At 44.6% G+C, this 72,089-nt stretch overlaps 4 protein-coding genes and 2 non-coding genes across 6 annotated transcripts in view; 3 read left to right on the top strand and 3 right to left on the bottom strand.

Moving 5' to 3' along the window:
• The window catches only part of LOC135564480 (ras-related protein Rab-6B), a 246,876-nt gene extending 236,845 nt beyond the window's left edge, over positions 1-10,031 (top strand). Inside the window, exon 8 of the mRNA XM_065009490.1 lies at positions 9,673-10,031. Within this exon, the coding sequence (XP_064865562.1) occupies positions 9,673-9,737 (65 nt within the window). The 3' untranslated portion in view covers positions 9,738-10,031. The remainder of the gene's footprint in view (positions 1-9,672) is intronic.
• Positions 10,032-38,914: 28,883 nt separating this feature from the next.
• On the bottom strand, positions 38,915-42,430 carry im:7152348 (uncharacterized protein LOC559250 homolog). Its single transcript, XM_065009957.1, has 4 exons — positions 42,396-42,430; positions 41,720-42,356; positions 40,520-40,630; positions 38,915-39,594 (listed from the first exon to the last, which is right to left on the bottom strand). The coding sequence occupies exons 2-4, from the start codon at positions 41,968-41,970 to the stop codon at positions 39,549-39,551; spliced, it is 408 nt and encodes a 135-aa protein (XP_064866029.1). The 5' UTR covers positions 41,971-42,356; positions 42,396-42,430; the 3' UTR covers positions 38,915-39,548.
• Positions 42,431-44,595: 2,165 nt separating this feature from the next.
• trnap-ugg (transfer RNA proline (anticodon UGG)) lies at positions 44,596-44,667 on the bottom strand. The gene has a single exon. It is a non-coding gene; the product is annotated as a tRNA-Pro (tRNA).
• Positions 44,668-44,836: 169 nt separating this feature from the next.
• Positions 44,837-44,908, bottom strand: trnap-cgg (transfer RNA proline (anticodon CGG)). Its single transcript has one exon. It is a non-coding gene; the product is annotated as a tRNA-Pro (tRNA).
• A 1,616-nt stretch (positions 44,909-46,524) lies between these two features.
• LOC135564616 (uncharacterized) lies at positions 46,525-52,346 on the top strand. Its single transcript, XM_065009982.1, has 11 exons — positions 46,525-46,596; positions 46,944-47,105; positions 47,193-47,313; positions 47,573-48,531; positions 48,642-49,074; positions 49,296-49,429; positions 50,467-50,581; positions 50,804-51,029; positions 51,226-51,365; positions 51,558-51,725; positions 52,330-52,346. The coding sequence occupies exons 1-11, from the start codon at positions 46,525-46,527 to the stop codon at positions 52,344-52,346; spliced, it is 2,547 nt and encodes an 848-aa protein (XP_064866054.1).
• cep63 (centrosomal protein 63) lies at positions 46,541-71,597 on the top strand. The gene is made up of 13 exons (XM_065009489.1): positions 46,541-46,596; positions 52,630-52,725; positions 53,269-53,364; positions 54,175-54,297; positions 54,980-55,093; positions 55,389-55,568; positions 61,084-61,328; positions 62,376-62,478; positions 65,658-65,855; positions 67,846-67,932; positions 68,782-68,984; positions 69,109-69,478; positions 71,032-71,597. Exons 2-13 carry the CDS (start codon positions 52,630-52,632, stop codon positions 71,230-71,232), a joined length of 2,016 nt encoding a protein of 671 aa, XP_064865561.1. The 5' UTR covers positions 46,541-46,596; the 3' UTR covers positions 71,233-71,597.
• Positions 71,598-72,089: the final 492 nt, after the last annotated feature.

Here is a 72,089-nt window from a genome sequence, read left to right as displayed (position 1 = left end):
GAGAGGCTATATACAGTAGAGGGGCTATATACAGTAGAGGCTATATACAGTGGAGAGGCTATATACAGTAGAGAGGTTATATACAGTAGAGGCTATATACAGTAGAGGCTATATACAGTAGAGAGGCTATATACAGTAGAGAGGTTATATACAGTAGAGGCTATATACAGTAGAGGCTATATACAGTAGAGGCTATATACAGTAGAGAGGCTATATACAGTAGAGGGGCTATATACAGTAGAGGTTATATACAGTAGAGAGGCTATATACAGTAGAGAGGCTACATACAGTAGAGAGGCTATATACAGTAGAGAGGCTATATACAGTAGAGAGGCTATATACAGTAGAGAGGCTATATACAGTAGAGAGGCTATATACAGTAAAGAGACTATATACAGTAGAGAGGCTATATACAGTAGAGAGGCTATATACAGTAGAGAGGCTATATACAGTAGAGAGGCTATATACAGTGGAGAGGCTATATACAGTAGAGAGGCTATATACAGTAGAGAGGCTATAAACAGTAGAGAGGCTATATACAGTAGAGAGGCTATATACAGTAGAGAGGCTATATACAGTAGAGAGGCTATATACAGTAGAGAGGCTACATACAGTAGAGAGGCTATATACAGTAGAGAGGCTATATACAGTAGAGAGGCTATATACAGTAGAGGCTATATACAGTAGAGAGGATATATACAGTAGAGAGGCTATATACAGTAGAGAGGCTATATACAGTAGAGAGGCTATATACAGTGGAGAGGCTATATACAGTAGAGAGGCTATATACAGTAGAGAGGCTATAAACAGTAGAGAGGCTATATACAGTAGAGAGGCTATATACAGTAGAGAGGCTATATACAGTAGAGGCTACATACAGTAGAGAGGCTATATACAGTAGAGAGGCTACATACAGTAGAGAGGCTATATACAGTAGAGAGGCTATATACAGTAGAGGCTATATACAGTAGAGAGGCTATATACAGTAGAGAGGCTATATACAGTAGAGAGGTTATATACAGTAGAGGCTATATACAGTAGAGGCTATATACAGTAGAGAGACTATATACAGTAGAGAGGTTATATACAGTAGAGAGGCTATATACAGTAGAGAGGCTATATACAGTAGAGGGGCTATATACAGTAGAGGCTATATACAGTGGAGAGGCTATATACAGTAGAGAGTTATATACAGTAGAGGCTATATACAGTAGAGGCTATATACAGTAGAGGGCTATATACAGTAGAGAGGTTATATACAGTAGAGGCTATATACAGTAGAGGCTATATACAGTAGAGGCTATATACAGTAGAGGTTATATACAGTAGAGGCTATATACAGTAGAGGCTATATACAGTAGAGGCTATATACAGTAGAGAGGCTATATACAGTAGAGAGCTATATACAGTAGAGAGGCTATATACAGTAGAGGGCTATATACAATAGAGAGGCTATATACAGTAGAGGCTATATACAGTAGAGGGGTAATATACAGTAGAGAGGTTATATACAGTAGAGAGGCTATATACAGTAGAGAGGCTACATACAGTAGAGAGGCTATATACAGTAGAGGCTATATACAGTAGAGGCTATATACAGTAGAGAGGATATATACAGTAGAGGGCTATATACAGTAGAGTGGTTATATACAGTAGAGGTTATATACAGTAGAGAGGCTACATACAGTAGAGAGGCTATATACAGTAGAGAGGCTACATACAGTAGAGAGGCTATATACAGTAGAGAGACTATATACAGTAGAGAGGCTATATACAGTAAAGAGACTATATGCAGTAGAGAGGCTATATACAGTAGAGGCTATATACAGTAGAGAGGCTATATACAGTAGAGAGGCTATATACAGTAGAGGGGCTATATACAGTAGAGGTTATATACAGTAGAGAGGCTATATACAGTAGAGAGGCTACATACAGTAGAGAGGCTATATACAGTAGAGAGGCTATATACAGTAGAGAGGCTATATACAGTAGAGAGGCTATATACAGTAAAGAGACTATATACAGTAGAGAGGCTATATACAGTAGAGAGGCTATATACAGTAGAGAGGCTATATACAGTGGAGAGGCTATATACAGTAGAGAGGCTATATACAGTAGAGAGGCTATAAACAGTAGAGAGGCTATATACAGTAGAGAGGCTATATACAGTAGAGAGGCTATATACAGTAGAGAGCTACATACAGTAGAGAGGCTATATACAGTAGAGAGGCTACATACAGTAGAGAGGCTATATACAGTAGAGAGGCTATATACAGTAGAGGCTATATACAGTAGAGAGGCTATATACAGTAGAGAGGCTATATACAGTAGAGAGGTTATATACAGTAGAGGCTATATACAGTAGAGGCTATATACAGTAGAGAGGTTATATACAGTAGAGGCTATATACAGTAGAGAGGCTATATACAGTAGAGGGGCTATATACAGTAGAGGCTATATACAGTGGAGAGGCTATATACAGTAGAGAGGTTATATACAGTAGAGGCTATATACAGTAGAGGCTATATACAGTAGAGAGGCTATATACAGTAGAGAGGTTATATACAGTAGAGGCTATATACAGTAGAGGCTATATACAGTAGAGGCTATATACAGTAGAGAGGCTATATACAGTAGAGGGGCTATATACAGTAGAGGTTATATACAGTAGAGAGGCTATATACAGTAGAGAGGCTACATACAGTAGAGAGGCTATATACAGTAGAGAGGCTATATACAGTAGAGAGGCTATATACAGTAGAGAGGCTATATACAGTAAAGAGACTATATACAGTAGAGAGGCTATATACAGTAGAGAGGCTATATACAGTAGAGAGGCTATATACAGTAGAGAGGCTATATACAGTGGAGAGGCTATATACAGTAGAGAGGCTATATACAGTAGAGAGGCTATAAACAGTAGAGAGGCTATATACAGTAGAGAGGCTATATACAGTAGAGAGGCTATATACAGTAGAGAGGCTATATACAGTAGAGAGGCTACATACAGTAGAGAGGCTATATACAGTAGAGAGGCTATATACAGTAGAGAGGCTATATACAGTAGAGGCTATATACAGTAGAGAGGATATATACAGTAGAGAGGCTATATACAGTAGAGAGGTTATATACAGTAGAGGCTATATACAGTAGAGGCTATATACAGTAGAGAGGTTATATACAGTAGAGAGGCTATATACAGTAGAGAGGCTATATACAGTAGAGGGGCTATATACAGTAGAGGCTATATACAGTGGAGAGGCTATATACAGTAGAGAGGTTATATACAGTAGAGGCTATATACAGTAGAGGCTATATACAGTAGAGAGGCTATATACAGTAGAGAGGTTATATACAGTAGAGGCTATATACAGTAGAGGCTATATACAGTAGAGGCTATATACAGTAGAGAGGCTATATACAGTAGAGGGGCTATATACAATAGAGAGGCTATATACAGTAGAGAGGCTATATACAGTAGAGAGGTTATATACAGTAGAGAGGCTATATACAGTAGAGAGGCTACATACAGTAGAGAGGCTATATACAGTAGAGGCTATATACAGTAGAGGCTATATACAGTAGAGAGGATATATACAGTAGAGAGGCTATATACAGTAGAGTGGTTATATACAGTAGAGAGGTTATATACAGTAGAGAGGCTACATACAGTAGAGAGGCTATATACAGTAGAGAGGCTACATACAGTAGAGAGGCTATATACAGTAGAGAGGCTATATACAGTAGAGAGGCTATATACAGTAAAGAGACTATATGCAGTAGAGAGGCTATATACAGTAGAGAGGCTATATACAGTAGAGAGGCTATATACAGTAGAGGGGCTATATACAGTAGAGGTTATATACAGTAGAGAGGCTACATACAGTAGAGAGGCTATATACAGTAGAGAGGCTATATACAGTAGAGAGGCTATATACAGTAAAGAGACTATATACAGTAGAGAGGCTATATACAGTAGAGAGGCTATATACAGTAGAGAGGCTATATACAGTGGAGAGGCTATATACAGTAGAGAGGCTATATACAGTAGAGAGGCTATAAACAGTAGAGAGGCTATATACAGTAGAGAGGCTATATACAGTAGAGAGGCTACATACAGTAGAGAGGCTATATACAGTAGAGAGGCTACATACAGTAGAGAGGCTATATACAGTAGAGAGGCTATATACAGTAGAGGCTATATACAGTAGAGAGGCTATATACAGTAGAGAGGCTATATACAGTAGAGAGGTTATATACAGTAGAGGCTATATACAGTAGAGGCTATATACAGTAGAGAGGTTATATACAGTAGAGAGGCTATATACAGTAGAGAGGCTATATACAGTAGAGGGGCTATATACAGTAGAGGCTATATACAGTGGAGAGGCTATATACAGTAGAGAGGTTATATACAGTAGAGGCTATATACAGTAGAGGCTATATACAGTAGAGAGGCTATATACAGTAGAGAGGTTATATACAGTAGAGGCTATATACAGTAGAGGCTATATACAGTAGAGGCTATATACAGTAGAGAGGCTATATACAGTAGAGGGGCTATATACAGTAGAGGTTATATACAGTAGAGAGGCTATATACAGTAGAGAGGCTACATACAGTAGAGAGGCTATATACAGTAGAGAGGCTATATACAGTAGAGAGGCTATATACAGTAGAGAGGCTATATACAGTAAAGAGACTATATACAGTAGAGAGGCTATATACAGTAGAGAGGCTATATACAGTAGAGAGGCTATATACAGTAGAGGCTATATACAGTGGAGAGGCTATATACTGTAGAGAGGCTATATACAGTAGAGGCTATAAACAGTAGAGAGGCTATATACAGTAGAGAGGCTATATACAGTAGAGAGGCTATATACAGTAGAGAGGCTATATACAGTAGAGAGCTACATACAGTAGAGAGGCTATATACAGTAGAGGGCTATATACAGTAGAGAGGCTATATACAGTAGAGCTATATACAGTAGAGGGATATATACAGTAGAGAGGCTATATACAGTAGAGAGGTTATATACAGTAGAGGCTATATACAGTAGAGGCTATATACAGTAGAGAGGTTATATACAGTAGAGAGGCTATATACAGTAGAGAGGCTATATACAGTAGAGGGGCTATATACAGTAGAGGCTATATACAGTGGAGAGGCTATATACAGTAGAGAGGTTATATACAGTAGAGGCTATATACAGTAGAGGCTATATACAGTAGAGAGGCTATATACAGTAGAGAGGTTATATACAGTAGAGGCTATATACAGTAGAGGCTATATACAGTAGAGGCTATATACAGTAGAGAGGCTATATACAGTAGAGGGGCTATATACAATAGAGAGGCTATATACAGTAGAGAGGCTATATACAGTAGAGAGGTTATATACAGTAGAGAGGCTATATACAGTAGAGAGGCTACATACAGTAGAGAGGCTATATACAGTAGAGGCTATATACAGTAGAGGCTATATACAGTAGAGAGGATATATACAGTAGAGAGGCTATATACAGTAGAGTGGTTATATACAGTAGAGAGGTTATATACAGTAGAGAGGCTACATACAGTAGAGAGGCTATATACAGTAGAGAGGCTACATACAGTAGAGAGGCTATATACAGTAGAGAGGCTATATACAGTAGAGAGGCTATATACAGTAAAGAGACTATATGCAGTAGAGAGGCTATATACAGTAGAGAGGCTATATACAGTAGAGAGGCTATATACAGTAGAGGGGCTATATACAGTAGAGGTTATATACAGTAGAGAGGCTACATACAGTAGAGAGGCTATATACAGTAGAGAGGCTATATACAGTAGAGAGGCTATATACAGTAAAGAGACTATATACAGTAGAGAGGCTATATACAGTAGAGAGGCTATATACAGTAGAGAGGCTATATACAGTAAAGAGACTATATACAGTAGAGAGGTTATATACAGTAGAGAGGCTATATACAGTAGAGAGGCTATATACAGTAGAGAGGCTATAAACAGTAGAGAGGCTATATACAGTAGAGAGGCTATATACAGTAGAGAGGCTATATACAGTAGAGAGGCTACATACAGTAGAGAGGCTATATACAGTAGAGAGGCTACATACAGTAGAGAGGCTATATACAGTAGAGAGGCTACATACAGTAGAGAGGCTATATACAGTAGAGAGGCTATATACAGTAGAGAGGCTATATACAGTAGAGGGGCTATATACAGTAGAGAGGCTATATACAGTAGAGAGGCTATATACAGTAGAGGGGTTATATACAGAAGAGAGGTTATATACAGTAGAGGTTATATACAGTAGAGAGGTTATATACAGTAGAGGCTATATACAGTAGAGAGGCTATATACAGTAGAGAGGCTATATACAGTAGAGAGGCTACATACAGTAGAGAGGTTATATACAGTAGAGGCTATATACAGTAGAGAGGCTATATACAGTAGAGAGGCTATATACAGTAGAGAGGCTATATACAGTAGAGAGGTTATATACAGTAGAGGCTATATACAGTAGAGAGGCTATATACAGTAGAGAGGCTACATACAGTAGAGAGGCTATATACAGTAGAGGCTATATACAGTAGAGGCTATATACAGTAGAGGCTATATACAGTAGAGTGGTTATATACAGTAGAGAGGTTATATACAGTAGAGAGGTTATATACAGTAGAGAGGTTATATACAGTAGAGAGGCTATATACAGTAGAGAGGCTATATACAGTAGAGAGCATATATACAGTAGAGGCTATATACAGTAGAGGCTATATACAGTAGAGAGGCTATATACAGTACAGTGGTTATATACAGTAGAGAGGTTATATACAGTAGAGAGGCTATATACAGTAGAGAGGCTATATACAGTAGAGAGGCTATAAAAAGTAGCGAGGCTATATACAGTAGCGAGGCTATATACAGTAGAGAGGCCATATACAGTAGAGAGGCATATACAGTAAAGAGGCTATATACAGTAGAGGCTATATACAGTAGAGGCTATAAACAGTAGAGAGGCTATATACAGTAGAGGCTATAAAAGTAGCAAGGCTATATACAGTAGAGAGGCTATATACAGTAGAGAGGCTATATACAGTAGAGGCTATAAACAGTAGAGAGGCTATATACAGTAGAGAGGCTATATACAGTAGAGAGGCCATATACAGTAGAGAGGCCATATACAGTAAAGAGGCTATATACAGTAGAGGCTATATACAGTAGAGGCTATAAACAGTAGAGAGGCTATATACAGTAGAGAGGCTATAAAAGTAGCAAGGCTATATACAGTAGAGAGGCTATATACAGTAAAGAGGCTATATACAGTAGAGAGGCCATATACAGTAAAGAGGCTATATACAGTAGAGAGGCTATATACAGTAGAGGCTATAAACAGTAGAGAGGCTATATACAGTAGAGAGGCTATATACAGTAGAGAGGCCATATACAGTAGAGAGGCCATATACAGTAAAGAGGCTATATACAGTAGAGAGGCTATATACAGTAGAGAGGCTATATACAGTAGAGAGGCTATATACAGTAGAGAGGCTACATACAGTAGAGAGGCTACATACAGTAGAGAGGCTATATACAGTAGAGAGGCTACATACAGTAGAGAGGCTATATACAGTAGAGAGGCTACATACAGTAGAGAGGCTATATACAGTAGAGGCTATATACAGTAGAGAGGCTATATACAGTAGAGGGGCTATATACAGTAGAGAGGCTATATACAGTAGAGAGGCTATATACAGTAGAGGGGTTATATACAGAAGAGAGGTTATATACAGTAGAGGTTATATACAGTAGAGAGGTTATATACAGTAGAGGCTATATACAGTAGAGAGGCTATATACAGTAGAGAGGCTATATACAGTAGAGAGGCTACATACAGTAGAGAGGTTATATACAGTAGAGGCTATATACAGTAGAGAGGCTATATACAGTAGAGAGGCTATATACAGTAGAGAGGCTATATACAGTAGAGAGGTTATATACAGTAGAGGCTATATACAGTAGAGAGGCTATATACAGTAGAGAGGCTATATACAGTAGAGAGGCTACATACAGTAGAGAGGCTATATACAGTAGAGGCTATATACAGTAGAGGCTATATACAGTAGAGGCTATATACAGTAGAGTGGTTATATACAGTAGAGAGGTTATATACAGTAGAGAGGTTATATACAGTAGAGAGGCTATATACAGTAGAGAGGCTATATACAGTAGAGAGGCTATATACAGTAGAGGCTATATACAGTAGAGGCTATATACAGTAGAGAGGCTATATACAGTACAGTGGTTATATACAGTAGAGAGGTTATATACAGTAGAGAGGCTATATACAGTAGAGAGGCTATATACAGTAGAGAGGCTATAAAAAGTAGCGAGGCTATATACAGTAGCGAGGCTATATACAGTAGAGAGGCCATATACAGTAGAGAGGCCATATACAGTAAAGAGGCTATATACAGTAGAGGCTATATACAGTAGAGGCTATAAACAGTAGAGAGGCTATATACAGTAGAGAGGCTATAAAAGTAGCAAGGCTATATACAGTAGAGAGGCTATATACAGTAGAGAGGCTATATACAGTAGAGGCTATAAACAGTAGAGAGGCTATATACAGTAGAGAGGCTATATACAGTAGAGAGGCCATATACAGTAGAGAGGCCATATACAGTAAAGAGGCTATATACAGTAGAGGCTATATACAGTAGAGGCTATAAACAGTAGAGAGGCTATATACAGTAGAGAGGCTATAAAAGTAGCAAGGCTATATACAGTAGAGAGGCTATATACAGTAAAGAGGCTATATACAGTAGAGAGGCCATATACAGTAAAGAGGCTATATACAGTAGAGAGGCTATATACAGTAGAGAGGCTATAAAAGTAGCAAGGCTATATACAGTAGAGAGGCTATATACAGTAGAGAGGCTATATACAGTAGAGAGGCTATATGGTTTTATTTGACTAACAGTAGCTAATATACTACGGGAAAGAGACCTATCTTAACATCTCATAAAAATGGATGATTTACTCCTATCCACTCTCATAGCTGTCCTGGTAAAGAAGATGGTAATGGGTTAAGTCTTACTGGGCCTGAATTAAAGAAGCTAAAGTTAAACTTTCAAAGTAAGAGCTCTGTGTTCCACAGGAGGAGTAAATATTGTACGGTTGATCCGTGACCCTATTATAACGCCCTCGTTACATTGCTGCCTTGGTAGGTGAGACTTTTAGTCCTAGATGAAAAACAGCACCACCTAGTGTCACAGATATCATACTGCAGGTCCAGATTAAAACAGTACCAGATGTTATGACTTTCGAGGACAGTGAAGCTCCATCCCTGAGTTACAGAGACAATTAAGACACCTTTTTTTTTTTCAATTCACCTTTCCTCGATTCCTCACATCCACTTCTTCACATCCTTCTCAAAACCTATTGGATAAGAATGTCTGAGAGGAGGAGCCTTATACCCTCTCCTTCAATACAATTGAGAAGGAGGCGAGGAGATGTGGAGCCAGGAATCAAGGTAAGACTGTTTTTTAGATAAAGACATTGAATTCTGTTTCGCTGGTGTACAGCCGTAGAATTGAAAAGAGGTGACGGTATAAAACTTGTTTTTGCAAATGTCTTCCCAAAGTTTCCTTAACCTGTCTTTCCCCCCAGTGATTGACATCAAGATGGACAAACCGCAGGAGCCTCCGACCACTGAAGGCGGGTGCTCCTGTTGATCCTGATTGGAAGTGTTCATCTCCACCACTTGCTTGTGTTACTTCCTATTGGTTAGCCTCCACTTCAGTTGGAGACTATCGTTATACACGTAAAACACTGTACTTTATTAACAAATAAGGCCAAAATAAAAGTCTTTAAAATTATTACAATGATCATAATCATCAACAAAAAATATCCCTTAACCACATAAAACATGTAATATACTTGTTTTTGTAAAAGTAGAATGGAACGTTTTCTTTTTTTTCCTTTTTGTATTTTTGTAATGTTAAAGAAATAAAAAAAGACACAGACAACCCAAATTCTCCTCTTGGTTAGAGGCTCAAATGGCACCCTGTTGTTCCCTATATAGTGCACAAAATAAAGCCCTGGTAAGTGCACTCTGAAGGGAATAGGGTGTCACTGTGATGGAAGGAAAGAGATGAATTGGAACACGTCATCTCTAATGGCTAGAGAGGGCAAACTGACCAGTAACTTTTCACTGAATATCTAATGCATGCATGCCAATTATTATTATATATATATATATATATATATTTGTTTATTGTTTATTTTTTTTAGGTTGGTCTATTAATGTGCTGTCTGCTGATGTGCACCGTTTGGATATGTAAATGCTCTTAACCAACACATGTTCACTCATTTATTTTTGTCTTCACAAAATGTTGTGATTGTAGCTGGATTTTAATTGTGTGTGTGTGTGTGTGTGTGTGTGTGAATGTACGCTTTCTATATGAGAAACTGTAGAATGCAACCATCCATTGAGGGCAGCTGCCAAAACTGCATCCTCACAGGGGACGTTCTAGCTGGTTATCACAACTGTAGAGGGGCTTGGGTTGACAGTAGTCATTATGGGGGTTCAGACTCTGGGTACCCTGATACAGACAGCCGCGTCACTCCTCCTAGCTGCTGTTATTACGGCTGCACTGTGTCATACTATCTACTATGGTATTGTGGTTAGGTGTTTGTCCCAAAGAGCACCCTACTCCTTATACAGTGGACTACTTTGGACCAGGCCAAAACAGGGAATAGAGCAGCGTGGATAGAAGATAGGTAGCAGAAAGCTTACCCCTCGCCTCCTAAACAGTAACTAAAATAAAATAAAATATTTTTAAAAACTCATTATTTTATGCTTTATATGAAGTTCCCCTCCACTGTTTCTGTTCTGTAAAAACTAAATAAAAAGCAGCTCGTCATTCACCACATAAACAAGTTGTAACAGTTCCCTCGTCCTAGCCTGAGGGCCAGTCTGTTTGTGTTATCATGCCAACTCCCTGTCACTCATTGTCATGCCAATTGACAGTCATGGAGTAAACAAGAGCACAGGGGGGATCCAGGCTATCCTGGTATCTGGTAACAGTTACACGTTCCTGTCAAATAAATCAAGAACAAAGGACTCATTTGCACATGTAGACCTTTGAGGTTATTATGAAGTTGTTCCCAGAGGCCTCGATTCCTGTCTGTTATTCCCTTTTTATGTACTTTTCTCTATGTTTTTCTGACTTTAAACTTGAAGCTGCAATATGTACTCTTTTTTTGCATGACAGGACAAAATTCAAAATAGAAATGTGTATTATAGATCTGTCGTTCTCATTGAAAGCAAGTGCTAAGAAGTGGTAGATCTGTTCTATGTGCCCTATTTCTATGCTTCCCGTTTCGTTTTTTAACTTTCGTTTTTTGTACATCAGCTTCAAACTGCTGAAAATACAATATTTTTGGTTATTGAAAACATATTTCACAGCGGTTTAGATGGTACAATTATTATTTACACTACACTTGATTGAAGTTTATATGTGACAAAACAAACTATTAAAATTGTAGTAACCAGAAATGGCGGAGCATTTCTGCGTAGTGTGTCTTTAAGCATGAGAACAGGTCTATTCGTTTTGGGTGGAGATGGAAGAAATGAAGGTGTGTCTACTGTTACACCCGGAAACCATGAAGAAATGAGAGAAAACATACCGGTTCCAAGCGGAAAAAAACATTTAATTTTTTCCTGATTAGAAATAACACCCCTCTCCACGCACTGTAATTTACTACTCGATAAGAGATATTGATAACAGCTAGGTAAAGGAGTCATCCGTTTGGAAAAGGGAATTGTAAATATAAATGATACTTGTTTTATATGTCTTTTACCTTGTAAACTCTGGAGACAAATGTGAAACCCAGTCTTATAGCAGCAAACTAAATCATATCAGCTTTCCCGCAGTGAAGTTCATGAAACGCTGTGCCAATATGCAGAATTTAAAAGTTGTGCAGCCTTTAAACTCGCGAATGTATTAATTGTAGTCTATCCCGACATTCTCTGTTTCCTGTTTCTATCTTGTTAATTATTAGTCACTATCCGTATCGACCGTCAGTAGTCCTAATAACAACACAAGTGTTTTGTATGACTGACAATTTACTGTTCGTTCCTTTCAGTTGGTATTGACTATATTATCATTCTATTTCATTCCATTGTTTCGTTTAGCTCCATTTGTTTCCTCTGTAAACGCCGTCACCGCCATGTGGTTGTTGCCGAGGATCGTTAGTAACGGTTAATAATATAGCAACAAAAAATTTTTAAACAGACATATAGGCTAATTAAATCGCTATGGAGTAGAGAGCAAAAACAATTAATAATAATGATAGAAAAATATACCCAAAAAATGTAATACAAAAAATAAATTAATAAAAACATTTTAATAAAAATGGATGGGAGAGCAAAAAAAAAAAAATAATAATAATAATGATACAAAAATATATTTTTTAAATAAAAAAATAAAATACTAAAATTAAAAAATAAATTAAAACATTTTAATAAACATGAAGTGGAATGCAGACCAAGCCGTAACAGTTTGAACCTGATGCAAAACAAAATAGTTGGCTGTGTCATCACACAGTTCCATGGTTAGAGCAGGTAATAGATGGGGGTATATCCTACGATGTGTACACTATTCCCCCTGTTATAACAGTTCCATGGTTAGAGCAGGTAATAGATGGGGGTATATCCTACGATGTGTACACTATTCTCAGTTCCATGGTTAGAGCAGGTAGTAGATGGGGGTATATATGTGTACACTATTCCCCTGTTATAACAGTTCCATGGTTAGAGCAGGTGATATATGTACACTATTCTCCCTGTTATAACAGTGGATGATGTTGTACACTATTCCCCCTGTTATAACAGTGGATGATATTGTACACTATTCTCCCTGTTATAACAGTTCCATGGTTAGAGCAGGTAATAGATGGGGGTATATCCTACGATGTGTACACTATTCTCCCTGTTATAACAGTGGATGATATTGTACACTATTCCCCCTGTTATAACAGTGGATGATATTGTACACTATTCCCCCTGTTATAACAGTGGATGATGTTGTACACTATTCCCCCTGTTATAACAGTGGATGATGTTGTACACTATTCCCCCTGTTATAACAGTGGATGATGTTGTACACTATTCCCCCTGTTATAACAGTTCCATGGTTAGAGCAGGTAATAGATGGGGGTATCGCCTACGATTTGTACACTATTCTCCCTGTTATAACAGTTCCATGGTTAGAGCAGGTAGTAGATGGGGGTATATCCTACGATGTGTACACTATTCCCCCTGTTATAACAGTTCCATGGTTAGAGCAGGTAGTAGATGGGGGTATATCCTACGATGTGTACACTATTCCCCCTGTTATAACAGTGGATGATGTTGTACACTATTCCCCCTGTTATAACAGTTCCATGGTTAGAGCAGGTAATAGATGGGGGTATATCCTACGATGTGTACACTATTCTCCCTGTTATAACAGTTCCATGGTTAGAGCAGGTAATAGATGGGGGTATATCCTACGATGTGTACACTATTCCCCCTGTTATAGTTCTATGTACATTAATCTTCCAACATTATATTCCAACATTATATTTTGTGCATAAAGGCTCTCCAAACTTGTTTTGTTATGATTCATACATACTTTCCTAAAACCCTCAAATATGCCTCAATATTTTTTTATCTACCAGTTTGTGTTAAAACTAAGATTTAAATGCATATATTTAGATGCCTGTCTTTCATTGATCCCTATTTTCTGTACCCGTTCTCTCAATGTATTTTAAGTCTGACTGCAAAAATTATAATTAAAGGTACACCGTATTTAAAGGGATGGTAAGAGAAATGTAGTGGAAAAACCCCTAATGAATGACAAGTCCACCAGAGAAAATGTGGGAGGGTTTTCAGCAATTGAATCACATTCAAACAGAAAACCAAGCCTGCAAAGCCTGTTACACACCTCAACGGTCGAACTGTTGAACAAGTTGAGGAGACTACATGACTTGGTGTTACATTAGATTGTAAACTGTCATGATCAAAACAAACAAGTCCCGCAGGCTCTAGTTTAGTCTTATCTTGATTATTCTCCAGTCGTGTGATTGACTGCTGCAAAGAAAGACCTAGTGAAGCTGCAGCTGGCCCAGAACAGAGCGGCACGTCATGCTCTTCATTGTAATCAGAGGGCTGATATAAATGCTATGCATGCCAGTCTTTCTTGGATAAGTTGAGGAGAGACTGACTGCATCACTTCTTCTTTTTAGAAGAAACACTGTGTTGAAATTCCAAAATGGTTTGCATAGTTAACTTACACACAGCTCTGACACACACACACACACCCCCTACCACACATGCCACCAGGGGTCTTTTCACAGTCCCCAAATCCAGAACAAATTCAACAAAGCATAGAGTATTATATAGAGCCATTATTGCATGGAACTTCCTTCTATCTCGTATCGATCAAATAAACAGCAAACCTGGTTTCAACAAACAGATAAAGCAACACCTCACGGCACAGCGCCTCTCCTCGTTTTGACCCAGATATTTGTGTGTACAGTATTGATATGTAGGCAATGTGGGCTGTTTTTACATGTATATAGTTCTGTCTTTGAGCTGTTCTGGTCTATTCATGTTCTGTATTAGGTCATGTTCTATGTTTTGTGTGTGGACCCCATGTCACGTTCTGACCTTTATTTCCTTTGTTTTGTCATTATTTAGTATGGTCAGGGCGTGAGTTGGGGTGGGCAGTCTATGTTTGTTTTTCTATGATTTGGGTATCTCTTTGTTTCGGCCTAGTATGGTTCTCAATCAGAGGCAGGTGTCATTAGTTGTCTCTGATTGAGAATCATACTTACAGTAGGTAGCCTGGGTTTCACTGTGTGTTTGTGGGTGATTGTTCCTGTCTCTGTGTTTGCACCAGATAGGGCTGTTTTTTTTCTCTCACATTTCTTGTTTTGTTAGTTTATTCAAGTATAGTGTCTGTATTAAAGAACCATGAATAATAACCACGCTGCGTTTTGGTCCGCCTCTCCTTCACTTAAAAAAAAAACGTTACACCCCAGGAAGACTAGCTGCAGCTATCGCAACAGCTACTGGGGTTTCCTAATAAAATATCAAATAAGGTAAGTCTGAATACCAACTACTGAGAAGTGTGGAGTGAAGGCGTGCGTAGGAAAGGCATAATTTCCTAAATCGGAATCGGGGCCTTGAAGCACTTAGTTGTAAATATACATCCTCCAGATATGTCAACTCCCCACGATGACAAAACATTGACTTATTTTCTGCCTGTTGTTTAAACTGTTAAAAAGTTATTACTACCAAAGTGAAGTTGGCATTATGCAATGTTGTCATTTTTTTTTTTTTTAGAGATTCACAGTGGATGTCGTTTAAACTGAATTAATCTGGTCCTGTTTTTAGGACCAGATAACTTAAGGTGTTGTGGTTAACCAGTGATCAGAACAAACCCTACTTTTATTTTGAAATGTACGCTATTATTTTCCAATGTGAGACTATAATGCACTTTTCAGAACATATAGGTGTTTGAGAGTTAGTGAAAATCTAGTTTTGTAGTCTTTCAAACACTGTAAAAAAAAAAAAAAGACCATATTCATCACATTTGTAGTACTGTGTCTTGAAGGTTAGTGTAGAGTTAAACATTTGTGAATATCTTACTCACACATCTCCAAAAAGAGAAGCACCACCCTTGTGAATACTGGTGAAACATTTAATCCTGACCCACCTAATGAGCCAAATACTAGTCCAAGTTGGAGCCAAGTGAGCTAGCATCAGAACATGCCTTCAATAGCTGGAGCAACAGCTCTCCATAGTGGACTTACAAATGCACAGTAAAACACCGTTGAATCCCTGATGTCAGAAGAGTCTCAGACAAAAGAAGAAGAAGAAGAAACCTCAAAGTGAGAACTTCAAGGTAGTTATTAGTCTTCTTCCTGAAGCTTCTGTATTTGAGTTATTGATTTTACACAGCCCTTTGTAATGTACCCAAGTCTGACTGTGATTGCATACCACACGCTGTTGCCTGAGGACAAGGGCCTGAATTAGGTATTAAAAAAATACTATTTTAGAATCATATAAATCTCCAGGCCTGGAGAGTCACAGAACTTCAGAACTACTTTGAAGAGAAATAAAGGACAGGAGACAGGATACCTACAGACTAGAACAGCCTAAAGTCAGACATATTAAGATACCTCTTTGTGAAGAATGTGATAATGTCACCTCCTTATTCATGCCCACTGAAACATACCACTGCACCAAAACCCAGTGAGGGGGATTGATTAATTCTACTGTACTGTACACTTGTTGGTTTTTGTTTTGTTGTTTTCTCCTGACCTGGGTACATCCTCCTCCTCTCCACTATAACAGGTCTAGAGTTAATGTGTTATCTCCTCTCCTGACCTGGGTACATCCTCCTCCTCCTCTCCACTATAACAGGTCTAGAGTTAATGTGTTATCTCCTGACCTGACCTGGGTACATCCTCCTCTCCACTATAACAGGTCTAGAGTTAATGTGTTATCTCCTCTCCTGACCTGGGTACATCCTCCTCCTCCTCTCCACTATAACAGGTCTAGAGTTAATGTGTTATCTCCTCTCCTGACCTGGGTACATCCTCCTCCTCCTCTCCACTATAACAGGTCTAGAGTTAATGTGTTATCTCCTCTCCTGACCTGGGTACATCCTCCTCTCCACTATAACAGGTCTAGAGTTAATGTGTTTTCTCCTCCCCTGACCTGGGTACAGCCTCCTCCTCTCCACTATAACAGGTCTAGAGTTAATGTGTTATCTCCTCTCCTGACCTGGGTACATCCTCCTCCTCTCCACTATAACAGGTCTAGAGTTAATGTGTTATCTCCTCTCCTGACCTGGGTACATCCTCCTCCTCCTCTCCACTATAACAGGTCTAGAGTTAATGTGTTATCTCCTCTCCTGACCTGGGTACATCCTCCTCCTCCTCTCCACTATAACAGGTCTAGAGTTAATGTGTTATCTCCTGACCTGACCTGGGTACAGGCTCCTCCTCTCCACTATAACAGGACTATAGTTAATGTGTTATCTCCTGACCTGACCTGGGTACAGCCTCCTCCTCTCCACTATAACAGGACTAGAGTTAATGTGTTTTCTCCTCCCCTGACCTGGGTACAGCCTCCTCCTCTCCACTATAACAGGTCTAGAGTTAATGTGTTATCTCCTGACCTGACCTGGGTACATCCTCCTCCTCCTCTCCACTATAGCAGGACTAGAGCTAATGTGACCTGGGTATCTCCTCCCACTATAGCAGGACTAGAGTTAATGTGTTATCTCCTCTCCTGACCTGGGTACATCCTCCTCCTCCTCTCCACTATAGCAGGACTAGAGCTAATGTGTTATCTCCTCTCCTGACCTGGGTACATCCTCCTCCTCCTCTCCACTATAGCAGGACTAGAGCTAATGTGTTATCTCCTCTCCTGAACTGGGTACAGCCTCCTCCTCTCCACTATAACAGGACTAGAGACAGTGTCACAATCCTGAGATGGAACGATGTTTTAATGTGGATGGGACGATGTTTTAATGTGGATGGGACGATGTTTTATTGTGGATGGGACGATGTTTTAATGTGGATGGGACGATGTTTTAATGTGGATGGGACGATGTTTTAATGTGGATGGGACGATGTTTTATTGTGGATGGGACAATGTTTTACTGTGGATGGGACGATGTTTTATTGTGGATGGGACGATGTTTTTTTGTGGATGGGACGATGTTTTATTGTGGATGGGACGATATTTTAATGTGAATGGGACGATGTTTTATTGTGGATGGGACGATGTTTTATTGTGGATGGGACGATGTTTTAATGTGGATGGGACGATGTTTTATTGTGGATGGGATGATGTTTTAATGTGGATGGGACGATGTTTTACTGTGGATGGGACGATGTTGATGGGACGATGTTTTAATGTGGATGGGACGATGTTTTAATGTGGATGGGACGATGTTTTAATGTGGATGGGACGATGTTTTATTGTGGATGGGACGATGTTTTAATGGGACTGCGATGCAACCGCAACTTTGAGAGAACGTCTTTCCAGGCTCTGGTCTATAGTAGTGCACTATATAGGGAATAGGGCTCTGGTCTATAGTAGTGCTCTATATAGGGCCTGGGGCGGCAGGGTAGCCTAGTGGTTAGAGCGTTGGACTAGTAACCGGAAGGTTGCAAGTTCAAATCCCCGAGCTGACAAGGTACAAATCTGTCGTTCTGCCCCTGAACAGGCAGTTAACCCACTGTTCCTAGGCCGTCATTGAAAATAAGAATTTGTTCTTAACTGACTTGCCTAGTAAAATAAAGGTAAAAAATTTAAAAATAGGGCTCTGGTCTAAAGTAGTGCACTATATAGGGAATAGGGCTCTCGTCAAAAGTAGTGCACTATATAGGGAATAGGGCTCTGGTCTAATGTAGTGCACTATATAGGGAATAGGGCTCTGGTCTAAAGTAATGCACTATATAGGGAATAGGGCTCTCGTCAAAAGTAGTGCACTATATAGGGAATAGGGCTCTGGTCTAATGTAGTGCACTATATAGGGAATAGGGCTCTGGTCTAAAGTAATGCACTATATAGGGAATAGGGCTCTGGTCTAAAGTAGTGCACTATATAGGGAATAGGGCTCTGGTCTAAAGTAGTGCACTATATAGGAAATAGGGCCCTGGTCTAAAGTAGTGCACTATATAGGGAAAAGGATGCAATTTGGGGTGGGGAAACAACCAATGTGATGTGCCGACTGCTGGATGAGTTGGGTCATGCTGTACATTGAGGCTGAAGGCCAGCCTGCCCATCCCTGATTAGGTGTGGTGTACTGTAGATCATGTAGTCTGTCTCCCTGTCTGTAGGATAGGTATTTTATGCTTGATGCAAACCTGAGGTTTAAATGTAGTTAATCAAGCAATGTCATCTTACTCGGTCTTTTCTCACTAGACAAACGTGTTCAGTGGTTTTTAACTGTTAAAATGCTGTACAGATGCATCTTTCACAGTCAGTTTTCTTGTAATAAAACTGCAGCTTATTTTCCCTTCTCAGACTAATAGACATGCTTGTGAATATTTCCTGACAAATCTTTCCCAGACTAGCAGCAATACCATAGAAATATAATCTTTAGAAAGGGCTTAGAACCTCTACATCTGGCAGTTTTGACTGCTAAACTAGTGGGGTACATGTGCTCCTATGGGTACACTCCTGATGGCTGCCAGCCCACCCATTATGACATCACTGGCGTGAATGGGGAGACCCCTTCTATAGATTCTATTTCTATGCTTAGAACCTGGTTAGTTAACGACTCAGAGCGGAGCTTGTTCTCCACTCCCACTGTATAGAGATATAGCACGTCCCTTAACCATGAATAAACATGACTTGTTACAAAAAACCAGCGCACGTTGTTCTTTGATTTCATCTGATTTTACTTAACAAACGCAAGAGATGTTTCCTGGTTTGTACAGGAAGGCGACCAGAGATGTTTCCTGGTTTGTACAGGAAGGCGACTAGAGATGTTTCCTGGTTTGTACAGGAAGGCGACCAGAGATGTTTCCTGGTTTGTACAGGAAGGCGACCAGAGATGTTTCCTGGTTTGTACAGGAAGGCGACTAGAGATGTTTCCTGGTTTGTACAGGAAGGCGACTAGAGATGTTTCCTGGTTTGTACAGGAAGGCGACCAGAGATGTTTCCTGGTTTGTACAGGAAGGCGACTAGAGATGTTTCCTGGTTTGTACAGGAAGGCGACCAGAGATGTTTCCTGGTTTGTACAGGAAGGCGACTAGAGATGTTTCCTGGTTTGTACAGGAAGGCGACCGCGACGCAGAGATGTTTCCTGGTTTGTACAGGAAGGCGACCAGAGATGTTTCCTGGTTTGTACAGGAAGGCGACTAGAGATGTTTCCTGGTTTGTACAGGAAGGCGACCAGAGATGTTTCCTGGTTTGTACAGGAAGGCGACTAGAGATGTTTCCTGGTTTGTACAGGAAGGCGACCAGAGATGTTTCCTGGTTTGTACAGGAAGGCGACCAGAGATGTTTCCTGGTTTGTACAGGAAGGCGACCAGAGATGTTTCCTGGTTTGTACAGGAAGGCGACCAGAGATGTTTCCTGGTTTGTACAGGAAGGCGACTAGAGATGTTTCCTGGTTTGTACAGGAAGGCGACCAGAGATGTTTCCTGGTTTGTACAGGAAGGCGACTAGAGATGTTTCCTGGTTTGTACAGGAAGGCGACTAGAGATGTTTCCTGGTTTGTACAGGAAGGCGACTAGCAGATGTTTCCTGGTTTGTACAGGAAGGCGACTAGAGATGTTTCCTGGTTTGTACAGGAAGGCGACGCAGAGATGTTTCCTGGTTTGTACAGGAAGGCGACCGCGACGCAGAGATGTTTCCTGGTTTGTACAGGAAGGCGACTAGAGATGTTTCCTGGTTTGTACAGGAAGGCGACCGCGACGCAGAGATGTTTCCTGGTTTGTACAGGAAGGCGACTAGAGATGTTTCCTGGTTTGTACATGACAGATAATAGATGTTTCACCCGACCAGAGATGTTTCCTGGTTTGTACAGGAAGGCGACAGAGATGTTTCTGGTTTGTACAGGAAGCGACAGAGATGTTTCCTGGTTTGTACAGGAAACCAGAGATGTTTCCGTTTGAAGGAAGGCGACTAGAGATGTTTCATGGTTTGTACAGGAAGTCACATACCCTGGTTTGTACAGGAAGGCGACAGCAAATATTTCGTTTGTCAGGAAGTACTGAGATGTTTCCTGGTTTGTACAGGAAGGCGACCACGACTACAGAATGTTTCCTGGTTTGTATAGGAAGGCGACCACGACTACAAGATGTTTCCTGGTTTGTACAGGAAGGCGATACGCAGAGATGTTTCTGGTTTGTACAGGAATACTAAAATAGATGTTTCCTGTTTGTATAGGAAGGCGACTAGAGATGTTTCCTGGTTTGTACAGGAAGGCGACCAGAGATGTTTCCTGGTTCCATACATGACAGATAATAGATGACTCACCCCCAACCAAGAAAAGACGACTACTAAACAGTAAACCACCGTTGTGATGCTTAACAGGCATGTTAACAAGTCACATACCCTCACAATACAGCTAATATCGTGATCAAATATAGGTACGATACCACGACTACAAATACTTGTGATGTTATATAGGTACGATACCACGACTACAAATACTTGTGATGTTATATAGGTACGATACCACGACTACAAATACTTGTGATGTTATATAGGTACGATACCACGACTACAAATAGTTATGATGTTATATAGGTAACGATACCACGACTACAAATAGTTATGATGTTATATAGGTACGATACCACGACTACAAATACTTCTGATATTATATAGGTCGATACAACTACTACAAATAGTTATGACTCTGACTCTGTTATTATATAGACATGATACTACTACTGACTCTATTATATAGACATGATACTACTACTGACTCTATTATATAGACATGATACTACTACTGACTCTGTTATATAGACATGATACTACTACTGACTATTATATAGACATGATACTACTACTGACTGTTATTATATAGACATGATACTACTACTGACTCTATTATATAGACATGATACTACTACTGACTATGTTATTATATAGACATGATACTACGACTACTACTGACTGTTATTATATAGACATGATACTACTACTGACTCTGTTAATATATAGACATGATACTACCACTACTACTGACTCTGTTATTTTATAGGTCTACCACTTGAATCCATTGTTGCAATTACATATTATGAGGTATTAGGATTGCTTGGGGAAGGAAATGTGATTCTGAAACGAGACTATTTCCCGGTACATGTTGTGACAAGCCCTTGGTCATTTGATTATTGCAGGGTGATCTAGTTAGACAGGTATAACGAAACAGGTGTGTTTCCACCCTTTTCTCAGTTGCACACATTTACGTAAGTTATCGTTGTTATGATGGGAACCACCATGCCTCTGATCTACCATAATGTCTCTATTATTCTAATAGTATGATTGGCTGTTGTGAATACTAGGAGGAGCAAAGTGTGATATGGGATGCTGCTTGCCATGTGTTCTATAGGGGAAGAGACCATGTGTTCTATAGGGGAAGAGACCATGTGTTCTATGGGGGAAGAGACCATGTGTTCTATAGGGGAAGAGACCGTGTGTTCTATAGGGGGAGAGACCATGTGTTCTATAGGAGAAGAGACCATGTGTTCTATAGGGGAAGAGACCATGTGCTCTATAGGGGAAGAGACCATGTGTTCTATAGGGGAAGAGACCATGTGTTCTATAGGAGAAGAGACCATGTGTTCTATGGGGAAGAGACCATGTGTTCTATAGGGAAGAGACCATGTGTTCTATAGGGGAAGAGACCATGCGTTTTTATAGGGGAAGAGACCATGTGTTCTATAGGGAAGAGACCATGTGTTCTATAGGGGAAGAGACCATGTGTTCTATAGGGGAAGAGACCATGTGTTCTATAGGGGAAGAGACCATGTGTTCTATAGGGGAAGAGACCATGTGTTCTATAGGGGAAGAGACCATGTGTTCTATAGGGGAAGAGCCCATATGTTCTATAGGAGAAGAGACCATGTGTTCTATAGGGGAAGAGACCATGTGTTTTTATAGGGGAAGAGACCATGTGTTCTATAGGGGAAGAGACCATGTGTTCTATAGGGAAGAGACCATGTGTTCTATAGGGAAGAGACCATGTGCTCTATAGGGAAGAGACCATGTGTTCTATAGGAGAAGAGACCATGTGTTCTATAGGGAAGAGACCATGTGTTCTATAGGGAAGAGCCCATATGTTCTATAGGAGAAGAGACCATGCGTTCTATAGGGGAAGAGCCCATGCGTTCTATAGGGGAAGAGACCATGCGTTCTATAGGGAAGAGACCATGTGTTTTATAGGGGAAGAGACCATGTGTTTTATAGGGAAGAGACCATGTGTTCTATAGGGAAGAGACCATGTGTTCTATAGGGAAGATACCATGTGCTCTATTGCTTTGCTTCTGCTAAAGGGTTTCCGTCTACAGAGCTTCTATCTCAGACCGAAAGAATAATAAAATAGCATAAGTGTGTGTGTGTGTGTGTGTGTGTGTGTGTGTGTGTGTGTGTGTGTGTGTGTGTGTGTGTGTGTGTGTGTGTGTGTGTGTGTGTGTGTGTGTTTTAACTATACTTCTGGGGACTAGACTAGATTTCCCCACAAGAGTAGTAAACAAACAGCTGGGGACATTTTGTTGGTCCCCACAAGGTCAAATTCTATTTATTGGGGGTTTAGGGTTAAAGTTAGAATTAGTGTTAGGGTTTAGGATAAGGTTTAGGAGCTAGGGTTAGGTTTAGGTTTAGGGCTAGGAGCTATTGTTGGTTCTAGGGTTAGGGTTATGAGCTAGGGTTAAGGTTAGGTTTTCGGGTTAGGGTTAAGGGTTAAGGAAAATAATATTTTGAATGGGACTGAATTTTGTCCCCTCGAGGTTCGTGGTACGAGATAGTTTCAACCTCTTATCAAATGAGCCTGCATGGAAACATGCTCTTAAAGATCTGATCTCACGGACGACCTTTGACCTGACCCCCCTTTCCTCACTGATTGGCCTTTGAACCCTGAATGACCCGTCCTAGTATACTCAAAGCTACTTTCTGAAAGAAACCTTTGGTACATGGTGCAGTGCATGCCCACGCTTTGGGTCCACTTTTCCCACCCCTCCTCAAGAGACTACATTGGGTTAGGGTTAGGGTTAGGGCTAATCCACTTTTCCCACCCCCTCCTCAATTACTACATTGTCTTTGAAGAGGTCACTGTCAGCATAAGAGATTATGATGTCTCATAGACAGATGGTGGCAGTTTGATGTTACAGATCAGTTCGTGTTACTTCCAACGCAATTATGATAAACAAAACAAAAAATCCATTAATTATAAACATAACAGATTCCAGTCACTCCCCCCCCACTGACCTTTGTTATTGAATTAGACAGTGAGTAAAGGCCCCCTGACCCGGGTGACATTACAGTTTGAGCCTCAATAGGTTCCAAGAGGATAACAATTCCTGATGATCCTCATGAAGATATGTGCCTATTGGTTCGTCCCAGCCTCGTCCTGGCTTTGATGATGCTTTGCATTTTGCCTTCTGATATATTTATTTATTTATTTTTCTTTTTGTTTTACGTTTTTGATACGTTTTTGATACATTTTCTCCAGAATCAGGTGAGACAACATCCCACATGATTGATCTATTGAAGGTCCTGAAGGCTAATTCTTGACTGGTCATGCAGACTATGCATGCTATTATGATGCATGTTCCTGGTGAACTTTAACCTACCAGTCTAGTCATGGTATATATATAACCTACCAGTCTAGTCATGGTATCTATCTGGTGAGCTATAACCTACCAGTCTAGTCATGGTATCTATCTGGTGAATTATAACCTACCAGTCTAGTCATGGTATATATAACCTACCAGTCTAGTCATGGTATCTATCTGGTGAACTATAACCTACCAGTCTAGTCATGGTATATATAACCTACCAGTCTAGTCATGGTATCTATCTGGTGAGCTATAGCCTACCAGTCTAGTCATGGTATCTATAACCTACCAGTCTAGTCATGGTATCTATAACCTACCAGTCTAGTCATGGTATCTATCTGGTGAACTATAACCTACCAGTCTAGTCATGGTATCTATCTGGATGAACTTTAACCTACCAGTCTAGTCATGGTATCTATAACCTACCAGTCTACTCATGGTATCTATCTGGTGAGGGTATAACCTACCAGTCTAGTCATGGTATCTATCTGGTGAGGGTATAACCTACCAGTCTAGTCATGGTATCTATAACCTACCAGTCTAGTCATGGTATCTATCTGGTGAATTATAACCTACCAGTCTAGTCATGGTATCTATAACCTACCAGTCTAGTCATGGTATCTATCTGGTGAATTATAACCTACCAGTCTAGTCATGGTATCTATCTTTGAATTATAACCTACCAGTCTAGTCATGGTATCTATAACCTACCAGTCTAGTCATGGTATCTATCTGGTGAGCTATAACCTACCAGTCTAGTCATGGTATCTATCTGGTGAGCTATAACCTACCAGTCTAGTCATTATCTATCTGATGAACTATAACCTACCAGTCTAGTCATGGTATCTATCTGATGAACTATAACCTACCCCAAATCAAATCAAATCAAATCAAATCAAATTTTGATTGTCTCATACACAGATGGTTAGCAGATGTTAATGGTGTGTAGCGAAATCTTGTGCTTCTAGTTCCGACAATGCAGTGATAACCAAAACAAAAATAATCTAACTAACAATTCCAAACTACTGTCTTATACACAGTGTAAGGGGATAAGAATATGTACATAAGGATATATGAATGAGTGATGGTACAGAGCAGCATACAGTAGATGGTAGGATACAGTATATACATATGAAGATGAGTATGTGACAAAGTAAACAAAGTGGCATAGTTAAAGTGGCTAGTGACATATTTATTTATTCGATTTTCTAGAGTACAGTATATACATATGCATATTCTGAATAGTGTAGGGTAAGTAACATTATATAAGGTAGCATTGTTTAAAGTGGCTAGTGATATATTTACATAATTTCCCATCAATTCCCATTATTAAAGTGGCATTGGGTCATGTCAATGACAGTGTGTTGGCAGCAGCCACTCAATGTTAGTGATTGCTGTTTAACAGTCTGATGACCTTGAGATAGAAGCTGTTTTTCAGTCTCTCATGGTCCCAGCTTTGATGCACCTGTACTGACCTCGCCTTCTGGATGATAACCTGAACAGGCTGGTTTGGGTGGTTGATGTCCTTGATGATCTTTATGGCCTTCCTGTAACATCGGGTGGTGTAGGTGTCCTGGAGGGCAGGTAGTTTGCCCCAGTGATGCGTTGTCATGACCTCACTACCCTCTGGAGAGCTATAACGGTTGAGGCGGAGCAGTTGCCGTACCAGGCGGTGATACAGCCCGCCAGGATGCTCTCATGGTGCATCTGTAACCTACCAGTTTGTGAGTGCTTTTGGTGACTATAACCTTCAGCCTCCTGAGTTGAAGAGGCTATCTGGTGCCTTAACTTCACCAGCTGTCAGTGTGAGTGGAACCAATTCAGTTTGTCTGTGATGTATGCCGAGGAACTTAAAACTTGCTACCAGTCTACTACTGATCCATCGATGTGGATGAACTGTTCCCTCTGCTGTTTCTGAGTCACAATCATCTCCTTAGTTTTGTTGACGTTGAGTGTGAGGTTATTTTCCTGACACCACACTCCAGGCCCTCACCTCCTCCCTGTAGGCCGTCTCGTCGTTGTTGGTAATCAAGCCTACCACTGTTGTGTCATCCGCAAACTTATGATTGAGTTGGAGCGTGCATGGCCACGCAGTCGTGGGTGAACAGGGAGTACAGGAGAGGGCTATAACCACCCAGTGGGGCCCCGTGTTGAGGATCAGCGGGGAGGAGATGTATAACCTACCCTCACCACCTGTGGGCGGCCCGTCAGGAAGTCCAGTACCAGTTGCACAGGGCATGGTATCCATCTCGAGCTTGAATTATAACCTTGGAGGGTACTATGGTATTGAATGCCGAGCTGTAGTATGAACAGCATTCTACATGGTATTCCTCTTGTCCAGGTCTTAGTCATGTGCAGTGTGGTTGAGATTGCATAACCTACCAGTCTGTCATGGATCTATTTGGGCGAAGCAAACCTGGAGTGGGTCATGGTGTCAGGTAGGGTGGAGGTGATATGGTCCTTAACTAGTCTCTCAAAGCACTTCTGGTGACGGAAGTATGCTACCAGTCGGTAGTCATTTAGCTCAGTTACCTTGAGCTATCTTACCAACAGGAACAATGGTATCCCTCTTGAAGCATATAACCTACAGTCTAGACTGGTATAGGGATTGATTGAATATGTCTAGTCATGGTATCTATCTGGTGAATTATAACCTACCAGTCTAGTCATGGTATCTATCTGGTGAGCTACAACCTACCAGTCTTGTCATGGTATCTATCTGATGAACTATAACCTACCAGTCTAGTCATGGTATCTATCTGATGAACTATAACCTACCAGTCTAGTCATGGTATCTATCTGGTGAATTATAACCTACCAGTCTAGTCATGGTATCTATCTGGTGAGCTATAACCTACCAGTCTAGTCATGGTATCTATCTGGTGAATTATAACCTACCAGTCTAGTCATGGTATCTATCTGATGAACTATAACCTACCAGTCTAGTCATGGTATCTATCTGGTGAATTATAACCTACCAGTCTAGTCATGGTATCTATCTGGTGAATTATAACCTACCAGTCTAGTCATGGTATCTATCTGGTGAATTATAACCTACCAGTCTAGTCATGGTATCTATCTGATGAACTATAACCTACCAGTCTAGTCATGGTATCTATCTGGTGAGCTATAACCTACCAGTCTAGTCATGGTATCTATCTGGTGAGCTATAACCTACCAGTCTAGTCATCTGGTGATCTATAACCTACCAGTCTAGTCATGGTATCTATAACCTACCAGTCTAGTCATGGTATCTATCTGGTGAGCTATAACCTACCAGTCTAGTCATGGTATCTTTCTGGTGAATTATAACCTACCAGTCTAGTCATGGTATCTATCTGGTGAGCTACAACCTACCGGTCTAGTCATGGTATATATCTGATGAACTATAACCTACCAGTCTAGTCATGGTATCTATCTGGTGAACTATAACCTACCAGTCTAGTCATGGTATCTTTCTGGTGAGCTATAACCTACCAGTCTAGTCATGGTATCTATCTGGTGAGCTACAACCTACCAGTCTAGTCATGGTATATATCTGATGAACTATAACCTACCAGTCTAGTCATAGTATCTATCTGGTGAACTATAACCTACCAGTCTAGTCATGGTATCTATCTGGTGATTTATAACCTACCAGTCTAGTCATGGTATCTATCTGGTGAGCTATAACCTACCAGTCTAGTCATGGTATCTTTCTGTCTAGTCATGGTATCTATCTATAAACCTACCAGTCTAGTCATGGTATCTATCTGGTGAGCTATAACCTACCAGTCTAGTCATGGTATCTATCTGGTGAGCTATAACCTACCAGTCTAGTCATGGTATCTATCTGGTGATTTATAACCTACCACTGCCATGTCATTGAAGCATTATTGATATCCTTTGATGAATCTATTGGTGAGCTATTCCTACCAGTCTAGTCATGGTGATCTAACCAGGTGAGACATAACCTAGGTGAGACTAGTCATGGTATCTATCTGGTGACACATGAACCAGTCTGAGTCATGAACAAGGTGACACATGAACCAGTCTAGACATGAATCTATCTGGTGACACTATGAACCTAGGTGAGACATAAGGTGAGACATGATCCAGGTGAGACATAACCTACCAGTCTCAGTCATGGATTTATTTTTTTATTTTTATTTATTTAACCGTTATTTAACTGGGAATAACCTACCAGTCTGATTGAGTATTTGAAATCTCTTTTAGTCAAGGTGTCTTGGTGAAGATAACCAGTCTAGTCATGGTATCTATCATTTATAACACAACTTATTGAAGACAACATCAACAACTATAGAATCTGTTAAAAAAAAACTGCCCAGCCATAGCTATGTATAAACAAAGATCATAAAACAGGTTAGAAACATGAACAGGACAGGAAATCAGCCTCAAAAACACCAATCGGGACAAGTTCTTCCAGTTGAAAAGTATTTTGTAAGGTGTTCCAAGCCGATAGCGCAGAGGACATAAAAGCCCTTTTACCAAATTCAGTTCGGACATTTGGAACAGTTAGCAGGATAAAGTCCAGCGAACGAAGAGATGACCCACCACATTCCTGAACAATAAAAATGCCCAAATAAAATGGTAGTAAGCCCAAAATGGCTTTGTAAATTAAAGTATACCAGTGACTGAGCCTACGAGTGACTAGAGAAGGACGGCCAACCATGGTATACAAAGTGCAATGGTGCGTGAGGGTTTTGCAGTTTAAAATACATCTCAATGCTCCATGGTAAAGGGTGTCAATTGATCTCAAACACTGAGCGGATGTCACGACTTCCGCCGAAGTCAGTCCCTGTCCTTGTTTGGGCGGCGTACGGCGATCGACACCACCGGTCTTCTAGCCATCGCCGCTCCACCTTTCATTTTCCATTTGTTTTGTCTTGTTTTCCCGCACACCTGGTTCACATTCCCTCATCAGACTAAATGTATATTACCCTCTGTTTCCCCCATGTCTGTGTGTGTAATTGCGCTAGGTTTGTTTCTAACCTAGGTTTTGTTTGTTTTGTTTAATCCGGTTCATGTTACCGTGATTGTGCTTTGTGCTGCCTCGCCTGTGCCTTTGGGCCAGGGTGTATATTAAAGTTCTCCTGGTATCACCCATCTCTGCTCTCCTGCGCCTGACTTCCCGGCAACCAGTCACTCACACCTTTACAGTGGAAGCGTTCATATATAAAATATCTCCATAGTCTAGTAAAAGGCATAACTGTAGCTGATACTAGCCTCCTTCTGGCTTTAAAAAAACAGGCCTTATTCCTAAAATGAAATCCCAATTTCAGCTTAAATCTTTTAGTAAGTTGTTGAATATGCAATTTAAAAGAGAGGCTGTCATCAATTAAAATTCCAAGATATTTATATGAGGTCACAGTCTCAATCTCATTTGCCTTGACAGGTAGTAATAGGTGAAAGGTTCAGAGATCTATTTATTGCTTTAGAAAACACCATTAGTTTAGTTTTGTCGGTATTGAGGATAAGCTTCAATTGTTGAACAGTATAAAAAGCAGTTTGCAAGTTCTGGAAAGCTTTTGTGAGAGACGAGGCACAACAATAAATAACAGTATCATCAGCATAAAAGTGAAGTTGCGCATTTTGCAAATTTTTGTCTAAATTATTTATATAAGTAGTGAATAAGAGGGGACCAAGTACAGAGCCCTGGGGCACACCATTACAGACAGACAATTTAACAGACATGAGCCCATCAAATTGAGTTCACTGAGTTCTATCAGACAGATAGTTAGCAAACCATGCAACTGCATGCTCTGAAAGACCTACACTCGACAATCTCTGCCTTAGTATAGCATGATCAACTGTATCAAAAGCCTTAGAGAGATCAATAAAAAGTGAGACACAGTGGTGTTTTTTTATCAATGGCTTCAGTGATATCATTTAAAACCTTCATGGCTGCTGTAATTGTGCTATACTTCTTCCTGAAGCCCGATTGGTACATTGATCAAATATATCAACTATTTTAGCTGTTCACTTAACAATGGATTCAAGTATTTTCACCAGGGGTGACAGCTTTGAGATTGGCCTGTAATTATTTAAAAGAGTTGGATCTCCCCCTTTTAAAAGTGGTAGGACAAATGCTGATTTCCAGATCTTTGGAATTCCATTACATTCCAGGGTTAGATTGAACAGAGATGTAAAAGTGGTTCAGCTATGAAATCAGCTGCCAGATTTAAAAAGCAGGGATCCAAAAGATCAGGACCTGCAGGCTTTCTCTGATCTAAGGATTTCAGGGCTTTTATGTACCACCTGCACTGAGAATGGCAAAAAGCTAAAAGTTTGACCAGCTCTCACTGGTTCATCCACACAGGGTTGTACAGAGACAGAGGACACTGGTTCATCCACACAGGGTTGTACAGAGACAGAGGACACTGGTTCATCCACACAGGGTTGTACAGAGACAGAGGACACTGGTTCATCCACACAGGGTTGTACAGAGACAGAGGACACTGGTTCATCCACACAGGGTTGTACAGAGACAGAGGACACTGGTTCATCCACACAGGGTTGTACAGAGACAGATGACACTGAATAAAACAGCCTACCAGATGATACAAAGTGCTCATTGAAACAATTCAGCATTTCAGTTTTATCATATACAGCAACAGAGTCCTTCAAAACACATGACGGTAATTCATTAACATTACTGTTACCAGACATAGACTTAATAGCCTTCCAAAACTGTCTAGAGTCATTCAGGTTATCAGTGGTAACAGACATAAAATATTCAGACTTGGCCTTCCTGAGAAGAATAGAACACTTGTTTAGTAGCAGCCTAAAAACCAGCCAATCAGCATCAGAACATGATGTCCTTGCCTTAGCCCAGGCTAGATTATGTTTGTGAATAATACAAGACAGCTCAGAAGAAAACCATGCATTATCCCTCCCTTTAACTCTGAACCTGTGGAATGGGGCATGTTTGTTTACTATTTGGAGAAAACCATGCATTATCCCTCCCTTTAACTCTGAACCTGTGGAATGGGGCATGTTTGTTTACTATTTGGAGAAAACCATGCATTATCCCTCCCTTTAACTCTGAACCTGTGGAATGGGGCATGTTTGTTTACTATTTGGAGAAAACCATGCATTATGCCTCCCTTTAACTCTGAACCTGTGGAATGGGGCATGTTTGTTTACTATTTGGAGAAAACCATGCATTATCCCTCTTTTAACTCTGAACCTGTGGAATGGGGCATGTTTGTTTACTATTTGGAGAAAACCATGCATTATGCCTCCCTCCCTTTAACTCTGAACCTGTGGAATGGGGCATGTTTGTTTACTATTTGGAGAAAACCATGCATTATGCCTCCCTTTAACTCTGAACCTGTGGAATGGGGCATGTTTGTTTACTATTTGGAGAAAACCATGCATTATGCCTCCTTTAACTCTGAACCTGTGGAATGGGGCATGTTTGTTTACTATTTGGAGAAAACCATGCATTATGCCTCCCTTTAACTCTGAACCTGTGGAATGGGGCATGTTTGTTTACTATTTGGAGAAAACCATGCATTATGCCTCATTATGCCTTTAACTCTGAACCTGTGGAATGGGGCATGTTTGTTTACTATTTGGAGAAAACCATGCATTATGCCTCCCTTTAACTCTGAACCTGTGGAATGGGGCATGTTTGTTTACTATTTGGAGAAACCATGCATTATGCTCCTTTAACTCTGAACCTGTGGAATGGGGCATGTTTGTTTACTATTTGGAGAAAACCATGCATTATGCCTCCTTTAACTCTGAACCTGTGGAATGGGGCATGGAGAAAACCATGCATTATGCCTCCCTTTAACCTCCCTTTTGGAACTCTGAACCTGTGGAATGGGGCATGTTTGTTTACTATTTGGAAAAAAAGTAATGAAAGAATTTCCAGGCAGTTTCCACATCAGGAATAAGCTCAATCTGCTCCAGTCAAAATTAAACAAATCATGAATGCCTGCTCATTACAACTTGTAACATTTCTCTTATGAATAAAGCGTGAGTTTGTCTTAGGAACCTTAGTATTTATAACAGCAACAACAGCACAATGGTCACTTAAATCGTCTTTTAAAAAAAAAAATTAACACCAATCTCAGAATCTTTATGTGGAACATTTGTCAATATCAAATCAATCAGGGTAGTTTTCTCTGGACGTTTGAGATTTGAGATGAGATTAGCTGAGGCATAACCTGCCACAGCCCGCTCACCTCCAAACCAGAATGGCAAGAAAGTAATCCTACCACCACAGTAAGCCAATGTTGAGTAATGCCTTTTTCAGGGCATTTGGCCTATTTGTCGGTTCTCTCGTTCACCAATATCAGCATATGTCTAAAAGTACACTGACCTCTGTCTTTCAGCTCGTTTGTCCTCAATATAACTGCAACAGCCTGTCACAGTGCCAGTATAAAGGATGTGTTAATTGTGTGACGGCTTAAGCGTGTTTTGTCTGTGTATTTAAGCGTGTTTGTCTGTGTATTTAAGCGTGTTTTGTCTGTGTATTTAAGCGTGTTTTGTCTGTGTATTTAAGCGTGTTTTGTCTGTGTATTTAAGCGTGTTTGTCTGTGTATTTAAGCGTGTTTTGTCTGTGTATTTAAGCGTGTTTGTCTGTGTATTTAAGCGTGTTTTGTCTGTGTATTTAAGCGTGTTTTGTCTGTGTATTTAAGCGTGTTTTGTCTGTGTATTTAAGCGTGTTTGTCTGTGTATTTAAGCGTGTTTGTCTGTGTATTTAAGCGTGTTTTGTCTGTGTATTTAAGCGTGTTTTGTCTGTGTATTTAAGCGTGTTTGTCTGTGTATTTAAGCGTGTTTGTCTGTGTATTTAAGCGTGTTTGTCTGTGTATTTAAGCGTGTTTTGTCTGTGTATTTAAGCGTGTTTGTCTGTGTATTTAAGCGTGTTTGTCTGTGTATTTAAGCGTGTTTGTCTGTGTATTTAAGCGTGTTTTGTCTGTGTATTTAAGCGTGTTTGTCTGTGTATTTAAGCGTGTTTTGTCTGTGTATTTAGCGTGTTTGTCTGTGTATTTAAGCGTGTTTGTCTGTGTATTTAAGCGTGTTTGTCTGTGTATTTAAGCGTGTTTTGTCTGTGTATTTAAGCGTGTTTTGTCTGTGTATTTAAGCGTGTTTTGTCTGTGTATTTAAGCGTGTTTGTCTGTGTATTTAAGCGTGTTTTGTCTGTGTATTTAAGTGTGTTTGTCTGTGTATTTAAGCGTGTAGGTCCCTACAGTGTATGTCGGTGGTACTCATCCCGCGAGCCCTTAATTTGCAGCTTGCAGTGATACAAAAAACAATGATACAATTTCTATTTCAATGCTTTAAATAAAATCGCCACAATGTTCATACCTGACAGACAGTTTGTTAATTTCCCAACACTCAGACGTACTGCAACATTTCAGCTAGGGTGCATTTGTGCGTGTGATGGAAGAGTTCAAGTTGGAGTTTGAGTCAAGATTCAAGGATATCACGGCGTTTTCAACTTCATTGAAAACACCTTTTCATGTGCCAGTGTTACCTCTGACCCCCAGTCATCACAGCCCTCTGTCCTGACCGTGCTGGAATAGAGAGTGAGATAGTGTCTTCTCTGACCCCCCCCAGTCATCACAGACCTCTGTCCTGACCGTGCTGGAATAGAGAGTGAGATAGTGTCACCTCTGACCCCAGTCATCACAGCCCTCTGTCCTGACCGTGAGGGAACAGAGAGTGAGATAGTGTCTTCTCTGACCCCCAGTCATCACAGCCCTCTGTCCTGACCGTGCTGGAATAGAGAGTGAGATAGTGTCATCTCTGACCCCCCAGTCATCACAGCCCTCTGTCCTGACCGTGCTGAAATAGAGAGTGAGATAGTGTCATCTCTGACCCCCCCCCAGTCATCACAGCCCTCTGTCCTGACCGTGCTGGAATAGAGAGTGAGATAGTGTCATCTCTGACCCCCCCAGTCATCACAGCCCTCTGTCCTGACCGTGCTGGAATAGAGAGTGAGATAGTGTCATCTCTGACCCCCCCAGTCATCACAGCCCTCTGTCCTGACCGTGCTGGAATAGAGAGTGAGATAGTGTCTTCTCTGACCCCAGTCATCACAGCCCTCTGTCCTGACCGTGCTGGAATAGAGAGTGAGAGAGTGTCTTCTCTGACCCCAGTCATCACAGCCCTCTGTCCTGACCGTGCTGGAATAGAGAGTGAGATAGTGTCTTCTCTGACCCCCAGTCATCACAGCTCTCTGTCCTGGCCGTGCTGGAATAGAGAGTGAGATAGTGTCATCTCTGACCCCCCCAGTCATCCCAGCCCTCTGTCCTGACCGTGCTGGAATAGAGAGTGAGATAGTGTCATCTCTGACCCCAGTCATCACAGCCCTCTGTCCTGACTGTGCTGGAATAGAGAGTGAGATAGTGTCATCTCTGACCCCAGTCATCACAGCTCTCTGTCCTGACCGTGCTGGAATAGAGAGTGAGAGAGTGGACCTGCGGGCACATGACACATTGTGACATCATCACGTGCCAGGTGAACTAAGATCAGGTGTTACCTGTTTCTGGAGCAGTGTGCGCAAAAAGTGACATCATCACGCGAAGAAACATTTTCAAAACATTTTTGATGTTTTTATTTAACCAGTTGAGTCAATTAAAGAACAAATTCTTATTTAAAATGATTGTCTACCCCGACCAAACCTTCCCCTAAGCCGGATGACGCTGGGCCAACTCCCGATCAAGGCTGGTTGTGATACAGCACGGGATTGAACCAGGGTCTGTAGTGATACCTCTAGCACCTGCAATGCCTTAGACCGCTGTGCCACTCAGGAGCACAACAATGAACATTGTGAAACAAAAACATAGAAACAGACTATACATTTACAATGAATGATATTTCGCTCATCATGAGGTAACCCTTAAAATGGATCTTATACATGCGATGTTGCCTGATTTGATTTGTGTACGTATATATCTGTGATGTGCTGTACATCAAATCAATTGCATGTGCTCTGTTGCTCTGACGTTGCTCTCAAATTGATCATTGATACTATTGGAAGGAAAAGTACTACAAATGAAAGCTCTGTGAGGCCCACTGAATGATCGTCTCAACCCAAAGTGGCCCCCACTTACAAAAAAAAAAATAAGAAGTGAGTAACACTGGTCAATAAGCACGAGGCATATACAGTATAGCCAAAGAGGAAAAGCCCATCTAGCTGGTAACATAAGCATTTCGCTGCACCTGCTATAACACTTGCAAATCTGTGTTACGCGACCAATAAACTTTGATTTGATCTACATAACAGAGATGATATTCTGGACTCGTAAAACGTTGAAATCGTCACAGATGCTCAATGAAAAAAAAAAAAAAGAAAGCCTAAAATTCACTTCCATAGCCGAGAGTGTTTTCTGCCATGCTATTGTTCTGTCATACAGCCCTCAGAGTAAGACAGTATTGTAGCGTTGACAAACCTGCCCCGTGTTTTCCCAGTCCTTTATTAAGTGGTATACCGGTATGTGTCATGGGTCGTTATGTGTCATGGGTCGTTATGTGTCATGGGTCGTTATGTGTCATGGGTCGGTGATGTGGAAAAGGGAAACTAGCTGAGGGAAGTAGTCGCTATTCTAGTACCTCTTTCACAACTATAGGAGCATAGAAATAGAATGAATAGAACAGGCTTGGAAGCTCCAACCCTGGTAATATGACCGGTAACCTCATGGGTACACTCTCAGATTATACTTCGATGATTGCCCCCATGGAGAAGTAACCACTAGTACCTGTTTCAGAACAATAGGGCTGTGTCTCATTACATCCAACTTTACCCTACTTAGGGCCCGATTCCGATTTAGATATTGATACCTTTCCTATGCACGCCTTTCCTACACACGCCTTTCCTACACACGCCTTTCCTACACACACCTTTCCTAGACAAGCCTTTCCTAGACAAGCCTTTCCTACAAACACCTTTCCTACACACGCCTTTCCTAGACAAGCCTTTCCTAGACAAGCCTTTCCTAGACAAGCCTTTCCTACACAAGCCTTTCCTACACACGCCTTTCCTAGACAAGCCTTTCCTAGACAAGCCTTTCCTACACAAGCCTTTCCTACACACGCCTTTCCTAGACAAGCCTTTCCTACACACACCTTTCCTAGACACACCTTTCCTAGACAAGCCTTTCCTACACAAGCCTTTCCTACACACGCCTTTCCTAGACAAGCCTTTCCTAGACAAGCCTTTCCTACACACGCCTTTCCTAGACAAGCCTTTCCTACACACACCTTTCCTAGACAAGCCTTTCCTACACACGCCTTTCCTAGACAAGCCTTTCCTACACACACCTTTCCTAGACAAGCCTTTCCTACACACACCTTTCCTAGACAAGCCTTTCCTACACCACCTTTCCTAGACACACCTTTCCTACAAACACCTTTCCTACAAACACCTTTCCTAGACACGCCTTTCCTAGACAAGCCTTTCCTAGACAAGCCTTTCCTGGACAAGCCTTTCCTAGACACGCCTTTCCTAGACACGCCTTTCCTAGACAAGCCTTTCCTAGACAAGCCTTTCCTAGACACGTAGAGAGAAAAGAGAATAAAAAAGGAATTACGCTCCATATACTCGCCCTTAACCCGGGACGGGAATCGGCCTCTTAGTGCGCTACTGAAGACCATGGCCCATAGGGCTACAGTCAAAAGTAGTGCACTATATTGGGGTTATAGGGGGCCACTTTGAACACAGACTAGGAGTTGCCTAATTAAGCAATCAGGCCAGAGGAGGTGTGGCAAATGGCCGATATACCACGGCTAAGGGATGTTTTAAGCACGACGCAACATGGAGTGCCTTGACACTGCCCTTAGCCGTGGTATATTGGCCATATACCAAAAACCCCAGAGGTGCCTTATTGCTATTATAAACTGGTTACCAATGTAATTAGAGCAAGTAAAAAAAAAAAATGTTTTGTCATACCAGTGGTATACGGTCTGATATACCACGGCTGTCAGCCAATCAGCATTCAGAGCTTGAACCACCCAGTTTATAATTGCGAATGCTCTCCCTCTATTGTACTCATAGCTGAGTTGACGCTGTTCAACTGCACCATGTTTACATTGTGAACGTACCTACCGACCATCTGTTCAGAGAGTTTCTGATAGAGGGGGGAGGATATATACATTAGTTCATTGTGGTAGGGTTATATGTCCTTCTGTAGCATTCAAAACAAAACACACAATTTGTGCAAGTACTGGAGAGCAAATGTTGTGTCTTATTATGAGGGGATTCAAAGGAAAGGCTCTGGGATGCATGTTGTGTAGGAAACTGTGCAGATGACTGTGCTCAGACCATCTGAGTAAAACCACACGGTGAAACCGAACCCCTTATCAACTGAAAGACCACTGACGGACCACTGTGTAAAGGTAAAATTACTTCTGAACCCCGTGAACACAGAACAACACACAAACTTTCATATTTTCAAATGGATTTTTTTTTTATTATGAAAGATAATATATGTAAAAAAAATTGACATGAATTCAGAAGCTGATAATAAATGAAACGCTCTGTTTGCAGACACTGGGGAAGGAGGAGGGTGGAGGGGGGGTCATCCTCGGGAGGCCATCTGTTAAGAGGGGGGTGGGGGGTCATCCTCGGGAGGCCATCTGTTAAGAGGAGGGTGGGGGGGGTCATCCTCGGGAGGCCATCTGTTAAGAGGAGTGGGGTTCATCCTCGGGGCCATCTGTGAAGAGGAGGGGTGGGGGGGGTCATCCTCGGGAGGCCATCTGTTAAGAGGAGGGGTGGGGGGGGGTCATCCTCGGGAGGCCATCTGTTAAGAGGAGGGTGGGGGTCATCCTCGGGAGGCCATCTGTTAAGAGGAGGGTGGGGGGGGTCATCCTCGGGAGGCCATCTGTTAAGAGGAGGGGAGGCCATCTGTTAAGGGAGGGGTGGAGGGGGTCATCCTCGGGAGGCCATCTGTTAAGAGGAGGGGGTGGGGGGGGTCATCCTCGGGAGGCCATCTGTTAAGAGGAGGGGTGGGGGGGGTCATCCTCGGGAGGCCATCTGTTAAGAGGAGGGGTGGGGGGGGGTCATCCTCGGGAGGCCATCTGTTAAGAGGGGGGGTGGGGGGTCATCCTCGGGAGGCCATCTGTTAAGAGGAGGGGTGGGGGTCATCCTCGGGAGGCCATCTGTTAAGAGGAGGGGTGGGGGGGTCATCCTCGGGAGGCCATCTGTTAAGAGGAGGGGGTGGGGGGGGGTCATCCTCGGGAGGCCATCTGTTAAGAGGAGGGGTGGGGGGGGTCATCCTCGGGAGGCCATCTGTTAAGAGGGGGTGGGGGGGGGGTCATCCTCGGGAGGCCATCTGTTAAGAGGAGGGGTGGGGGGTCATCCTCGGGAGGCCATCTGTTAAGAGGAGGGGTGGGGGGTCATCCTCGGGAGGCCATCTGTTAAGAGGGGGGTGGGGTCATCCTCGGAGGCCATCTGTTAAGGGAGGGGTGGGGGGTGGGGGGGGTCATCCTCGGGAGGCCATCTGTTAAGAGGAGGGGTGGGGGGTGGGGGTGGGGGGTCATCCTCGGGAGGCCATCTGTTAAGAGGGGGGGCAGCAGGAGGGAGTGGTTGGGGGCACCCTGGCTTCCACTGGGACGTCTGTCCTAGAGACAGCTGAACCAAATCCCACTGCACCAGCTGTGGGGAATTAAAGCTAAAATAACCAATGGGGAAGAAGACAGGACCAATGGGGGCGGTTTCACTGCTTCTCAACAATGAAGGCTATCTTGTCAGAGTCAATACACACATGGACGCGTACTGGCTTCTCCAAACGTACGTCCCAAACGCCACCTTGTTCCCTATATAGTGCACTACTTTAGACCAGAGCCCTATGGAACCCTATTCCCTATATAGTGCACTACTTTAGACCAGAGCCCTATTCCCTATATAGTGCACTACTTTAGACCAGAGCCCTATGGCAACCTATTCCCTATATAGTGCACTACTTTAGACCAGAGCCCTATGGCACCCTATTCCCTATATAGTACACTACTTTTAACCAGAGCCTGTAGGGACTAGGGTGCCATATTGGATACAGACCCAACTGTCTCTGAGCTGTTCTTTAACAGTGTTGCCCGTTGACTGTGGGTGTCAACTGGTAATCTTACACGTCATTGTTCAAAAGATGCAGATTATTATATCAGAGAGGAACTGTAAACACTCTATTGTTTATACAGCACATCCCTGCGTCTAGCGCGTGAGAGACCTAAAAAGTGTCAGCAGTTGGAAGCCTGCGCCAGGATTTCATCTCCCTGTTGGGGAAACAAAAAAAGACATAACATTAGTGCGCATATAGCCATGATCACAAGTGAAGCTCAAATTAATATATTCCAAATGTCATATGTTTCACTTTTGCTTTCAATCATCATAAATGTCATAACACAAGGTTAATGTGTCTGGAACAGAACATAAGCATAGAAACCACTCTACCTAAATTATAGGAGAAATTCCTTCTTTAATCACGTTTAGGATATCTCAACATGTTTTGATCACAGAGGGGAGTTAGTAGGATTTATGTGTGGATGTTGAAATGTTTTGTACTACAGTACGCAACATCAGCAGGCCTTCCTTATACAGATGTAGGATTTTAATTTGAGCCAGTTTGCTACAGCAGGAAAATAATCCTGCAGCAATAGGAAACGTGAATAATAATTAATGGATATTTTTTTGTAGGAGTTGATACATTTTTTTTGTTAGAGCAAATCAAGTCTGACATTCTAAAGTAAAAATGACAAACTTTAGAAGCCTTTTTAAAGCTTGAACTGACGAAAAGTTTGCATTTCCTGCAGTACAGGAAAATTATCAGCAAGAAAAGGGCGATCAAATTAAAGATCCTACATCTGTAGACCAAAGCTACTGGTGGAAAGTAGTGCACTACATAAGGAGTAGGGTGCCATAGGGCTCTGGTGGAAAGTAGTACATAAGCCACTCTGGTGGAAAAGTAGTGCATAAGGAATAGGGTGCCATAGGGCTCTGGTGGAAAGTAGTGCACTACATAAGGAATAGGGTGCCATAGGGCTCTGGTGGAAAGTAGTGCCACTCTGGTGGAAAGTAGTGCATAAGGAATAGGTTGCCATAGGGCTCTGGTGCCATAGAAAGTAGTGCACTACATAAGGAATAGGGCCATGCCATTTGGACCTAACAATGAAGCAGATGATCCAACACAAGGTTACTTACACGTTGCCACAACCAGGCACAAGACTCTCTTGATGCTGTGGTTTTGTCAGACTGAATTTCCTGAAGAAGGCCGGAAATTTCAGCATTTTTCTAGAGCGCTTCGATGTAGGGCTGAGAGAGAGAGAGAGAGAGAGAGAGAGAGAGAGAGAGAGAGAGAGAGAGAGAGAGAGAGACGGAGAGAGAGAGAGAGAGAGAGAGAGAGAGAGAGAGAGAGAGAGAGAGAGACGGAGAGAGAGAGAGAGAGAGAGAGAGAGAGAGAGAGAGAGAGAGAGAGTGATGAGAGAGAGAGATGCCTGCCGTTATGACATTGTTTGTGGTTAAAGGGGTATTATTGTTATTCAGTATTATTGTGTCATTACGATACTGTTTACAGCCTGGATACTGGTCACCATCTATGGGCTAACAAACACATGTGTTTCTAAATATCCAGACTCCTCTATTATGACACTGAGGATAGGGGCATGCCGGTCCGGAGGGCAAGACAGAGGATTTTCAAGATTTAAGTGAACAGAGGTGTGTGTGTGTGTTTGAGAGAGAGAGAATGTGTGTGTTTGTGCGTTTATGTTTTTACAGATAATACTAATCTATAGTTCTCTAGTTTACTACAGAATTATATAGTAAACTGTAGTATTCTATAGTAAGTACTGTAGTATTCTATTGTAAGTGTTGTAGTATTCTATAATAAACTGTAATATTCTATAGTAAGTACTGTAGTATTCTACATTAAACTGTAGTATTCTATAGTATGTACTGTTCTATTCTATAGTAAACTGTAGTATTCTATAGTACGTACTGTAGTATTCTATAGTAAGTACTGTTGTATTCTATAGTATTTTATAGTAAGTACTGTAGTATTCTATAGTAGACTGTAGTATTCTATAGTAAGTACTGTAGTATTCTATAGTAAGTACTGAAGTATTCCATGGCAAACTAGTATTCTATAGTAAGTACTGTTGTATTCTATAGTAAGTACTGTAGTATTCTATAGTAAACTATAGTATTCTATAGTAAGTACTGTTGTATTCTATAGTAAACTGTAGTATTCTACATTAAACTGTAGCATTCTATAGTAAGTACTGTAGTATTCTATAGTAAACTATAGTATTCTATAGTAAGTACGCTAGTATTCTATAGTAAGTACTGTAGTATTCTCATTAAATTCTTGTATTTGTTCATGTGGGTCAAGTGAAGAAGGCTCACCATTCTGCCTGTGAGGAGGCCTGTGTCTGTCTGTCAGCCTCCACTCTCTCCTCCTCCTCTTCTTCCTTCCCCTCCTCCTCCTCCTCTTCTTCCTTCACCTCCTCCTCCTCTTCTTTGCTCTCAGGTATGTATTCCCAGAGGCGTGAGTTGACCCACAGCGCCTCCTGAAGGCTGAGGCCGCGCCCTACACAGGTGGTCTGGCGGCACAGCGGGCAGCACACGGTGACCATGTCACTCTTGGGCTGGGACATGGTCTCTAAGCAGGTGGCACAGAAGGTGTGTCTACAGTGGAGCACCCGGGGATCCGATCCTGACGGGAGTAGGGCTGATAACACACCCCACACTCCCTGTCCTCACACAGAACCATGGCCGGGCCGGACAGCGATAGCTGGACCTGGACTGGAAGAGCCTGGGTGGAGCAGCAAGACTGGAGTACTGGGGTTGGCGGGCCTACCTGGCTAGAGAAATGGAGGCCACGAAGGCTTATCTGGAGGTGGTTAGGCGGTAGGCCTGGCAAGGATACCTGGACCTGAGAAAACCTGGTCTGGAGGGGCCTGGGTATAGGCTGCAGAGACTGGAGCACTGGGTAGCAGGGCTGGACCAAGATATACTGGAAACCTAACTAGATACTGGACACCTAACTAGATACTGGACACCCTAACTAGATACTGGACACCTAACTAGATACTGGACACCTAACTAGATACTGGACACCTAACTAGATAAGGGACACCTAACTAGATACACCTGGGGACACCTAACTAGATACTGGACACCTAACTAGATACTGGACACCTAACTAGATACTGGACACCTAACTAGATATTGGACACCTAACTAGATAAGGGACACCTAACTAGATAAGGGACACCTAACTAGATAAGGGACACCTAACTAGATAAGGGACACCTAACTAGATATTGGACACCTAACTAGATAATGGACACCTAACTAGATACTGGACACCTAACTAGATACTGGACACCTAACTAGATATTGGACACCTAACTAGATACTGGACACCTAACTAGATACTGGACACCTAACTAGATATTGGACACCTAACTAGATATTGGACACACCTAACTAGATACTGGACACCTAACTAGATATTGGACACCTAACTAGATACTGAACACCTAACTAGATACTGGACACCTAACTAGATACTGACACCTAACTAACTAGATACTGGACACCTAACTAGATACTGACACCTAACTAGATACTGGACACCTAGATACTGGACACCTAACTAGATATTGGACACCTAACTAGATATTGGACACCTAACTAGATACTGGACACCTAACTAGATATTGGACACCTAACTAGATACTGGACACCTAACTAGATACTGGACACCTAACTAGATATTGGACACCTAACTAGATATTGGACACCTAACTAGATACTGGACACCTAACTAGATATTGGACACCTAACTAGATACTGGACACCTAACTAGATACTGGACACCTAACTAGGCCGGCACTAAACCAGGTGGGGAGAAGACACAGATTACCTGGCTGGATGGGTCTGTCTGTCTGTCTGAGAGGAAGAGGAGTCGCTGGGGAGATGGAGGTACTGCTGGGCCGGCAGAAGTTGGGCTAATGATTATTGTGTCCAGGTTTGTTTATTTTGTTATACAGTTCTTCTCTGGTCCTCTCTCTGTGGTTAAAAACAAATCCAAATCAAATCAAATGTATTTATATAGCCCTTCGTACATCAGCTGATGTCACAAAGTGCTGTACAGAAACCCTCAGCCTAAAACCCCAAACAGCAAGCAATGCAGGTGTAGAAGATGTATCAGTCATTATATTATTATATAACTGGTGTAAGAGGTTGTCACTCTCACATAAAATGTTATTATTAAAGTTCTCGCTAATACGTTTTCAAGGTTTAATCTTTAAATCTTCAATTAGATAATTAATTGTTACAAAAATATATATATCATGACCATTTCTGTTCAAAATGAACATTACACTAAAATTAAACTTCTAAATCAATCCCCCCCCAAAAAAGGCTACTTTTAAAATAAAATGTACTTACACTTAAATATGAAGGAACATTCCAGAAGGTTAAAGTGATGGTCCTGTAGTTGTTATATGATAGAGAGATAGAAACAGAAAGAGACTCTACTGCCTGCCTCCTTTTCAGTGTGTCTGTGTGTTGAGGGGGCAGTTTTGGGTTGTCTCTTTTCTAAGGGCAGGCCCAACCGGCACAGCAGCTGTGTCAGCCAGGGGATGGCCTGCCTGCCTGCCTGCCTGCCTGTGTGAACATTTACTAGCAGCCCGGAGGGGAGGAGGGGTGACTGGGCTCAAAGCTGTCTGACTGGCTGGCTGGGAGCTCACTCCCTTTGTTTAGGGTGCCTGACAGTGGGTGGTGGAGGGGGAGAGAAATCCTTTTTGAGTTCAATACTTACTGTTCAATTCTGATATTTTTTTGTCGTTGTTGTTTTGTGTTTTTAATTGTTTTATTAGTCTTGCTTTGGCAATGTAAACATATGTTTCCCATTCCAATAAAGCACATTTCAATTGAAAGAGAGAGATTATTTCACCATTATGGCCTATTTATTGCCTTACCTCCCTAATCTTACTACATTTGCACACACTGTGTATAGATTTTTCTATTGTGTTATTGACTACGTTTGTTTATCCCATGTGTATCCCTAAATCCAAAGACGTATTTTATTTCTCTATCTGCAGCAGAAATTGGGCTGATAATTATTGTGTCCCAGCTTGTTTATTTTGTTTTGCTGTTCTTGTCTTTGTGGTTAAAAAGATTCCGATACGGTTGTCTCAGTCATTATACCCTTTACATCGTTTGAGATGAACGTATGAGTCTGATTTATATCGTATCAGGACTGAAAAGAAGGGCTCGTCCGGGATTTGAACCCGGGACCTCTCGCACCCAAAGCGAGAATCATACCCCTAGACCAACGAGCCACGACAAAAACAAAATAACATTTTACAAGATATAGATAGGTAACTATACCTTCATTTTAAGACTGATTGGATCCCACAAATGGCACTATTTAAATAACATCCGCAGATAGCACGGGGAAAACATTCGTTTTGGATGTAGCAAACGTCAAAGTAAAAACACAAAAGAACAGGGCTCGTCCGGGATTTGAACCCGGGACCTCTCGCACCCGAAGCGAGAATCATACCCCTAGACCAACGAGCCGCGTGCACTGGCAGGTGACATTTTGACGTTATAAATGACTACAATACAACAGCGAACCATTATTTTAAACCTGCAATTCCAGGTATATAAAGCATTTCTAAATGCGCCAGGTAATTAGCCAAATTTTACATGTTGCATTGCTTGTTTCAGGATGGGACTCATGTGTTACCGAAACGTTTGCTGGCTAACTAACTAGCTTAGCTAACGTTATCACATACGTTACCGATAGCTTTACGTGCCAGCATAGCTTCAACTCACAACTTGGCTAGCTATCTATCTAGCTACTGTAGCTAGCTAACTATATAGCTATCTATCTAGTTAACTAGCTAGCTAACTATCTAGCTAACAATCTAGCTACTGTATCTATCTATCTAGCTAACTATATAGTTAACTATCTAGCTACCTATCTAGCTACTGTATCTATCTAACTATCTAGCTATATATCTAGCTACTGTATCTCTGTAGCTAGCTAACAATCTAGCTAACTATCTAGCTATCTATCTAACTACTGTATCTATCTATCTATCTAGCTACTGTATCTATCTATCTATCTACTGTATCTAGCTAACTATCTATCTAGCTACTGTATCTATCTAGCTACTGTATCTAGCTATCTAGCTACTGTATCTAGCTACCTAGCTACTGTAACTATCTAGCTACTCTATCTAGCTACCTATCTAGCTAACTATCTAGCTACTGTATCTAGCTAACTATCTAGCTAACTCTATCCCAGAATGCCCTGCGGGGGAAAACGGACTGTAAACACAACAGTTGTTATATCCCAGAATGCCCTGCGGGGAACGCACTGTAAACACAACAGTTGTTATCTAGAGCTCACTAGTATCTGCTATCTGACGTTACCTACTCTGTGAGTATCATCATTTATTAGTATAATAATCTTATCTCATGGTTTCACACGTAACAACAAATTAATCTAATATCCTATATTGACATGTATGACTACGGATACAACGTTAATAAATTCTAGCTACTTATAAGTGTCTCTAGTTTTTTTGTCGTCAACTCATCTAACCAAGTTGCTAGCTCGTTTATCTAGCTAATGTTATACTGTCCTTGACTTACTTTAGCTAACGTTAACTAGTACAAACAAACAAAAACTGAATTGCTAACTATGACTCAATACATTTAGCAATCTGGTTGGCTAACAAGTTTGTTGATAAGCTGGCGTAGTGGTCTGTATGATCAAAACACTCTGCAGACAGTACTGATGATGGACTGCTAACTGATAGCTATCTAACTGTCGCTCATGTAATGCGAATTTCAAAGTAGCTTCCCAGTCCTAATCACGAGTCATACGTTCATGGTTTTATTTACAGGGACCATGTAAACCGGTTAGAAGCCAATTACTAGAGATGGATGCCTTTTTGGGATCTCTGCAAGACCATGACCAGATACGAGCAGCTACCTTTAGTTCTAATAGGAGTAACTATGCATTGGAAGATATCTATGTTGTTGTTTTTTTTTTTTTTAAACCTCAAGCATTTCAGAAAATAAATGTTGTCCTGCTCCGCCCTTCCCAGCTCTGTCCTCACGCTCCCGAGCTGCAGGAGCTGATGAGACAACATCATGGTGAACTGAGGACTAGGCAGAGATCCATGCCACTGTTGCACAGCGGAGAAGAGGAGCTCCTCTCAGCCAGAAACCTCATAGACCAAAGGAACTCGGAGGTACGGTTGTGCAGTATCATTATTGTATCTCCAGACTCCCCTGCTCACACCCCCATCTAGACTAATCTCCAGACTCCCCTGCTTATCTCAGACTCCCCCTGCTCACACCCCCATCTCCAGACTCCCCCTGCTCACACCCCCTCCATCCCCTCCACACCCCCATCTCCAGACTCCCCCTGCTCACACCCCATCTCCAGACTCCCCCTGTCACAATCAAATTAGACTCTAATAGACTCCCCTGCTCATATTGACCCCCTGCTCAATCTCCAGACTTGCTCACTATCTCCAGACTCCCCCTGCTCACACCCCCATCCCCAGACTCCCCCTGCTCACACCCCCATCTCCAGACTCCCCTGCTCACACCCCCATCCCAGACTCCCCCTGCACACCCCCCATCTCCAGACTCCCCCTACCCCCCATACTCCCCCTGCTCACACCCCCATCTCAGACTCCCCCTGCTCACACCCCCATCTCCAGACTCCCCTGCTCACACCCCCATCTCCAGACTAGTTATTAGACTCCCCTGCTCACACCCCCATCTCCAGACTCCCCTGCTAGTTTTTTTGTCGTCCCCCTGCTCACACCCCCATCTCCAGACTCCCCTGCTCAAGACTCCCCTGCTAACCCCCATCTCCAGACTCCCCCTGCTCACACCCCATGCTAGCTCGTTTAGTGACTCCCCTGCTCACACCCCCATCCCAACTCCCCCTGCTCCATGTAATGTCATAAGACTCCCCCTGCTCACACCCCCATCTCCAGACTCCTGCTCACACCCCCATCTGACTCCCCCTGCTTTAGTCTCCAGCTAACGTTAACTCTCCAGACTCCCCCTGCTCACAAACAAACAAAAATCTCCAGACTGAATTGTCTGGCAAGCTAGCTAGCTGACAGTCAATACATTTAGATACAATCTGGTTGGCTAACAAGACTTTGTCACCCCATCTCAGACTCCCCCTGCTCACACCCCCATCTCCAGACTCCCCCTGCTCGTCTCCAGACTCCCCTGCTCACACCCCCATCCCCAGACTCCCCCTGCTCACACCCCCATCAAAACCCATCTGCTCCCCCTGCTCACACCCCCATCTCCAGACTCCTGATCTCCAGATGGACAGACTCTATCTAACTGTCGCTCATGACTCCCCCTGCTCACCCCCCATCTCCAGACTCCCCCTGCTCAACCCCCATCTCAACACCCCATCTCCCAGACTAATCCCCTGCTCATACCCCCATCTCCAGACTCCCCCTGCTCATTTACACCCCCATCCCAGACTCCCCTGCACACCCCATCCCCAGACTCCCCTGTTCCAGACTCCCCCTGACACCCCCATCTCCAGACTCCCCCTGCTCCACCCCCATCTCCAGACTCCCCCTGCTCACACCCCCCATCTCCAGACTCCCCCTGCTTCTGGACTCCCTGCTCCACCCCCCATCCAGACTCCCCTGCTCTCTCAACTCCCCCTGCTCACCATCTCCAGACTCCCCCTGCTCACACCCCCATCTCCAGACTCCCCTGCTCACACCCCCATCTCCAGACTCCCCCTGCTCACAGATCCCCCTGCTCACACCCCCATCTCCAGACTCCCCTGCTCATGCCTTTCCCCTGCTCACACCCCCCATCTCCAGACTCCCCCTGCTCATCTCCAGACTCCCCCTGCTCACAATCTCCAGACTCCCCCTGCTCACACCCCCATCTCCAGACTCCCCCTGCTCACACCCCCATCTAGACTCCCCCTGAAGACACCCCCATCTCCAGACTCCCCCTGCTCACACCCCCATCTCCAGACTCCCCCTGCTCAGCTACCCCCCATCTCCCAGACTTCTAATATCTCCAGAGTCAACCCCCATCTCCAGACTCCCTGCTCACACCCCATCATTGACTCCCCCTGCTCACACCCCCAAGATATCTATGTTGTCACCCCCCCCATCCTTCCCCCTGTCACACCCCCATCTCCAGACTCCCCTTCCCCCTTTAAGACCTCAATCTCCAGACTCCCCCTTCAGAAAATCTCCAGAAATCTCCCCCTGCTCACACCCCCATCTCCCAGACTCCCCCTGCTCACACCCCATCTCCAGACTCCCCCTGCTCACACCCCCATCCCCAGACTCCCCCTGCTCACACCCCATCCCCAGACTCCCCCTGCTCACACCCCCATCTCCAGGACTCCCCTGATCCCCAGACTCCCCCTGCTCACACCCCCACAAATCTCCAGACTCCCCCTCATCTCCAGACTCCCCCCTGCTCACACCCCCATCTCCAGACTGAACCCCCCATAAGAGGACGGACTCCCCCTGCTCACAGGCAGACTCCCCCTGCTCACACCCCCATCTCCAGACTCCCCCTGCTCACACCCCCATCTCCAGACTCCCTGCTCACACCCCTCTCAGACCAGAAACCCCCTCATAGACCAAATCTCCAGGAACCCCCATCTCCAGACTCCCCCTGCTCACACCCCCATCTCCAGACTCCCCCTGCTCACGGTTCTCAGACTGCATAGATCCCCCTTATCTGACTCCCCCTGCTCACCCCCATCTCCAGACTCCCCCTATCTCCAGACTCCCCCTGCTCACACCCCCATCTCCAGACTCCCCCTGACTCCCCAGACTCCCCCTGCTCACACCCCCATCTCCAGACTCCCCCTGCTCACACCCCCATCTCCAGACTCCCCCTGCTCTCCAGACTCCCCCCCCCCCATCTCCAGACTCCCCCCTGCTCACACCCCCATCTCCAGACTCCCCTGCTCACACCCCCCAGACTCTCCAGACTCCCCCCCCCATGCTCCACACCCCCATCTCCAGACTCCCCCTGCTCACACCCCCATCTCCAGACTCCCCTGCTCACACCCCCATCTCCAGACTCCCCCTGCTCACACCCCCATCTCCAGACTCCCCCTGCTCACACCCCCATCTCCAGACTCCCCTCCAGACCCCCATCTCCAGACTCCCCCTGCTCACACCCCCATCTCCAGACTCCCCCTGCTCTCTCCAGACTCCCCCTGCTCACACCCCCATCTCCAGACTCCCTCCAGACTCCCCTGCTCACACCCCCATCTCCAGACTCCCCTGCTCACACCCCCATCTCCAGACTCCCCTGCTCACACCCCCATCTCCATCTCTCAGACTCCCCCTGCTCACACCCCCATCTCCAGACTCCCCCTGCTCACACCCCCATCTCCAGACTCCCCTGCTGCTCCCCCTGCTCACACCCCCTCACACCCCCATCTCCAGACTCCCCTGCTCACACCCCCCATCTCCAGACTCCCCTGCTCACACCCCCATCTCCAGACTCCCCCTGCTCACACCCCCATCTCCAGACTCCCCCTGCTCACACCCCCCATCTCCAGACTCCCCTGCTCACACCCCCATCTCCAGACTCCCCTGCTCACACCCCCATCTCCAGACTCCCCTGCTCACACCCCCATCCCCAGACTCCCCCTGCTCACACCCCCATCTCCAGACTCCCCTGCTCACACCCCCATCTCCAGACTCCCCTGCTCACACCCCCATCTCCAGACTCCCTGCTCACACCCCCATCTCCAGACTCCCCTGCTCACCCCCCATCTCCAGACTCCCCCTCACACCCCCATCTCCAGACTCCCCCTGCTCACACCCCCCATCTCCAGACTCCCCTGCTCACACCCCCATCTCCAGACTCCCCTCTCCAGACTCCCCTGCTCACCCCCATCTCCAGACTCCCCCTGCTCACACCCCCATCTCCAGACTCCCCCTGCTCACACCCCCATCTCCAGACTCCCCCTGCTCACACCCCCCATCTCCAGACTCCCCTGCTCACACCCCCATCTCCAGACTCCCCACACCCCCTCTCCAGACACCCCCATCTCCAGACTCCCCTGCTCACACCCCCATCTCCAGACTCCCCCTGCTCACACCCCCATCTCCAGACTCCCCCTGCTCACCCCCCATCTCCACTCCCTGCTCCCCCCATCTCCAGACTCCCCTGCTCACACCCCCATCTCCAGACTCCCCTGCTCACACCCCCATCCCCAGACTCCCCCTGCTCACACCCCCATCTCCAGACTCCCCCTGACTCCCCCTGCTCACACCCCCTCCAGACTCCCCCTGCTCATCCCAGACTCCCCCTGCTCACACCCCCATCTCCAGACTCCCCCTGCTCACACCCCCATCTCCAGACTCCCCTCCCTGCCCACCCCCATCTCCAGACTCCCCCTGCTCACACCCCCATCTCCAGACTCCCCCTGCTCACACCCCCTCCCCTGCTCACATCTCCAGACTCCCCTGCTCACACCCCCTCCCCTGCTCATCTCCAGACTCCCCTGCTCACACCCCCATCTCCAGACTCCCCTGCTCACACCCCCATCTCCAGACTCCCTGCTCACCCCCTCATCTCCAGACTCCCCTGCTCACCCCATCCCCATCTCCAGACTCCCCTGCTCACACCCCCTCCAGACTCCCCTGCTCATCTCCAGACTCCCCCTGCTCACACCCCCATCTCCAGACTCCCCCCCCATCTCCAGACTCCCCCACCCCCATCTCCAGACTCCCCCTGCTCACACCCCCATCTCCAGACTCCCCTGCTCACACCCCCATCCCCAGACTCCCCCTGCTCACACCCCCATCTCCAGACTCCCCCTGCTCACACCCCATCTCCAGACTCCCCCTGACTCCCCTGCTCACACCCCCATCTCCAGACTCCCCCTGCTCACACCCCCATCTCATCCCCTCAGACTCCCCTGCTCACACCCCCATCTCCAGACTCCCCCTGCTCACACCCCCATCCCCAGACTCCCCCTGCTCACACCCCCATCTCCAGACTCCCCTGCTCACACCCCCATCCCCAGACTCCCCCTGCTCACACCCCCATCTCCAGACTCCCCCTGCTCACACCCCCATCTCCAGACTCCCCCTGCTCACACCCCCATCTCCAGACTCCCCTGCTCACACCCCCATCCCCAGACTCCCCCTGCTCACACCCCCATCTCCAGACTCCCCTGCTCACACCCCCATCCCCAGACTCCCCCTGCTCACACCCCCATCTCCAGACTCCCCCTGCTCACCCCCCATCTCAGACTCCCCCTGCACACACCTCATCCCCACCCCCTGCTCTCACACCCCCATCTCAGACTCCCCCTGCTCTCACAATTATCTGGAAGGTCCCTCATCTCTGTACCCCACACATATTATCTGGAAGGTCCCTCATCTCTGTACCCCACACATATTATCTGGAAGGTCCCTCATCTCTGTACCCCACACATACAATTATCTGGAAGGTCCCTCATCTCTGTACCCCACACATACAATTATCTGGAAGGTCCCTCATCTCTGTACCCCACACATACAATTATCTGGAAGGTCCCTCATCTCTGTACCCCACACATACAATTATCTGGAAGGTCCCTCATCTCTGTACCCCACACATACAATTATCTTGAAGGTGGTGAATTTCGAAGTGAATTTCGAACATGGATTCAACCACAAAGGGATATTCAATGTCTGCTTTGTTTTTTATTTTTGCCCATCTACCAATAGGTGCCCTTCTTTGTGAGGCATTGGAAAACCTCCCTGGTCTTTGTGGTTGAATCTGTGTTTGAAGTTCACTGCTCGACTGAGGGACCTTACAGATAATTGTATGTGTGGGGTACAGAGTTGAGGTAGTCATTGAAAAATCATGATAAACACTATTATTGAACACAGAGTGAGTCCATGTTACTTATTATGTGACTTATTAAGCACATGTTTACTCCTGAACTTATTTAGGCTTGACAAAGACATAACAAAGAGGTTGAATACTTATTGACTCAAGACATTTCAGCTTTGCATTTCTATTCTTTTGTAAAAAAAAAAAAAGAAAGTTTAAACATAATTCCACTTTGACGTTATGGGGTATTGTATGTAGATCAGTTACAACATCTTAATTTAATCTATTTTAAATTCAGGCTGTAACACAACAAAATGTGGGAAAAAGTCAAGGGGTGTGAATACTTTCTGAAGGCAGTATATATAATCTCTGTTTTAACTCCTGATGTCTCACTCCTTGCCTTTTATACCCTGTGGAAGATGTACAAAGTGACAGTGGCTATAGTTTCACTGTTAGACCTGCAGAACACTGGCTGTCGGTTGTTGAAAGTGGTAGTGGAGAAAGAGCTGATGCAGGTGAACTAGACTGAGAGGCTATGTGGAAGTAGGATTGCAAAACTCTCTTAATTTTCCCTAAATTCTCCAGTTTTCTAGAAATCCTGTTTAGAAGATAATTGGAATAAGCAAAATAAATAAAATATAAAATACATTGGAATCCTTCAACCAGGATTTCTGGAAAACCTGCTAATTCGATTTTTGCAACCTTTCTGCTGCATGTAACTGTGGTGTTCAGCTTTCCGTCAGTCTCCGTCAACATAAAGGTGTGGGGCCTAAAACTGAGCTTGAATGCTAATCTCCCAGAAGAAAAACACACTAATGGAATGAACTGCGAAGGCTGTCATGTTGTTGTTGGTGAGAACTTACACTAGAGATGAGGTCCGATACATCAAGACACAACATTGGAACAATTCTGTGACTACTACAACAAGTTTGTTTTAATTTAACATGCATTGCTGCACGACAGCGTTTCTTCCTAACGTGTGTTTTGTAGCTGTGAATGCAGCCTGCCTACCGGGTTCTCTTGACACGAGCCCTTATTGCCTGTTTATCTTCCCACAGGCCGGGTTGCTCCGCAAGCAGCTAAATGAGGTCCAGACAGGGAAGCAAGAGCTGGTCATTAAATATGAGGAACAACTGCAGCGTGTCAAAGATGAGGTACGTTAGTGAGCGAGTTAGTGCAACACAAAGACGGTGTCGGTCTGTCTGTCAGCCTGTCTACCTACCTGTCAGTCTGTCCGTCTGTCTACCTATCTGTCTGTCAGTCTGTCTGTCAACCTACCTGTCTGTCTGTCAGTCTGTCTACCTGTCTGTCTGTCAGTCTGTCCGTCTGTCTACCTATCTGTCAGTCTGTCTGTCTTTCTGTCCGCCTGTCTACCTATCTGTCTGTCTGTCAGTCTGTCTACCTATCTGTCTGTCTGTCAGTCTGTCTACCTATCTGTCTGTCAGTCTGTCTACCTGTCTGTCTGTCAGTCTGTCCGTCTGTCTGTCAGTCTGTCTACCTATCTGTCTGTCAGTCTGTCCGTCTGTCTACCTATCTGTCAGTCTGTCCGTCTGTCTACCTATCTGTCTGTCTTTCTGTCAGTCTGTCTACCTATCTGTCTGTCTGTCAGTCTGTCTACCTATCTGTCTGTCAGTCTGTCTACCTGTCTGTCTGTCAGTCTGTCCGTCTGTCTGTCAGTCTGTCTACCTATCTGTCTGTCCGTCTGTCTGTCAGTCTGTCTACCTATCTGTCAGTCTGTCAGTCTGTCCGTCTGTCTATCTGTCTGTCAGTCTGTCTGGGTATCTGTCTGTCTGTCTATCTGTCTTTACTCTAAATTAGAGAACCAATAATATCCATTTTCCGTATGCTCAAGGTACTTACATAGTACGGGTGAAACCCAGTCTAGTCTTAATGTGTACAGAGAGCTGCATGAATCAAGCCACACCATTCCCATGTCTCCTCTCTCTCTCCCTCCCTCCCTCCAGTTGTCTAAGCTGAAACACAGCTACCAGAAGCTTCAGAGTAAACAGCTGAAGGAGTCTCGTGAAGGAGCCAAGAGCCGAGAGGAGGACAGGACAGAGGTGACCCGCCTCAATGGAAAGATAGAGGTACGGCCTGGTTCTTTTCTCAGAAGCTATGGACCAGTGTTCCCGGTGCTCCTGGACACCTCCTGGGGACGTACAGTATGTAGACATTTTGTCAGAGAAGGAGTGATCATCAGTTTGACCTTCTTTTAAGATCCTAACCAATAACATTATATCGGACAAGAAGGACCTGATCCTTTTGACACCCTCTGCTGTTCCCTAGCTGTGTGTTGACCCCTGACCTCTGTGTTGTGTTCATCCCTGACCTCTGTGTTGTGTTCATCCCTGACCTCTATGTTGTGTTGACCACTGACCTCTGTGTTGTGTTGACCACTGACCTCTGTGTTGTGTTGACCACTGACCTCTGTGTTGTGTTGACCACTGACCTCTGTGTTGTGTTGACCCCTGACCTCTGTGTTGTGTTCATCCCTGACCTCTGTGTTGTGTTCATCCCTGACCTCTATGTTGTGTTCATCCCTGACCTCTGTGTTGTGTTGACCCCTGACCTCTGTGTTGTGTTGACCCCTGACCTCTGTGTTGTGTTGACCCCTGACCTCTGTGTTGTGTTGACCCCTGACCTCTGTGTTGTGTTGTGTTCATCCCTGACCTCTGTGTTGTGTTGTGTTCATCCCTGACCTCTGTGTTGTGTTGATACCCTGACCTCTGTGTTGTTTTTGACCCCTGACCTCCGTGTTGTGTTCATCAGGAGTTCCGTCAGAGGTCAGCGGAGTGGGAGAACCAGAGGATGCAGTACCAGAAGCAGGTGTCGTCCCTGGAGACCCAGAGGAAGGGTCTGGCAGAGCAGTTCACTAATATGAAGGTAACTTAGCAACCAGGGACTTTACTATTTAATATATGTTGTGTTGTACAAAAAATGTACAGATAGTTTTACATCACAATTTACAGGGTCGTGACCTTGACGCTGATTCCCCTCTAATCTTCTATCATCACTTGTCTCATCGAGAGATTTACTGTTATTCTACATATGTGAACACTGAAGACTACTGTTGACATTAGAATTAAGGAGCCTTATGACTTTATAGGAAAATTACCCCCCCACCACACTTTCAAAATATCCTGAAATGAGCTACACTCTGCTGTACCTCCTCTTCCAGTCCCAGGGTGCAGCGTGGCTACAGGACCCAGGAGGAGGGCGTGCCGGGCAGGCAGATCTGCAGAGGCTGAGGGGTCAGTTGGAGAGGGCCCAGGATACACTGCACTCCCAGGAACTGGAGCTGGAACGACTCAGACACCTCCAGGAGCAGCTGAGGGGAGAGCCCAGGAGGGGACAGCATGTAGGAGCCTGGAGGGAGGGAGAGAGGGAGAGAGAGAGGGAGGGAGGGGGAACCCGGTGCCTGTTGGCAGACCTGGAAGGGAGGGAGGGAGGGAGGGAGGGAGGGGGGAACCCGGTGCCTGTTGGCAGACCTGGGAGGGAGGGAGGGGGAACCTGCCTGTTGGCAGACCTGGGAGGGAGGGAGGGAGGGGGAACCCGGTGCCTGTTGGCAGACCTGGGAGGGAGGGAGGGAGGGAGGGGAGGGGAACCCGGTGCCTGTTGGCAGACCTGGGAGGGAGGGGGAACCCGGTGCCTGTTGGCAGACCTGGGAGGGAGGGAGGGAGGAGGGGTACCCGGTGCCTGTTGGCAGACCTGGGAGGGAGGGAGGGAGGGAGGGAGGTGGAACCCGGTGCCTGTTGGCAGACCTGGGAGGGAGGGAGGGAGGGGGAACCCGGTGCCTGTTGGCAGACCTGGGAGGGAGGGAGGGAGGGGAGGAGGGGGGAACCCGGTGCCTGTTGGCAGACCTGGGAGGGGGAACCCGGTGCCTGTTGGCAGACCTGAGAGGGAGGGAGGGGGAACCCGGTGCCTGTTGGCAGACCTGGGAGGGAGGGAGGGAGGGAGGGAGGTGGAACCCGGTGCCTGTTGGCAGACCTGGGAGGGAGGGAGGGAGGGGGAACCCGGTGCCTGTTGGCAGACCTGGGAGGGAGGGAGGGAGGGAGGGAGGGAGGGGAGGGGGAACCCGGTGCCTGTTGGCAGACCTGGGAGGGAGGGAGGGAGGGAGGGGGGAACCCGGTGCCTGTTGGCAGACCTGGGAGGGAGGGAGGGAGGGAGGGAGGGAGGAGGGAGGGTACCCGGTGCCTGTTGGCAGACCTGGGAGGGAGGGAGGGAGGAGGGAGGGAGGGGGAACCCGGTGCCTGTTGGCAGACCTGAGACGGACAGTTTTCTTGAAATAGACAGTCAGTGCCAGCCAGGTGCAGGTCTCTGTGATTGATGTTACAGTCAGGAATAGACGACGAGATGAGACAGTGGTGTGAAATGCACGGTTGTTGTAAACCAAAGACGCTGCAGATTGGTGTGAATGAAAAATAACATGATATTAGACCATAGCTTATAGACTGATTCATAGACCTGCTTATAGACTGGCTTATAGACTGATTCATAGACTGGCTTATAGACTGGCTTATAGACTGATTCATAGACTGGCTTATAGACTGGCTTATAGACTGATTCATAGACCTGCTTATAGACTGGCTTATAGACTGATTCATAGACTGGCTTATAGACTGGCTTATAGACTGATTCATAGACTGGCTTATAGACTGGCTTATAGACTGATTCATAGACCTGCTTATAGACTGGCTTATAGACTGATTCATAGACCTGCTTATAGACTGGCTTATAGACTGATTCATAGACTGGCTTATAGACTGGCTTATAGACTGATTCATAGACCTGCTTATAGACTGGCTTATAGACTGATTCATAGACTGGCTTATAGACTGGCTTATAGACTGATTCATAGACTGGCTTATAGACTGGCTTATAGACTGGCTTATAGACTGATTCATAGACCTGCTTATAGACTGGCTTATATACTGATTCATAGACCTGCTTATAGACTGATTCATAGACTGGCTTATAGACTGATTCATAGACCTGCTTATAGACTGGCTTATAGACTGGCTTATAGACTGATTCATAGACCTGCTTATAGACCTGCTTATAGACCTGCTTATAGACTGGCTTATAGAGTGATTCATAGACTGGCTTATAGACTGATTCATAGACCTGCTTATAGACTGATTCATATACTGGCTTATAGACTGGCTTATAGACTGATTCATAGACCTGCTTATAGACTGGCTTATAGACTGATTCATAGACTGGCTTATAGACTGGCTTATAGACTGATTCATAGACCTGCTTATAGACTGGCTTATAGACTTGCTTATAGACTGGCTTATAGACTGATTCATAGACTGGCTTATAGACTGATTCATAGACTGATTCATAGACTGGCTTATAGACTGGCTTATAGACTGGCTTATAGACTGATTCATAGACCTGCTTATAGACTGGCTTATATACTGATTCATAGACCTGCTTATAGACTGATTCATAGACTGGCTTATAGACTGGCTTATAGACTGATTCATAGACCTGCTTATAGACTGGCTTATAGACTGATTCATATACCTGCTTATAGACCTGCTTATAGACCTGCTTATAGACTGGCTTATAGAGTGATTCATAGACTGGCTTATAGACTGGCTTATAGACTGATTCATAGACCTGCTTATAGACTGATTCATATACTGGCTTATAGACTGGCTTATAGACTGATTCATAGACCTGCTTATAGACTGATTCATATACCTGCTTATAGACTGGTTCATAGACCTGCTTATAGACTGGTTCATATAACTGCTTATAGACTGATTCATAGACCTGCTTATAGACTGGCTTATAGACTGATTCATAGACCTGCTTATAGACTGGCTTATAGACTGATTCATAGACCTGCTTATAGACTGGTTCATAGACCTGCTTATAGACTGGCTTATAGACTGATTCATAGACCTGCTTTTAGACTGGCTTATAGACTGATTCATAGACCTGCTTTTAGACTTCATAGACCTGCTTCATAGACCTGCTTATAGACTGATTCATAGACCTGCTTATAGACTGGCTTATAGACTGATTCATAGACCTGCTTATAGACTTGGTTCATAGACCTGCTTATAGACTGGCTTATAGACTGATTCATAGACTGGCTTATAGACTGGCTTATAGACTGATTCATAGACCTGCTTATAGACTGATTCATAGATTCATAGACCTGCTTATAGACTGGTTCATAGACTGCTTATAGACTGGCTTATAGACTGATTCATAGACCTGCTTATAGACTGGCTTATAGACTGATTCATAGACCTGCTTATAGACTGATTCATAGACCTGCTTATAGACTGGTTCATAGACCTGCTTATAGACTGGTTCATATAACTGCTTATAGACTGGCTTATAGACTGATTCATAGACCTGCTTATAGACTGATTCATAGACCTGCTTATAGACCTCTATAGACTGCTTATAGACTGATTCATAGACCTGCTGGCTTATAGACTGGTTCATAGACCTGCTTATAGACTGGCTTATAGACTGATTCATAGACCTGCTTTTAGACTGGCTTATAGACTGATTCATAGACCTGCTTTTAGACTGGCTTATAGACTGATTCATAGACCTGCTTATAGACTGATTCATAGACCTGCTTATAGACTGGCTTATATAGACTGATTCATGGTTCATAGACCTTATAGCTGGCTATAGACTGGTTCATAGACCTGCTTATAGACTGATTCATAGACCTGCTTATAGACTGGCTTATAGACTGATTCATAGACCTGCTTATAGACTGGCTCATAGACCTGCTTATAGACTGGTTCATAGACCTGATTCATAGACTGGCTTATAGACTGATTCATAGACCTGCTTATAGACTGGCTTATAGACTGATTCATAGACCTGCTTATAGACTGGTTCATAGACTGGCTTATAGACTGTGGGTTTGGACTGATTCATAGACCTGCTTATAGACTGGTTCATAGACTGGCTTATAGACTGTTTATAGTTTGGGCTTATAGTTGTAGACTGGTTCATAGACTGGCTTATAGACTGTGGGTTTGGTGTTGTAGACTGGTTCATAGACTGCTTATAGACTGGACTTATTATAGACTGGCTTATAGACTGATTCATAGACCTGCTTATAGACTGATTCATAGACCTGCTTATAGACTGGCTTATAGACTGATTCATAGACCTGCTTATAGACTGGTTCATAGACCTGCTTATAGACTGATTCATAGACCTGCTTATCGACTGGCTTATAGACTGATTCATAGACCTGCTTATAGACTGGCTTATAGACTGGTTCATAGACCTCCTTATAGACTGGCTTATAGACTGATTTATAGACCTGCTTATAGACTGGCTTATAGACTGATTCATAGACCTGCTTATAGACTGGTTCATAGACTGGCTTATAGACTGTGGGTTTGGTGTTGTAGACTGGTTCATAGACTGGCTTATAGACTGTAGGTTTGGTGTTGTAGACTGGTTCATAGACTGGCTTATAGACTGGCTTATAGACTGATTCATAGACCTGCTTATAGACTGGCTTATAGACTGATTCATAGACCTGCTTATAGACTGGCTTATAGACTGTGGGTTTGGTGTTGTAGACTGGTTCATAGACTGGCTTATAGACTGGTCCATAGACCTGCTTATAGACTGATTCAGACCTGCTTATAGACAGTGGGTTTGGTGTTGTAGACTGGTTCATAGACTGGCTTATAGACTGATTCATAGACCTGCTTATAGATTGGTTCATAGACCTGCTTATAGACTGATTCATAGACCTGCTTATAGACTGGCTTATAGACAGTGGGTTTGGTGTTGTAGACTGGTTCATAGACCGGCTTATAGACTGGTTCATAGACCTGCTTATAGATTGGTTCATAGACCTGCTTATAGACTGATTCATAGACCTGCTTATAGACTGGCTTATAGACAGTGGGTTTGGTGTTGTAGACTGGTTCATAGACCGGCTTATAGACTGATTCATAGACCTGCTTATAGACTGGCTTATAGACTGTGGGTTTGGTGTTGTAGACTGGTTCCTAGACTGGCTCATAGACTGTAGGTTTGGTGTTGTAGACTGGTTCATAGACTGGCTTATAGACTGTAGGTTTGGTGTTGTAGACTGGCTTATAGACTGTGGGTTTGGTGTTGTATACTGGTTCATAGACTGGCTTATAGACTGTGGGTTTGGTGTTGTAGACTGGTTCATAGACCTGCTTATAGACTGGCTTATAGACTGTGGGTTTGGTGTTGTAGACTGGTTCATAGACTGGCTTATAGACTGGGTTTGGTGTTGTAGACTGGTACTTAGACTGTAGGTTTGGTGTTGTACACTGGTTCATAGACTGGCTTATAGACAGTGGGTGTGGTGTTGTAGACTGGTTCATAGACTGGCTTATAGACTGATTCATAAACCTGCTTATAGACTGGCTTATAGACTGTGGGTTTGGTGTTGTAGACTGATTCATAGACTGATTCATAAACCTGCTTATAGACTGATTCATAGACGGTGGGTTTTGTTGTTATAGACTGATTCATAGACCGTGGGTTTTGTTGTTATAGACTGATTCATAGACAGTGGGTTTGGTGTTGTAGACTGGTTCATAGACTGGCTTATAGACTGGGTTTGTTGTTGTAGACTGATTCATAGACGGTGGGTTTTGTTGTTGTAGACTGATTCATAGACTGTGGGTTTGTTGTTGTAGACAAATTCATAGACTGTGGGTTTGTTGTTGTAGACTGATTCATAGACTATGGGTTTTGTTGTTATAGACTGGTTCATAGACTGATTCATAGACTGTGGGTTTTGTTGTTGTAGACTGATTCATAGACTGTGGGTTTTGGTGTTGTAGACTGGTTCATAGACTGGGGGTTCACTCTGCTCCCCCCTGCAGGTGCTGACAGAGGAGAAGGAGGGGCAAAAGCAGCAGTTCTGTAATGACCTGTCCAAGCTGACCAGGGCCCTGCAGGCTAAAGAAGAAGTCATCCAGTCTCTAGAGGAGTGTCTAGGAGCCCAGGGGAGAGGTGGCTCAGGACTACAGCTCCTCAGACAGGACCTAGAGAAGACTACCACCAAGCTACACTCTGCCCAGGCCTGTGAGGTCCACCTGAAGACTGAACTGGCCAGACTCAGAGACAGGTGATCTGACTGACTGACCGGTTGGTTGACTGACTGGTTGACTGACTGGTTGGTTGACTGACTGACCGGTTGGTTGACTGTGACTAAATGACTGACTGGTTGGCTGACTGTCTGACTGGTTGGTTGACTGTGACTAAATGACTGACTGGTTGTCTGACTGGTTGGCTGACTGTCTGACTGGTTGGTTGACTGTGACTAAATTACCGACTGGTTGTCTGGTTAACTGTATGACCAAATGGTTGACTGGCTTGACTGTCTAAATGACTGACCGGCTGACTGTCTGACTGACTGACTGGTTGGCTGACTGTCTGATTGGCTGACTGGTTGGCTGACTGTCTGACTGACTGACTGTCTGATTGGCTGACTGTCTGATTGGCTGACTGACTGACTGGTTGGCTGACTGTCTGATTGGCTGACTGATTGACTGGTTGGCTGACTGACTGACTGACTGGTTGGCTGACTGTCTGATTGGCTGACTGATTGACTGCACCATGTCTCCCACTTCATTTGTAAATTGTCTGAATAAAGTCTATTAGCACCATGTGTGAATTGAGTCCATTTAACAACACCGCCATGTTGTCTTTCATTTTACACTCGTGTTGAATTAATCGTGTTAAGGTTGAAAAGTTTACGTAACGAGTTGTTAAAAAAATATTCCAACTAAACGTTGTTGAATTGTGGGTCCTCTGTTTTATCATGTAGTCAATCTGCATCCATCTGTGTGACAGTTTGGTTGATGAAGGAACAACATCTGCTTTGTCGTCATACTGCAGCCTGGTATCAGTTTATATGCATCACAATTTGTCGTCATACTGCAGCCTGGTATCAGTTTATATGCATCACAATTTGTCGTCATACTGCAGCCTGTTATCAGTTTATATGCATCACAATTTGTCGTCATACTGCAGCCTGGTATCAGTTTATATGCATCACAATTTGTTGTCATACTGCAGCCTGGTATCAGTTTATATGCATCACAATTTGATGTTTTTACAACAACCACAAAAACCCTATGTGCCCATAGTGAAACATGTCTTCTCTCCTCAGACTGGAGACCATGAGCAGACAGAGAGGAGAGTTGGTCACGAGAGAAACGGAGCTAAAGCATATCAAGGAAGAGAGGAGTCGCTCTGTAACTGAGGTGAAACGGGTAAGTGATATGGACCAGGGTCCCACAGTAAGTGGCAGTGACCAGGGTCCCACAGTAAGTGACATGGACCAGGGTCCCACAGTAAGTGGCATGGACCAGGGTCCCACAGTAAGTGGCATGGACCAGGGTCCCACAGTAAGTGGCATGGACCAGGGTCCCACAGTAAGTGGCAGTGACCAGGGTCCCACAGTAAGTGACATGGACCAGGGTCCCACAGTAAGTGGCAGTGACCAGGGTCCCACAGTAAGTGACATGGACCAGGGTCCCACAGTAAGTGGCATGGACCAGGGTCCCACAGTAAGTGACATGGACCAGGGTCCCACAGTAAGTGGCAGTGACCAGGGTCCCACAGTAAGTGGCAGTGACCAGGGTCCCACAGTAAGTGGAAGTGACCAGGGTCCCACAGTAAGTGGCAGTGACCAGGGTCCCACAGTAAGTGACATGGACCAGGGTCCCACAGTAAGTGGCATGGACCAGGGTCCCACAGTAAGTGACATGGACCAGGGTCCCACAGTAAGTGGCATGGACCAGGGTCCCACAGTAAGTGGCAGTGACCAGGGTCCCACAGTAAGTGGCATGGACCAGGGTCCCACAGTAAGTGGCAGTGACCAGGGTCCCACAGTAAGTGACATGGACCAGGGTCCCACAGTAAGTGACATGGACCAGGGTCCCACAGTAAGTGGCATGGACCAGGGTCCCACAGTAAGTGGCATGGACCAGGGTCCCACAGTAAGTGGCAGTGACCAGGGTCCCACAGTAAGTGGCAGTGACCAGGGTCCCACAGTAAGTGACATGGACCAGGGTCCCACAGTAAGTGACATGGACCAGGGTCCCACAGTAAGTGGCATGGACCAGGGTCCCACAGTAAGTGACATGGACCAGGGTCCCACAGTAAGTGACATGGACCAGGGTCCCACAGTAAGTGACATGGACCAGGGTCCCACAGTAAGTGACAGTGACCAGGGTCCCACAGTAAGTGACATGTGACCAGGGTCCCACAGTAAGTGGCATGGACCAGGGTCCCACAGTAAGTGGCATGGACCAGGGTCCCACAGTAAGTGACATGGACCAGGGTCCCACAGTATGGCATGGACCAGGGTCCCACAGTAAGTGACATGGACCAGGGTCCCACAGTAAGTGGCAGTGACCAGGGTCCCACAGTAAGTGACAGTGACCAGGGTCCCACTGTAAGTGACAGTGACCAGGGTCCCACAGTAAGTGGCATGGACCAGGGTCCCAAAGTGGTGACATGGACCAGGGTCCCACAGTAATGACATGGACCAGGGTCCCACAGCATGGACCAGGGTCCCACAGTGTGACATGGACCAGGGTCCCACAGTAAGTGACATGGACCAGGGTCCCACAGTAAGTGGCAGTGACCAGGGTCCCAAATGATGTGGCAGTGACCAGGGTCCCACAGTAAAGATGGCTTGACCAGGGTCCCACAGTAAGTGGCATCCAGGGTCCCACAGTAACCCTGGCATGGACCAGGGTCCCACAGTAAGTGGCAGTGACCAGGGTCCCCAGTAACCCTGGCAGTGACCATCCCACACACCTGGCAGTGACCCTCCTGACCATGGCAGACCAGGGTCCCACAGTAAGTGGCTGACCATCCAGACACCTCCAACCCTCCTGACCATCCAGACACCTCTGTAACTGAGGTGAAACATCCAGACATGGACCAGGGTCCCACCCTCCAGTGACCATCCAGACACCAGGGTCCCACCCTCCTGACCAGTGACCAGACACCTCCTAACCCCCTGACCAGGGTCCCACAGTAAGTGGCATGGACCAGGGTCCAGACACCTGGCAGTGACCCTCCTGACCAGTGGGGTCAGACACCTCCTAACCCTGAAACTGGTAATGCAGACACACTACATGACCCTCAAAATACTAACATCCAGAGCCTCCTCACCATGAAACTTCCCTGTAGTTTTGTTGTCTTGCAACGTACACCTGCGTAACCCTCCTGATGCAGAGACGGAGGGTCACACACTACAACCTTCCTGACCATTGGTCAGGAGGATTCTCCATGTTAACCTTAACCCTCCTGACCATCCAGACACCTCCTAACCCTCCTGACCAACCAGACACCTCCTAACCCTCCTGACCATCCAGACCCTCCTGACCATCCAGACACCTCCTAACCCTCCTGACCATCCAGACACCTCCTAACCCTCCTGACCATCCAGACACCTCCTAACCCTCCTGACCATCCAGACACCTCCTAACCCTCCTGACCATCCAGACACCTCCTAACCCTCCTGACCAACCAGACACCTCCTAACCCTCCTGACCATCCAGACACCTCCTAACCCTCCTGACCATCCAGACACCTCCTGACCATCCAGACACCTCCTAACCCTCCTGACCATCCAGACACCTCTTCAGAGTTGTAACCCTCCTGTCCATCCAGACACCACACCTCTGGGATTCTAACAACGTCTGCAGTCTCATCTCAATGGCTGATCACTGTTCTCAACACTTGTCGTTGTACATCGCACACTACAAGAGCATTGTTCCGTGCTGAAGCCCGACCAGACAAACTCAACCCTGTTCCGTGCTGAAGCCCCACCAGACAAACTCAATCCTGTTCCGTGCTGAAGCCCCACCAGACAAACTCAACCCTGTTCCGTGCTGAAGCCCCACCAGACAAACTCAATCCTGTTCCGTGCTGAAGCCCCACCAGACAAACTCAACCCTGTTCCGTGCTGAAGCCCCACCAGACAAACTCAACCTGTTCCGTGCTGAAGCCCCACCAGACAAACTCAACCCTGTTCCGTGCTGAAGCCCCACCAGACAAACTCAATCCTGTTCCGTGCTGAAGCCCCACCAGACAAACTCAACCCTGTTCCGTGCTGAAGCCCGACCAGACAAACTCAACCCTGTTCCGTGCTGAAGCTCCACCAGACAAACTCAATCCTGTTCCGTGCTGAAGCCCGACCAGACAAACTCAACCCTGTTCCGTGCTGAAGCCACACCAGACAGGAGTATTAAAACATATTTACCTGTACTTAGCCTCTGTCGAAGCTTTCAATAACATTATCTTAAGTCACGATTCGTCCAGTTGTAGCATGCGGTGGTCGTTTTCAGTGGCTGGCCAATAGATGGGAAATACCAGGATGTTTAATGAGCACATAACGACAGGACAGTCCTATTTACATTCCGTTCTATTATAGCTGCGTGAGGAGCTGGCGAGGGCGGAGCAGACGCGCTGCTGGGAGGTGGAGGGCATGAGGAAGGAGGTGTCCCAGATGACCAATGAACTGCACCAGCGTGACATTACCATCGCCACCCTCAGTGGCTCCGCCTCCAGCATGGAGCGCCAGCTAAGTGGCGAGGTGGAGAGGGCAGAGCGCCGGGCGGCTGAGCTCAAGGTGAGGTCCACCAGGGTGAAGGGAGTCTTAAAAGAAAGATTGTACACAATTACAACAAATAGTAACCCTCCTCTTAAATGGTCTACCAAGGGGGGGGGCTGTCTGTAGAAATCATTAGCCTGTAAATTGCAAGCTATTGTGGACTAGTGATCTCTGGTTACTCTCTTATCTTTCTTCACTTCAGTCCATAAGGTGGCAGTAGTGATAGCATCTGAGCAAATGATGGAGCTACTGTACATGTATACAGTGTATTCAGACACCTTGACTTTTTCCACATTTTGTTACAGCCTTATTAAAAAACAATCCTCATCAATCTACACACAATACCCCATAATGACATCACAATACCCCATAATGACATCACAATACCCCACAATGACATCACAATACCCCACAATGACATCACAATACCCCACAGTGACATCACAATACCCCATAATGACATCACAATACCCCATAATGACATCACAATACTCCATAATGACATCACAATACTCCATAATGACATCACAATACTCCATAATGACATCACAATACCCCATAATGACATCACAATACTCCATAATGACAAAGCAAAAACAGGTTTTTAGAAATGTTAGCACATTTTAACAGATATTTTTTTATTATCATGAACTGAAATAGTATTCAGAACCTTTAACTCAGTACTTTGTTGAAACACCATTTGCAGCGATGACAGCCTTGAGTCTTCTTGGGTAGGAAGTGCAGCTCAGTTTCCATCTCATTTTGTGGGCAGTGTGCACATAGCCTGTCTTCTCTTGTGAGCCAGGTCTGCCTACAGCGGCCTTTCTCAATGGCAAGACCATGCTCACTGAGTCTGTGCATAGTCAAAGCTTTCCTTAATTTTGAGTCGGTCACAGTGGTCAGCTTTTCTTTCACTGTGTGCTGTCTGTTGAGGGCCAAATTGTACACAGATGTTTTTGCAGAGTTCTGCATGCAGAGTCTCAATTTGGTGTTTGTCCCATTTTGTGAATTCTTGGTTGGTGAGCTGACCCCAGACCTCACAACCATAAAGGGCAATGGGTTCTATATCTGATTCAAGTATATTTAGCCAGATCCTTATTGGGATGACAAATGTTATGTTAATTTTGATGGAGTAGAAGGCCCTTCTTGCCTTGTCTCTCAGATCGTTCACAGCTTTTGGAAGTTACCTGTGGCGCTGATGTTTAGGCCGAGGTATGTATCGTTTTTTTATGTGCTCTAGGGCAACGGTGTCTAGCTGGAATTTGTATTTGTGGGCCTGGCAACTGGACCTTTTTTGGAACACCATTATTTTGGTCTTACTGAGATTTACTGTCAGGGCCCAGGTCTGGCAGAATCTGTGCAGAATATCTAGGTGCTGCTGTAGGCCCTCCTTGGTTGGGGACAGAAGCACCAGATCATCAGCAAACAGTAGACATTTGACTTCAGATTCTAGTAGGCTGAGGCCGGGTACTGCAGACTGTTATAGTGCCCTCGCCAATTCATTGATATATATATATATTGAATCGGGTGGGGCTTAAACTGCATCCCGGTCTCACCCCGCTGGCTAGCTGGCTAATGAATGTACTGAGTTAGCTAAATCATGTTAGCCGCTAATGCTAATCTCAAGTTAGCTGGCTAGCTAGCTAATACATGTACTGAGTTAGCTAAATCATGTTAGCCGCTAATGCTAATCTCAAGTTAGCTGGCTAGCTAGCTAATAAATGTACTGAGTTAGAAAGCTAGCTAATACAGCTTTGCCTGTATCGTGCAGGCAGTGTGAAAATGATTTCAAACGAGTGCCAGGAAATGGATTTGAAATGCAGGAAATAATTTGAGGTTGAAGTTGAATTGAACAGTATAAACCAATCAGAATAGAGAAAGACCCATTTGAAAATCACTTAGAATATATGTGTTGCTAACCTGAGGTAATATACTACTCATAAATCACACTTAGAAATGTTAGTAATAACTACTTATGCCAGTGGCTCTGTTACTCTATTCCATCCAGGTGACTCAGGTGCAGCTGGAAACTCTGAAGATTGAGAACCAACATCTGAATGATCTGCTGGAGAGAGTGGAGTCGAGGTCAACTATGGTCTGGACTGATTTGTACTTCTTTGGAACGTTGTCCAAATCTACTGTATATGTCCCCTTTAGTCCTGGTGTATCTTTCATTATCTTTCATTATCTTTCATTCTCTTTCATTATCTTTCAATATCTTTCATTATCTTTCATTTACATTTACATTTACATTTAAGTCATTTAGCAGACGCTCTTATCCAGAGCGACTTACAAATTGGTGCGTTCACCTTAAGACATCCAGTGGAACAGCCACTTTACAATAGTGCATCTAAATCTTTTAAGGGGGGGGGTGAGAAGGATTACTTTATCCTATCCTAGGTATTCCTTAAAGAGGTGGGGTTTCAGGTGTCTCCGGAAGGTGGTGATTGACTCCGCTGTCCTGGCGTCGTGAGGGAGTTTGTTCCACCATTGGGGGGCCAGAGCAGCGAACAGTTTTGACTGGGCTGAGCGGGAACTGTACTTCCTCAGTGGTAGGGAGGCGAGCAGGCCAGAGGTGGATGAACGCAGTGCCCTTGTTTGGGTGTAGGGCCTGATCAGAGCCTGGAGGTACTGAGGTGCCGTTCCCCTCACAGCTCCGTAGGCAAGCACCATGGTCTTGTAGCGGATGCGAGCTTCAACTGGAAGCCAGTGGAGGGAGCGGAGGAGCGGGGTGACGTGAGAGAACTTGGGAAGGTTGAACACCAGACGGGCTGCGGGCTGGGCTTTCAATATCTTCCATTATCTTTCAATATCTTTCATTATCTTTCAATATCTTTCATTATCTTTCATTATCTGTCAATATCTTCCATTATCTTTCATTATCTTTCAATATCTTTCAATATCTTTCTTGCCCTCTTCAATCTCTCTCCTTCACCCCCTACAGAAAGGGGACCCTTGCCTGGCCTCTCTGAGAGAGAGCTATGTATCGTCTCTGAGTAGCTTGGAGCAGGAGAACAGGCAGATGAGACAGGAGTTGGCGGAGGTGAGAGCTCGCCTGGAGGCCTCTACACAAACCTGGCAGGACAAGCTAGACAGATCCCTGCTACACAACCAGTCCAGGGCCGGTCCACGACAAACACAAGATGGGTAGGCTACAGTAGACAGACAAACACACACACTGCAGTCTCACTCAGGTCACACAAAGCCTGGTGAATTATGCTTTGTGTTCTCCGCTAATGTTTAGTGAACCTCAGTGTTGCACCTGCTGTAGGAGTGAAGAGGAACTGCAACAGAGACACAGAGAGGAGATCTTAGCCATGGAGGCCAGGATGCAGGAGAACACCTCGCACTACGAAGAGGAGATCCAGCGTCTCCTCCAACAGCTGGAGGCACTCTCCTCCTCCTCCCCTCACAGACACCACGGACAGACCCTGGACCACAGGCCCGTCTCAGCCTCCTCTTCCTCCTCCTCCTCGTCCTGTAGAGAAAGCAGACTAGCCCGGGGGACAGCCTCAGCCCTCGTCTGTGTTCCTAATGGACCTGCACCTCTACCTGTCTCTGCACCTGGTGGTGCTGAGGGCCAGTTGTCCAATTCAGAGGAGGCTCTACACCTGCAGGCCAGTCAAGACATACTGAACACGGTGAGGCTACATGTCAGTGACGATGTAGATACACTCACTCTGCCAGACTCACGTGGTTACTATATACAGCTGCTCTGTTAAGAAACATGTTAGTCATTTAGCAGACGCTCTTATCCAGAGACACTTACAGACTTTTCCTCGGTGAAGCTGCTGTCAAAAAAGTCCGTAAGAAAAGACAAGTGCAGTTCTTAAGCGACTAACGTTAAGCGACAAGGAGACCAATGTTGAGCGACTAGGAGACTAACGTTAAGCGACTAGGAGACTAATGTTGAGCGACTAGGAGACTAATGTTGAGCGACTAGGAGACTAACGTTAAGCGACTAGGAGACTAACGTTAAGCGACTAGGAGACTAACGTTGAGCGACTAGGAGACTAACGTTGAGCGACTAGGAGACTAACGTTAAGCGACTAGGAGACTAATGTTGAGCGACTAGGAGACTAATGTTAAGCGACTAGGAGACTAATGTTAAGCGACTAGGAGACTAATGCGTTAAGCGACTAGGAGACTAATGTTGAGCGACTAGGAGACTAATGTTAAGCGACTAGGAGACTAGCGTTAAGCGACTAGGAGACTAGCGTTAAGCGACTAGGAGACTAACGTTAGCGACTAGCGACTAGGAGACTAGAGTTAAGCGACTAACGTTAAGCGACTAGGAGACTAGCGTTGAGCGACTAGGAGACTAACGTTAAGCGACTAGGAGACTAACGTTAAGCGACTAGGAGACTAGCGTTAAGCGACTAGGAGACTAACGTTAAGCGACTAGGAGACTAGCGTTAAGCGACTAGGAGACTAACGTTAAGCGACTAGGAGACTAACGTTAAGCGACTAGGAGACTAACGTTAAGCGACTAGGAGACTAATGTTGAGCGACTAGGAGACTAATGTTGAGCGACTAGGAGACTAACGTTAAGCGACTAGGAGACTAATGTTAAGCGACTAGGAGACTAATGCGTTAGCTAACGACTTAGGAGACTAGCGTTAGCGACTAGGAGACTAATGTTGGCGACTAGGAGACTAACGTTAGCGACTAGAGACTAACGTTAGCGACTAGAGACTAATGTTAGCGACTAGGAGACTAACGTTAAGCGACTAGGAGACTAACGTTAAGCGACTAGGAGACTAACGTTAAGCGACTAGGAGACTAACGTTAAGCGACTAGGAGACTAGCGTTAAGCGACTAGGAGACTAATGCTGGTATAGTGAGGAGTAAAATATAATGTGATGTTAGTCAAAGTTGACGATGACGATAACAGGCAGATTTTGAGTAATTGAGGGGAAAAACAGGATATAATCTCCTTTTCAGTCTTCAGTTAGTACGGCAATATAATACTCTGTCTAGGGTTTCAAATCACAAACCTTCTCCAAATTCCCAGTTTTCCCAGAATTCCCAGTTGGAGGATTTCCTGCTTATTCCCGCCAAATTCCTGGAATCTTCCAGCTAATGCTGGTATAGTGAGGAGTAAAATATAATGTGAAAAAAAAAAAACTGGTAATTTGAGGAAATTTACCGGAATTGCGCAACCTTATAGTGTCTAATACCTCCTGTTCTCCAGGAGCGCTGTGTGGCTTCCCCTGCTGGCTCGGTGGCTTCCCGGTACCTGGAGGAGGAGAACCTGCGCTCCCAGGAGCTGCTCCAGAGACTAGACGCTCACATCCAGGGCATGAGACAGGACAATGTCAGGACCGTTTCTAAATACCTGACCATCCAGACACCTCCCAACCTTAACCCTCCTGACCATCCAGACACCTCCTAACCTTCACCTTCCTGACCATCCAGTCACCTCCCAACCTTAACCCTCCTGACCAACCAGACACCTCCCAACCTTAACCTTCCTGACCATCCAGACACCTCCTAACCCTCTGACCATCCAGACACCTCCCAACCTTAACCTTCCTGACCATCCAGACACCTCCCAACCTTAACCCTCTGACCATCCAGACACCTCCCAACCTTAACCTTCCTGACCATCCAGACACCTCCCAACCTTAACCTTCCTGACCATCCAGACACCTCCCAACCTTAACCCTCTGACCATCCAGACACCTCCCAACCTTAACCTTCCTGACCATCCAGACACCTCCCAACCTTAACCTTCCTGACCATCCAGACACCTCCCAACCTTAACCTTCCTGACCATCCAGACACCTCCTAACCTTCCTGACCACCCAGACACCTCCCAACCCTCCTGACCAAGCAGACACCTCCTAACCCTCCGGACCATCCAGACACCTCCCAACCCTCCTGGCCACCCAGACGCCTCCCAACCCTCCTGACCAACCAGACACCTCCTAACCCTCCTGACCATCCAGACACCTCCCAACCCTAACCCTCCTGACCATCCAGACACCTCCCAACCTTAACCCCCCTGACCAACCAGACACCTCCCAACCTTAACCCTCCTGACCAACCAGACACCTCCCAACCTTAACCTTCCTGACCATCCAGACACCTCCCAACCTTAACCTTCCTGACCATCCAGACACCTCCCAACCTTAACCCTCTGACCATCCAGACACCTCCCAACCTTAACCTTCCTGACCATCCAGACACCTCCCAACCTTAACCTTCCTGACCATCCAGACACCTCCCAACCTTAACCTTCCTGACCAT

Source organism: Oncorhynchus nerka, linkage group LG25, assembly GCF_034236695.1.
Source record: "Oncorhynchus nerka isolate Pitt River linkage group LG25, Oner_Uvic_2.0, whole genome shotgun sequence".
Classification (NCBI taxonomy): Eukaryota; Metazoa; Chordata; class Actinopteri; order Salmoniformes; family Salmonidae; genus Oncorhynchus; species Oncorhynchus nerka.
The sequence above is the reverse complement of the archived record's forward strand: the minus strand, read 5'-3'. Positions and strand labels throughout refer to the sequence as shown.

Excerpts from the sequence above, each read along its gene's own strand:
- cep63 (XM_065009489.1), top strand. The coding sequence starts at position 52,630 with ATGTACAAAGTGACAGTGGCTATAGTTTCACTGTTAGACCTGCAGAAC. Across the intron at positions 52,726-53,268 it reads TGGAGAAAGAGCTGATGCAG|GCCGGGTTGCTCCGCAAGCA; the intron begins GTGAACTAGACT and ends ATCTTCCCACAG. Across the intron at positions 65,856-67,845 it reads GCCGGGCGGCTGAGCTCAAG|GTGACTCAGGTGCAGCTGGA; the intron begins GTGAGGTCCACC and ends TATTCCATCCAG.
- im:7152348 (XM_065009957.1), bottom strand. The coding sequence starts at position 41,970 with ATGTCCCAGCCCAAGAGTGACATGGTCACCGTGTGCTGCCCGCTGTGC. Across the intron at positions 40,631-41,719 it reads GCCTCCTCACAGGCAGAATG|CCCTACATCGAAGCGCTCTA; the intron begins GTGAGCCTTCTT and ends TCTCTCTCTCAG. Across the intron at positions 39,595-40,519 it reads GTGCCTGGTTGTGGCAACGT|GGAGATGAAATCCTGGCGCA; the intron begins GTAAGTAACCTT and ends TTTCCCCAACAG.
- LOC135564616 (XM_065009982.1), top strand. The coding sequence starts at position 46,525 with ATGCCACTGTTGCACAGCGGAGAAGAGGAGCTCCTCTCAGCCAGAAAC. Across the intron at positions 47,106-47,192 it reads ACACCCCCATCTCCAGACTA|ACTCCCCTGCTCAAGACTCC; the intron begins GTTATTAGACTC and ends CCCCATCTCCAG. Across the intron at positions 49,430-50,466 it reads CCCCATCTCCAGACTCCCCT|ACTCCCCCTGCTCACACCCC; the intron begins GCTCACACCCCC and ends CCCCATCTCCAG.